Here is a 63,394-nt window from a genome sequence, read left to right on the forward strand (position 1 = left end):
GCGAGTATTCATTGCGGTTCGTGTGGTATTGTATATGATGCAGATGCAAAAGAGAAATATTAGCAGTATTCAAATTGTAATATCATATATAAAGTTTTGATATTATTTATAATAATATTGTATTCAAATTGATATTATTTATAATAATATTGTATTCAAATTGATATTATTTACAACAATACTACACGTATTGTATTAGATGGCTAAAAGATTAGGTGTGTTTCAATCCATCTAAATTTTTGTTCTCATCATTGTACCATGTGGTGTGAAGATATATGTGAGCAAGTTCATGGACTCCCCATGGGAAGCCCCCTCTCCCCACTAATCACTGAAGTATATATGACCCAACTAGAGGAAGAAGCACAACGTACATCACCAATAACCCCTCGAAGTTGGCATAGAAAGGTTGACGACACATTCGTGATCCTCTGAGAAGAGGACAGTCCACAACAACTACTGGACCACCTCAATAACCAAGCAGAGAGAATTACGTTCACTATGGAAAGTGAATCTAACAACCAATTAGCCTTCCTCGATGTTCTGGTGAAAAGAGTAGATAAGAATATTACCACCACAGTCTACAGGAAGCCCACCCATACCGACCAGTACATAAATTATTCATTCAACCATCCCAGTCAAGTCAAGAATGGCATCATTTTAACCTTGACACGTCGCGCCCTTAAAATACAACACTTGAAAGATGTTTTCATCCATCTCAACCAATACCCACCTCAACTGACAGTAAATACAATCTCCGCTACCATCACCAAACCCGAGACAGCAGTGAGAATATCCATCCCGTTCATAGGCAAGACATTATATGAAATAAGAAGATTACTAAGCAGAGCAGGGATAGACGCCAGTTTCACCACGGGGGCGGCACAATTAAACAACCATTAAAGGCCAACGGGAAGAACCCACCATCACATCCTTCACTACCAACAGAGAGAGAGAGAGAGAGAAATTGGGTTTAACGTCCACTCGACACAAACAAGGTCATTTCGGGACTAACATATGGTTTAACCCTATTTACATAATTCGCTTGCGCGTAGTGGTCTTTAGCAGTGGGAGGAAACCGGAGGACCCGGAGAAAACCCACGAGGTTGGACAGGCGACCCTACTCCTTGCCACGTACAACCGGGGATTCGAAACCACGCCAGTCGACTCAATGACAGACTTTATGATACAACGCGCGCACGCTAACCATTCAGCCATCCAACCCCCCTTCACTACCAACAGGATGCATATATAAACTGATCTGTTCCTGTGAAAACCAGTATATAGGGGAAACTAAAAGACCGTTTAGCATCAGAGTTAAGGAACACCAATCGTTATCTCACGACAACCAATCCGCAGTCGCCGAACACTTGAGAAACAACAAGAGACACAGAATTCAATGGTCATAAGTAGAAGTACTGAACTCGAACCAACATGTAAAGAAGACAAGGAAAATCATGGAAAGCATTCAGATCAGACGACACAAGCCGGCCCTTAACCGAGATGTAGGAGTCTACCTTCCCCACGCATACGATAGAATCATTTCCAGTACTACATCATGTTATCAGGATTGTTGTTGTTGTTAGATTCTCACTAATTTTATTCAATATAATAATCATGTATATCGGATGAGCCCTTATTTATTATATAAGAATCATGTAAATTGGATTAGCCCTTATTATTAATCATTATTTTATTATTTATGTATATATAATATCTAGTGCTTCGTATACTGTCTAACTATCCGTCATTATATATTGCAAATATAAATGTTATCCAAACAATAGTTATGGTTTGTTGTTGCACACCTCATTGATTGTTTAACACCATTTTGTATGATTGAATAATACTGATCACTAATTAACGCTTACTCCTAGATATGTAATCAATTATGGCTTTGGTTTACTGTAACTACGAAGGGCTTTGTCATCATCGCTTTGATCAGTGCTTGTTATAATATAATGTCTATATTTATGGCTTTTGTTTACTGTATATGTTACAGTCAATGTGTAAATTCAGTCAATCTGTAGATTGACTGGAATTTTTAGTCATTCTGTAGATTGACTGATTCACTCAGTCATTCTGTAGATTGACTAAAAAAATCAGTCAATGTACAGATTGACTGGAAATTTAGGCGGATTTCTAGACAGATTGACTAAAATGAATTATTCTCACTAATGGAATTACATAAGGCTATCAGATTATTTAAAGTCTATCAGATTATTTAAAGTCTATCATATGATCTGTTTTGATAATAGATTGGAAGCCAAAATTTTAACTCTTTCTTAATCCTTAATTTCTTAAGATATCAGGTATGGTTAATTAGTTGATTGTTTGAATAACAAATTGGAAGCCACAGTTAGAGTCCTCCTTAATCCCATAACTCCAAAGAGAGTTAATTAGCTCATGTGGTATGTTTTAACAACAGATAGGAAGCCAGTTCAAGTAACAATTCATATATGTATAAAAGAAAGTGAACAATAACAGACTGTATCATTGCTCTTTCAACTTTTGCAATGGAGAAGTCAATGGAAACGTGCTGCAGAAGTTGCCTTTCAGTTGATGGACATTTTCCTATTACTCGGACACCTCAGATTTTGCAAAGCGATAATGGATCTGAGTTCACGGCATCCGTTATCACAGAGCTGAAACTTCTATGGCCTGATCTTCTCATGGTGCACGGTAAGCCAAGACATTCCCAGAGTCAAGGTTCAGTAGAACGTTTGAACTGTGACGTGAAGGACATGCTCACTGCATGGCTAGGGGACAACGACTCAACAGACTGGCCTATGGGACTTCGCTTTGTGCAATTCCAAAAGAACAGCAGCTACCACTCTGGAATATAGCAATCACCATACAAAGCCCTGTTTGGAAGTGAAGCCAAAGTTGGATTGCGCTCGAACACCCTTCCAACAGAAATACTTTGAAAGAAGACCTTCTTGCAGCATACTCAGCCCCATCATCAGAGAGAGAAGCTACTAGCCATGTAGAACATCAAGATGTGAGTGAAGCTACTGGTACCATGCAACCTGATACAGCAGACCCTGAAGATTCAAAGCTAAGAGTGAATCAACAGAACATCGAGGTTCAGAGGAAAAGAGCAGTGGATGGTCAGCTTTCACAAGCTGAACGCATGGTCAAACGTAGTCGATTAGAGCATGTCGCTGGCAATCCGGTTGACAATGTGACCATCCCTATTCCATTAGTTGATCGTGGTAAGGGTGACCCTCGCAACATAATGGGTGTCATTGTAGACAGGAACGAGAATGACCTGTATCGTGTTGCTGTCAAGGCTGGGATTCTTAAGGGACACTATAGCAGAACTCAGTTCGACCTGTGCACCAATAAGCTGTTTAACATTGAGGACATGTCCAGGAATGTTGAAGTTGGTCTACGCCAGGCAGTACAGAGTGAATCTCGATGCGGTGGCCAGGGATATGCTAAATGCAACTGTGCAGCGAGTGGCAAGCAATGTCAGACCAACAGATGTAAATGTTTCAAGTCAGGCGTTAAATGCAACAGCAGGTGTCACTCCAGCACCACATGTCCAAACAAGAACGGGAGTCCTCCATGATATGTCAAGCATCCCATTCACAACTGTAACTGAAATCATACCTGATATGTGAATAAAACTATGAACATCTACATAACTGTTTGTTTTGTTTTAATGTTTTTGACCCATTAGTGAGAATAATTCATTTTAGTCAATCTGTCTAGAAATCCGCCTAAATTTCCAGTCAATCTACAGATTGACTGATTTTACACATTGACTGTAACATATATAAATACTTGATGTTTTACACATATGTCCATAATATCATATTCATTGTATTGGACGTTAAATCTGTAATAAAACAACAACAACATACATATATGTTATCATTTGCTTGATATACACGAGTGTATCATTGTCGGAACGTTGCATGTTAATAAAGCAGTAATTGTTATTCCATAAATAGTGTTAGTGTGTTACTGTTTAATTACTTAATGCCACTTAAAGAAGTTCGTCCTATATTTTAAGTGTATATGTTTTGTAGTTTAGGAGTGACTTACTAACCCATACTTCTCACCTTAAAGGAGCTAAATCGCTAATAATTGGGACCTAGAAATTGACCAAAATGGGTCGCACCGCATAAAATAATGTAATCTGATTGTATATAAACTGATTTACATTCAATTGTTTCCGTTTTGACTCTTAATTTCAAATCAGATATGTCCAGCGAAATACGGCCTGTGTCTCAACCCTATAGCAATTTCTAGCGTCTGGTTATTTCAGTCTATTGAGCAGGTTCTCCAGTTGAATATGTCTAGCCTCATTCTTTCTGGCCACTTGTTGCAAATGACGCTAAAACACACTATGGTACACGATTCGTGTACCAATGATAAAATGTTTATTTTGTCTTAAATATTGGATATCAGAAGCCTGTCTTTTCCTGGTAAGATCACAACATCATTGTTGATTTGAATTGACAAATAATTCTTATTTTCAACGTGTATGACTTTGGATGATATTGAGTTAGAGACTTAAGTACTTTAAAATGCGATTGCATTTCAAATGAGTTTGAATTTATTCTAATATTACACGTATATATGTCTTTGTCGCTTAGGAGGGACTTATGGAAGATTAGTTTTTTCGCAAACTAAATAAGTTGCCTTATTAAATAAAGTTTGTATTATTATTTTTATTATTATATTAATATGTGCTTTTAGAACCATTTTTGTCTATTGTTCAAAAAATAGAGCCATACGCCCTTAAGTTATCAATACGAGGGTTAAATAGAATCAGTAATGTATTTGATGCAGAGAAATTGTACGTGATAATCATCACAGCAGTTTTTCAACACCAACTTTCAGTCATTTCCTAGTTGTATTAAAATTGCAGTCGCCCAGCAAATCGTCACTACTGATCAGTAGTAATTGTAATGTTATAGTTTTGATTTTATTTATAATTTGATTTTGTATTCAAATTGAAACATTGTTTACAATAATAATACAATTGTGTCAAATGCCTAAGAGATAAATCATGTCTGTTTAAATCCAACTAATTTCATTCTCATAAACTCCGATTACAAAACTACATAAATAATTAAAAACAATTGCCATACTTGTTTTCAATTTGTAGAACTAACATGGCGATTGCCCACGGCGTACAAAACAGCATTTGATGATAAATATTCCTGATTATTAATGATTTTGTATATTGACGCCGCGGCCTTATCTAATCGATCATACACACATGCCTCTTATTTGCTATTACAAAACATATAAAACATTTCATTTTAAAACTTAGTACCAGATTGAAAATTAGACTAAGGGAAGGCTGTTGGAGGAATAACAGGTTTAGTAAATTGACAGAGCTAGATATATATAAACTGTAGATGTAAGTATATATTTCAAGCATTTTTATACGCCCACGTTTACATGTGGATGTAATACGTCGTTGCCAGTGTCCTCCCGTGTGTCAGTCCGTCCCTCCGTTCACATTTTTTTTATGGACCTGGTGGCCTATGCAAATTACGAAAACCTGGACTTCTCTGTTCCGATTCTTCGTCTCTTTTGCCCTGTGTAAAAAAAAAACCGAAAATTACAACCACGTAGATCCGCGAAGTCAGAGAGGTCTGAGTCTTTAATTATACGGCAATATGGTTAATTTCTGGCCAGTCTTCAAGTGCACTAAGATCTGTCTAGGAAGATAAAACTGAAGATTTATAACAATTTTTTGGGTGACAACTACAAGAATATTCTCTCTACATTTTCAAGCAAGTATAGTAACAATTGTAGTTATTTATTACAAAATTAACGTCCAGTACATTGTAATGATATTATCGATAGGTTGATTATTTAAGTTACGTAAAAGATCCCTTGACAGTTGGAATTCGATACAAGAGTAGGCCGGTAGTGCCGCTGTCCGGGCAAAATTTCCCTCATAGCACACTGTATGGCGTATGCCCGTCTTCATTGGCCCAGTTCGGAGCAAAACAGTAGGACGTTAAACCCCATTTCATTTCATTTCTATTTACATATGGGGGCGTAATATTAAAAAAAAAATAAAAACGGGTAAAAACAAACAAAAGAACGTTCTTGTATGTCAAAAAGTCACTTTAAAACAAGTGTTAAAAGTCGCTGTCGTCAGGAGATAGGGCGGGTCTTCTTCTCCCTTTGTCATAATAAAAACAAATTAAAACAGTGGATCTAGTTGATTGACGATTGGTGTCATCAGTGCGAATAGCAAAAAAGCCCTTGGGGAAACAGAATCCTCTTGTTTTAGGCGGTAAAAACCACATAGCTGGACCCATCGACTATTTCCAAATACAGTAGTTACAAAATTTAAATTTTTTAAACAGTTCACCACTTCAACGTTTAAAATCATACCTATTCTGCAGTCTATTAAAGTTTTCTTTGTTGTGGATGACTCTTCTTCCCAGATACACGTTACCCGAAAAGGGAAAGAAGACCCAGCAGCAACACAGAACAGATCAGTTTTAACATTTATAAAAAATAATACATGGCATCAAACTATATAGATTTATATGCACTGTCAATAAATGGTTGTATAGGGTTCCTATACTGTCTTACAACAATAGTTCCTTCCTGGGTAATTGTATTGTACATGTAGTTCCCTACCCTACCACAATGTTAATTAATTCTGATATTATTAGAGCATCCAAGTGTCTTAGTTGCCAACCATTTAATATTTCATGACTAGTCATGGTACTCTAACTTGACAGTTAATTCCCGATTTTTTTACGTATTTCAAGATCACTTCCTAAATCTTATGACCCATTCCGAGAGAACGGGGAGGGAGTACATTTTGGAGAGTATATTGCAATTTGGCATCTTCCAATAAATTTCTTACAGGGAATATTTTGTCTTCAAATTTATTGCACACACTGATAAAATGGGGCCGCATTCACACTAGTTTATAGTTATGGTCGGTTATTAAATCTTTAGTTATCAGTCTAGAAATTAACCCACACATTTTGCGCGGTGGGTGATTGACCCCCGTCTTTACAATTTGAATCTTAAAGTATTTCCTCCTTCCAAATCATTTTTCCATTCTGATTTAAGTTTAGTTTTAACAATGCTACTAAATTCCTGGACGCTATATTGTAAGTTTTCGGTCTCGCAGTGGTCGAGTCCGCTGCGTACAAGATTGTAGACCCATTTCCTACTATGCTGACATGGGATGATGAAAGTCAGTAAAGAGTTGTGGGTATTGTCTTTAATTCTGTGGATAGATGGAACACCCATCTTTTAACCATTTTGATATATTAACGTTAAATTCAGGCTGTTGACACCTAGCGCGGGTTTTGTTCGCGTGTGGATTGTGAGGTCAGTCCGTGTATATTTTCACATGAGAACCATTTTTCGTTCAAGAATTCCAGAGCCTTTGAGAGTATTGCGGATTTTCTTTGTTCTTAAAATTACTTAGGCTTGATAAGAAAATACCCTGTCAGTATAATCAGATATTGATCTAATCTTTGGTCTTTTCAGAAATCAGAATAGTTGATTCTCACGACTTAACATTTCTTTTAGATTTTTTTTCCTTGATGATTTTGTTCATCTAAATGTTGGAAAACTGACCCCGAGGTATTGTATCTTAGCCCAGTATCTCAATGTCAGTTCGAATGATATTTCACCTACTTTCTGCCATAATGAATATGTGGAATTCGCAAAGCTGTAATGGGTCACAATTTGAATAAGGATTTTGACGCTATGTATATATTAACGTGGAAATATTTTTATTTCTTTTGTAGTGATCCAGATCCAGTTTAGAATCATGGCTTTTAATACAACATTGAATCCTCTGGAAACCTTTGAAAGTTCATTCACCACAATGAATAATGCTAGTCTGGTGAATTCTACAGTAGATGACCAGTATTCAAACAACAGTAGTGTTGTCGGAAGTGTGGGCCTCATGACAAAAGTTACCGCAGATGCCATTCGATCGGTGATAAATTGTTATTTACTTCCACCAGTGGCCTTGTTAGGATTGATTGGTAACGTATTGAGCCTGATTATTCTTGGTGGCAAGAAAATGCGACAGTTCAGTACGAATATCGTTCTTGCTTATCTGGCCTTTATAGATACATTGTTACTGTTGATAGTATTTATGAGAAAGATACCGTGTCTTGTAGCTAAAGCTGATCCAATCACAGCTCAAAACATGGATTATGTAATGCTTAGTGCACCTGTAATATTGGAGCTCATAACCAGTCGTTTATCCAGTTTGTTGTCGTTGGTTATATGCTGTGAAAGATGTATTGCCGTTTTCACACCTCTGAAAGTGAAACTGTGGGTAACTCCCAAACGGATGATATTTTCTGTAGTAGCTGTTACAGTAATCGTAATCGGACTTGTTGCTGTGGACTTTGGTTTGGCGACAGTTAGTTTTTATTATGACAACACAAAGAACAGAACAATGGCGCGAATAACATATCAGCCATTGTATTTGGAGAACGAACAATTCTTTAATATTTACAACAACGTATTCCTAGCCGTCGTTTTGCGAATTTTGCCCATGTTTCTTATACCAATCCTGACTATAGCCATTATCACCCAGATGCGTCGAAGGATGAAATGGTTAAACGATGTCACCCATGCTACACAAAACTCAAACACAGAGAGCGACATTCAAGCAATGACCAAGATGTTGATGACTATTGTCACTATATACATCATATGCCTTCTTCCTGGAAGTATTTCCATTACTCTATCAATGATAGAGAGAAGATTCACAATACGTGGAGAATTTCGCAATACATATCGGGCAGTTAGTTCCATATCTTCGTTTCTTTCGGTTTTGAACTCATCGGCTAATTTTGTAGTTTACATAGTGATGAACAAAAAGTTTTCAGACATCCTTGTTGAGATGTTGTGTTGCTTTCGAAAGAAAAATAGAAGATATTATCATGGAAATGTTGAATCAAACGGAACAATAAGTAGCGCATTAAGTTCATAATACGTATCTCAATGACTTAAACGATAAGAATCGTGTATAATGAAATGAAATGGGGTTTAACGTCCTACTGTTCTGCTTCTATGCTGGGCTAATGAAGACGGGCATACGCCATACAGTGTGCTATGAGGGGAATTTTGCCCGGGCAGCGGCACTACGGCCTACTCTTATATAGAATTCCAACTGCCAAGGGATCTTTTACGTGCATTCCAATGTATACACGGGACCTCGGAGATGAATTGCGTATAATGCGTACATTAATATAAATGTGTTCTCATTCCGTTCTACTCCACTATACCCTGGGTTTCCACAATTTCAAATTATCTGTAGTATGTCCATTTACTGAATGATTTATGTAAATAATGTATACATTTCTAATTCATTTATATCTAATTGTATTATCAAAATCTGTAGTATTCTTTGCTGATTTCAAAATATGTATAACATCTATATGTTTGACTTTTGTTATTATTACTATTCGGTCTTTGCCTGAAATGTTTCATTCTGTTAAGTTTATTATTATTGAACTTATACTTGGCAATTAGATTCACAATTAAAATAAGACTGTCTGCGATATCACCTTAGGTGAAAACGGACGTTAAACACTAAGAAGAAGAACAACAACAACATTCACATATGCCTTCCCTATGTATCACGTGGACGTAAAACTCCGGGAACAAACGAACGATTCTCAATAAAACTCTTGAACCTACATATATAATATATATTAATATACTATTATATAATTTGTTGTTAATAAATACGCATGTAGAATAATATAGACTTCTCTCATTTAGGCTAACTCATAACCGTGTCCGATTAGAGTTACTTCCCTTTGCTAACTTCCTTTTCAATTAACGATTTATGGGATTGGTCGATAAAAATAGCACAATCATCAAGGGCGGATACTTCCATCCCCACCATAGATAAACCCAGGGGTTAGGGAAGTAGAACGGAATGAAACTACTGGGGATGCCGAGGATGAGGGTTGATATGTGAAAAGGAAGCGATTTTATATAAGCTGATAAAGCTTGTTATCGTATCCTATATTTATTATTAAGTTCGTGGGTTATTTCATATATCGACCTAAAGTAATATTTGTTTTGCATACCGACATCAATGTCCTAACTGATTTCACCTATAAGACAATGGTTTAGCCCATATCGTCTCTGATAAAATTAAGAAAACAAGTCGTAAGTTGCACGTGCATTACATTTTTAGTAACCACGTGTCACAAACTGGCATTCATTTTGTACAATCAATGTTGTCAAACGATTCGGATGCCGAACTGTTCCGAGCAAGTCAGTTTGTAGAAAATGTTGATGAAAAAGAAAACGTAGACTCTGACAAGGAGTTATTTAAAGGCTCAATACCACTCTTGTTGTAACTGAATAATATGTCCCAATCTTTATTCTGGTCAACAAATTGTACTATTTTACAATATTCGAATTAATTGATGATACTAATTTCATCTTAACACACCTAATTTAAAAAATTGGAAAAATTCAACTAAATGATTTGAAAAGCCTGACGTAAAGCTTTTCAAATGTGACTTGAATTTAAAAATATTTTTGAACCCTTTGGACAAGTAAAATAGGATTTAATGGATAATTTACACAACAGGTAGGACACTAACACATCTAGTACTTAGAATAAGGCTATTGTTTATTTTCTGGAGCTGTCAAGCCAGCAAGAGTGTTATTGTCCCTTTAAATCTAGTCAAAGTTCAGAATTTATGGAGAAAATATTAAAGGATTTAATGTACTCAGATATTCCGGATTGCGAGGGAGGTCTAAAAGAAGTATTACATCGGAACAGAATATAACACAGCTACATAACTTCAACAGGAACATATACTAAACAGAAACTAGAAAACGACAAGAACGCATCAAAGCCATTAAAAACGCAATGTCAAATTCAAAGTTTATTTACTGCAACAACTGTTAACAAATATCTGTGGATAATTTCATGATAGAATTCAATACAAATGCACAAAACTGATACCTCAGAGAACCATGAAACAAAGCAGGGGTCCGCTGAAGTCAATATCGGGTATGTCCACCCCGAGCTCTTACACATGCCTGAAGTCGCCTTGGCATGGACTGGCACAGATGTCTCACTACACGCTGTAGGATTGTTTGCCAATGATTTTGGAGTGCCTGTGCCAACTCTGCAACAGCTGCGATCTTGAGCAGCGGTTGTTACAGGTGGCGCTCCAGGTCGGGGTCGATCGGCAACTCTTCCAGTGGCGTGGAAGCGTTGTCTGAGGCGAGCAATGGTCGATGGGTGGACATTCAAGTGTCTTGCGACGGCGACCTGTAAAGCCCCCCGATCCGGCGTGGCATTTTTCCGAAGTGATGAATGTTGAAATTTTGATCTGTATTTAAAGGGCCAGAATGCACGCGCAAAACGTGAGGGACTGCTTAAAATCGTATAAAAAGACAAGTGTTGCGTTTGCGCGAACAAAGTTTATTACCGAGAACTGATATTGGGTTCAAACCCAGAACTCTACAAAAAGAGACCCATCACAACCTTCACCCATGTGCCATAAGGAAAGCCCAAGAAAACGTTTACCAGAAATATTTCAAGAATAGGCATTGCGCTTTTAATGGCTTTGAGTGCATGATGATAATTATAGATGTAAGCGCCTTAGAGGCAGATGTGTTTTATGTGCTCTGTGTATTTGAGTCTTTTTTTTTTATTGTGTTGCTTGTGTTGGGTCATTGTGATTTTTAGCATAGAACATACAGGAACACGTTACTACCAAACTTTTACTCTTTTGGGATATATTTTATAAGATATTTGCAAAACTGTATTTTATATTTTCTGATTGTATACAAAAGGGACAAATGATCACCTCAAGTTCTCAGTATAGGAGCAGAACAGTAGGACGTTAAATCCCATTTCATTTCAATTCTACTCACAAACAACCTTTAATCCACCCCAACTGATCAACAGTAATCATCATTCCCCTCGTGTTCGAAGTAGAGGGGTCAGAGGTGGAAGGCAATGGGATAGAAAGATCAAAGTGATTACAACTAACAGAACTAACCCATTCAAGGCACACAGGGAAGTAAATTTTCTAATCTTTACAAAATACCAACCAATAAACATATTGAAGAGAGAGAGAGAAATGGGGTTTAACGTCCACTCGACACAAACTAGGTCATTTCGGGACTAACATATGGTTTAATTTTATTTCAATAATTCGCTTGCGCGTAGGGGTCTTTAGCAGTGGGAGGAGAAACCCGAGGACCCGGAGAAAACCCACGAGGTTGGACAGGCGACCCTACTCCTTGTCACGTACAACCGGGGATTCGAAACCACGCCAGTCGACTCAATGACAGACGTTATGATACAGCGCGTGCACGCTAACCTTTCAGCCATCCAACCCCCCAACATATTGAAGAACTGCCATATAAACCCAAGATCTCAGATTCCATTGTGTTTACTTAATGCACAATCTGTGAAAACAAAACTGATGAATTGGTATATGATAATGGTATATTATCATATATGATAATGATCCTGACATTTTTATTTTAACTGAAACGTGGTTAAAGTCAACAGATAACTTTGTAATAAACCAACTCATCCCTGAAAATTACGTTTTTTCACTTGCAAACAGAGAATGCAGGAATGGGGGTGGTATCGCCGTTGATTTTTTTAATTTGTTCACAACCAAAGTTGATACTATACGATCAGGTCTTGGAACAATGCCACTCGCTGACTCTCAGGATAGTAATAGTTACTCTGGCGTTACCATTTCGCTGTGGGTGCTCCGAAGTTATGGAATTCAATATCAAACGAAACCAAAAGCGCAAATTCTATTAAAGGTTTTTAACAAGTATCTCAAAACTGAACCTTTTTATCAAATATTCAACTGATTGAATACGTTTCTAGCTGTATTTGTGTCAGACTTTTACCCTGTGTACTAAATAATGTTCTCCATTTTTGTTTGTCTTTTATTTTATGGATTAATGTGTTGTGATTGATGTAATTTTATATTAGTTGTACTTATGTAAAGCGCCCGAGAGCAGCTTTGAGTGTATGATGATAATTAGAATTACAGACATTGCCTTAATACCTGATAATTACTTCGATTTTTAAATTAGAGACATGTCCATACAATTATGTTGATTGGCTTCTTGAACTACTGGAAAACATGTCATTATCTGCGATATTTATTGGATTGGAATCAGATCTGCTGTTCAACGCTCATTGATGATTAAATCAAACCAGTGGCTGCCAGGTAGGATACGCCCACATTTTGCAAGGGATGGGTAGAGAACAAGCTAAAACCAAAAATTATTTTTTGTTCAATCAGGGGTCATAATCTAGAAAGTTATGGTCTGAAATGTGCAAATATCAAAAGGGGCTGAGATTTTTGGAATATAAAGATATGCTTTAAGTTTTATCAAAATTGGATAAAAATTGTGACCTCTAGAGGGTCCATAACCTTTGTATTGCATACTTATACACAATTTGCGTACAAAGAGAGGCCATGTTGTCGGGCAGTTTCATTTCGATTTTCCCGAAATTCCAATTCAACCTTCATTATGGTGGAATGGTGATATATCTAAACGGTTTTTAAAATCGGAAAAAAAATTATGACCATTATAGAATATACAAGTTACCTTCGGATATGTGAGATTATCAAAAGGAACCAAGATCTTTATGATAAAAACATATATTTAAATCGGATTAAAATTGTGACCTCTACAGGGTCCACAACCTTGATATACCATATTTTTTTTTTTTAGACTATTCGCCATTTTGTCCTGCAATTTTGGTCCGATTTTCACGAAATTCGTAGACAACCTTTATTACGGTGTAACGGTGATATAATCAAACGGTTTTTAAAATCGGATAATTAAATTGTGACCTCCGGAGGGACCACAAGCTGAAAAAAGGCGATTTTTCGTATAATCAGGGACCGTAATTCAAGAAGTTACGATCCGATATGCGCAAATATCGAAAGGATTCTACGATCATTAGGTTATAAACATGCATTTCAAGTTTCATCAAAATAGGATTAAAATTGTGACCTCTATAGGGTCCACAACCTTGATATACCATATTTTTTTTTTTTTTTTTTTTTTTGTACATCATTTTATTAACCATACTAATTAGAGACAATGATATTTTTGTACTTCAATGGCTAGCTTTTTAAACTGAATCAAATTTACAATCTTATCGTTTACATACGTCACATATTGAATAGCTTTCAGATTGGTAAAAAATAAAAGTGTCGATTTCATTCATTTCGATGTTTTGATTGCTTTGTCAAGCGTATATCCATCTACATGAAAACGGTTAGGCTCACAAGCAGAGCCGATATTGGAATATAATTTATTTCGTATTATAACTCTAAACCACAAAATAATGAACTTAATTTTGAAAAATATGTTAAAAATAACCCAAACCACGTCCAATCAAAAAATTATTTTTAAACAAATGACGAAGAATTCCAAATCGTGTAAAAATTAGCAGTGTAAATAAAGGATCATTTTCAGGTTGAATTTGAAAACCCCCGGATGTTTCTTACTATTACATAGACTTGACCGTTGTAACAAGAAAAACAAAATAACAAGTTTAGAAATGAAATAAGGGTTTAACGTCCTACTTTTCTGCATCGACTGAGCTAATGAAAACCGAATACACCATACAGTGTGCTATGAGGATAAATTTCCCCTGACAGCGGCACTACACTCTTATATTGAATTCTAAATGTCATTGGATCTTTTACATGTACGTAAATGTGTAAACGGGATGAAATATTGTTATTTTTGAAGATTTTGACTTTCAAAACCCGTTACAAATGGGTTGATTAAGCCAAAAATGCCAACAAAAATTGTTCTATCATCTCCGTTCTGAAAACGAGGCAAGAATTGCAACTTGTTTAATGTTGCCTTGTTTAATTTGTCAATAGAAGCCATCTATCATTTTTTTAGAGTAATCTCAAGTTTTTTTTTTTTTCACTTTATTTACGTCAGATTTCCACAAGCATATATTAAGTACATTTATATCTTGAATGATAAAATACATTATTCTATATAAATGGTGAGTCGCAGGGTTCCTACTATACACAGATCTAAGTACATAAATCCATCAATGGGGAATCGTTATGGAGGCAATCTGTTAATTCTTAAAAAGATATTTCCATTTATTTGTGTATAATTCTGGAGATATCTCAATCTCCATTTTAGCATGCTCTACTAAAAAGCTTTCATACTTATTAATATTGAGCATTTCGTTTCGTAGTTTAGCCCGATATATATAGAATTTAGTTAAAATAATTACATGATTAATGAAAATCCATTCAGTATTACTTATATAATTTGATTTGTTAGTTAGACCAAGGTGTATTATATGTGTTTTTATATTTATCTTTATATTACCACGATCTAGGATAGTATGAAGATGATTCCATATTATTTGTGAAAATGGGCAAAGGACAAAGAGATGTTCTACATTTTCAATATTAGATAGACAGAAAGTGCAGAGTGTGTTATCAACTTTTCTAATTTTGAATAATTTATCATTTGTGAATATAATCCTATGGAGATATTTGTATTCAAAACTCCTCAGTTTTGTACTAAGACATACAGTGTTTATTATTTTGAATATATTTTCTACGTCTAAATCACTTAACTCGGTATCTAGAATGTGTTCCCATTCTTTAATGGCTTTTGGCCTGCTGAACTTTGCTTGTATTCGGCTATCATAAATATTTTTTAAGTTTACGTTGTGAAAATGGGTATTGTATATTTTGTAAAAATTAGTATTTATATCTTCCAAGGGAGTTCTATTACAATTAAAATTTGTATGTACCGCACTTTCAAACTCGCTCGCTTCCTGTACATACTGCAAGATACACTTTTCTATTCCTTTTAAGATAAATTGATGTTTTTCTAAATATTGATTATCGATCTTATTTATTTTATCAAAATATTCACTAACGTACCGAATATTATTGTTAAAAAGAAAGTTTAAAAATATAGTTTTATTATTAATCTTTATATTTGTATTATTCCAAATAATTTGATTTTCAGTGTGGGCAATGTTCTTTATATGCGTTGTGTAGATTGTATACCAGTTGGCATACAGGTTTTTATAAAAAGGAATTTTTAGATTTAACTTATCTGGAAAGTTGCATGCAGGTAATAAATTTCCACCATATTCAGCCATAATGAATTCATATGGTATGAGCCATGTTTGGATTGGTGACTGATATATTTTTTTAATCCAAAAAATGCTATTACATATTAGGAATTCTTTTAAGTCAATAATTTTTAATCCGCAATTTTTATTTTTTTGTATAAGAATGTCTCGCTTTATTCTGTCAGGACCGTTCCATATAAATTTGTAAAAAATTGTGTTTAGTTGTTGAATAGTAGAATCCGGTACTGGATTAACAGTGGCCGGGTAAAGAATTCTTGGAATGCAGAATGTTTTAATTATTTGTATTTTTCCAATTAAAGATAATTTATGTTTATCCCATACTTTTAATATTTGTTCTATTTCATTTATTTTATTTCTAAAGTTTAATTCACTAGTAATTTGAGTATCTTTTGAAAAAAGGATCCCGAGGATTTTTATAAATTTTTCGCATAATACTATACCGGTTGATTTTAATTTTTGCATTAAATTCATATCACAGCTATTTAAATCTATTGCTTCTGTTTTATTAACGTTAATTATAAGCCCCGAAACTAAACCGAAAAGTCGCAAAACCTCAAGCAAATGTCGTGCAGAGCTAAAATCTTTTAATAATGCCGTTATATCATCAGCAAAGGCTACAACTTTTATGGATTTTTGACCAAATTTTATTCTATTTATATTTATATCGTCTCTAATAGCGCATAACAACAGTTCTATGATCAAATTAAAAAGATTGGATGACATTGGATCGCCTTGTCGTACACTCCGTTTTACATGAAAATAAGGGGTTGTAAATCCATTGTTTATTACACAACAGGTGATATTTTTGTAAAGGGTTTTTATCCATCTAATAAAGTTACGTCCGAAACCGTACGACGATAAAGCTTGTATTAAAAAGTTATGGTTTATGCTATCGAAGGCTTTTTGGAAATCTATAGCCAAAAGAAAGCCTATTATTCTTTTTTGTTTCGCAAGATCGAAACAGTCGGAGATAATACGGGTATTTTCATGAATGTGGCGACCTGGTATAAACGCGGACTGATTTGGGTGTATTAATTGGTTCAAAAATGGTATTAATCTATTAGACAAAACTTTGCTTATCAGCTTCACATCGACATTAATAAGCGTAATGGGTCTCCAGTTAGTTAAGCATGTTCTATCTTTATTACCTTTAGGAATGAGTTTAATAACTGATTGACGTTGTGTTACGGATAAAGATTCTTCTTCAAAGCTACAGTTATACGAGTCTAATAATAATACATAAATATCTGGCCAAAAATGTCGATAAAATTCAATTGTGATACCATCATTTCCTGGAGATTTATTTATTTTAAACGAGTTTAAGGCCTTCTGAAGTTCGAAATAGTCAACTTTGAATTCAAATAAATCCTTCTGGTATTCATTTAGCCTTTCTACGGGTCTAAAATTTGTTATAAAATTGTTTTCCTTTTTAAAAGACGTATCTTTCGACGCATATAAATTTTTATAAAATAGAAATATTTCATCCGAAATTTCAATGGGGTCAAATTTAGCAGAATCGTCTGATTTTTTAAGCTTATTTATTGTCGTAGCACATTTTCTATCTTTTTCTAAGTTTAAAAATAATTTTGTGTTTTTTTCACCATTTTCATACCAGTTTTGTTTAGATCTAATAATTGCTCCTTGCGTCTCATCAATGTAAATTTTATCTAATGATTGTTTAACTTCAGTATATTGATCATAAAGTTTTTCGATAATTTTGTTGTCACAAGGTTCCTGTTTACTGATAAGGGATTCAATCTTGACCAGTTCTTCAATTAGACTATTTTTTACAGCTTTTTTAAGTTTTTGTTTCTTTTTGGAATATCCTATAGAAGATTCCTTTATCTTAAATTTAATGAAGTCCCATAAACCATTTTTATTTTGTTTGTCAAAATATTTACTTTTCCATATCGGTATTGATGATTTTATCATTTTAGTATATGTCTTGTCTTTTGTTAGCGAAGAGTTAAATATCCACAGATTTGGTCCGCGTGGATAATTGTTTATTTTGATATGTAAATGAATTGATGAGTGATCAGTAAAGGAAGTTGGCTTTATTGTACATGATTTTATACAATCTTGAAGTTTTTCCGATATCAGCCAAAAATCGATTCGACTTTGTATGAAAGGCTTCCTTTGTTTCCAAGTAAAACGCTTATTATTTTGATTTAGATTTCTGAATATATCTAAGAGGTTAAAATAATTAATTATATTGAATATGGCAGTTTGGCCTTTTCTTTTCAGTTTATAATTGCCGCCATATTTATCAAGTTGAACATTTAGGACATTATTAAAATCTCCGCCAATTACCATTGAGAACGTGTCAATTTCACTACATAGCTGTTGTAAAGATTTAAGTAATCTTGTATAATAAATGTACTGGTCATTGTCAGATATAGGGCTATATGTATTGACTAAAACTAAGATATCATTATAGACACTTATTACTAAAATGTTAAAATAACCTTTTTCATCGGATTCGTTTTTAATAACATTTATGTTATTGTTACTTTTTAAAAAAATAGCTGTCCCTGCTGAGTTGGTTCTACTATGTGAAAACAATATGCGATCAGCCCATTCGTTCTGCCAATCGGTTTCATCGCATACACTGCTGTGAGTTTCTTGAAGGAAATTAATAGCACATGATTGTTCGTTTAACCAATTAAATATCTTTTTTCTTTTTAAAGCATTTCGAATTCCTCTTACATTGATGGACAGAAGTTTAATTGACGTCATTTAATACTATTTAAAAGTAAATAAACAAATTTAAAGCTATGGAGGAGATAATAGACCTGTGTGTATGGAAGCCCATTTTGAGAAAATAATTGTATGTAATAATAATAATAATACAGTAATAACAATAAACAAAGCATAGTATTTACAATCATAATTACAAAACATGTTGAGACTGAAACAGGCTTTTGCGAAGCTTCGCTATGTACAGAACGAGTCACAATTAGAAGAGAAACATATATACAGACACATGGTAGACAACAAGTTAAATAACTTGTGAGCAGAGTAATGCTCATGTATTGCTCCTTTGGCAGAGAAGAAGAAAAAAAAAAAAAAAAAAAATGTTTAAGTCAAACAGCTGTGGATGTGTATACTGTGCTGGTTGAGCGTACAATTACTTTAAATAATAACAAGTGGTATTATACTGAGTAGCTTTACTGTATTCACTGCAGTGATAGACCTATTGAATGCAAATATCATATTATGATTTTCATACTTTCAGAGCTGTACCTGACAATTTACAGGTAGCTCAGTATATGTATATGGTTCAGTAGCTACGTAATATTGACATGATGTATTGTAATATCAAAATTATATATATTATATATCTAAGATAAGCCATCGCTATGTATAATACACCGTAGCTATTGGAATATTTATAGACTGACGTGCTAAGTAGTTTTATAGTTATATATTAACAGCATTTATCAAATTCAATTACCAGACATATTTTATGCAAATTATATGTTAATTGAAGTGTCGCCGCTTCGTTTGTATGAGAAACATGACACTGGAATATACTCTACACACCTTAATACCAAATTTCATAAGAATAACAATGTGATAGTTATATTATTAAATGCATCGTGTTGTAACAAAATATCAGGAAGGTAAGATAAAAGTAGTTTCCATTTATCATTATGCGATAATTTCTTATCGAATAGATGTAGGAGTTAAATACATTACTAGGTACTAGTATTCACTGGACAAGACAATGAGTATATGATTTTCATATTGAGAAAGATTTTATCGTGCTGGAAATCTAATGAAGATTTTACTTTTCAGATTTATGAAATGTCTAAATAAATTTATAAGTTTACAGCATCTGATACCATTTGATATCTATTTGAGTTTTGGTTTACATTGCCGACTGTGTCACTTAATATCGCCCCTTTAGGTGTAGATGTTAAACCCATATCCATCAGGGACGGTTGTCTCATATGATGCGTGCTAATATCCGGTAGATAATAAGTGTTATTAGGGTGTTCACGAGTTGCAGACGACGCCTCTGGGCGACCTTGACCTTCTCGCTGATCTGCGTGTAGATGTCGTCTGGGGTTTACATTGTTTCTAAATGATAGCAAATCATCTTCACGTGTAATGAGATGTTTGCGGCCGTCAAAATTACTAACAAATATCTTCCCGTCGTAGGTCCAACAGTTTTTGATAACTTTATCTTTAAATAGATCACGTGTTGATTTGTATAATGCTGAGCGGGTTTTAGTTAGCGCCTCATTTATGTAAACCTTAGTTTTGTTCTGAATATTGTACTCCTTGAGATTTTTTTTATTTGCATATACTGAAGCCCTATCACGATAGCTAATAAAGCGTACTATGATATCTCTGTGAAACTTGCCATGTTTATCTCCAACTCTGTGGGTACGCCCAATATGTGACTTGTCAAGCTTGGTAGCACCATCTGGTAAAACATGATCGTTTATTAAAGACAACACAATATCATCAGTGCTTTCGTCAACTAACTCGCTGATGCCACTTATCTTCAGACACGTACGTCGGGAATATTGCTCTAGATCATCAATTCTTGATTCCAGATTTTCAACTTTTTCATTAAATTCGGTTAATATTTGAGGTTTAATTGAGTTCAGCCAAGAAGGATTTTATTGAGTTATCATCCTGGAGCATAGTGTCTAAAAATTCGTTTATACTGGTTGATATGTCCTGGTGACTCCTTTTTGTCTTTTTAGCTTTGTGATTCGCCATTTTAGATATATTTATGTAACAGGAAAAACACTTTACTAACCAGTGAAGACTGACTGTAATATCAGAAATGATTTACTATGAGTACTGTTTATGTGACACAGAAACAAATCTTCATCAATTTCCACATATAGTCGGAATATTACAATGTTAATCTCGTAAAATCCATCATAAATGTCGAGAAGAAATAATTCACACACATCTAGGAATATTGATAAGACTGACTGTGACCAATCACTCACCCACACTTGACACTTAGAAAGTACTACTCAGGTGAACAGATTTAGAGAGCAGCTTAAATTGACACAAAAAAAAACTCACGTTTTAACAATATCGCATAATTGTAATTTGATAATTTACATCAGAAATGGCACAGTATAACATATCCAGAAATATCACAACTTTTTAAGGCTCTATGCATGAAATTATCACTAAGAAATACATTTTTCTTCTCTGCCAGTGGAGTGTGTCAACTTTAAGCCGCCATATTTTTACACTATTCGCGTACAAGCGGCTTTCATTTTGTCCGGCAATTTTGGTCCGATGTTTACGAAATTCGAACTCAACCTTCATTACGGTGTAACGGTGATATAATCAAACAATTTTTTAAATTGGATAATAATTGTGACCTCCAAAGGGGCAACAAGCTAAAAAAGGCGAATTTTCGTACAATCAGGGGCCACAATTCCGGAAGTTACAAACCGAAATGCAAATATCGAAAGGAACCAACATCTTTGGGTTAGCAACATGCATTTCAAGTATAACCAGGGGCCATAACCCATGGAGTTTCGATCCGATACACGCCAATATCGAAAGCAACCAAGATCCTTTGGAGATAATCCTATAATTCAAGTGTCGTCAAAATCGGATAAGAATTGTGAACTGTAGAGTGTCCACAAACAATTGTGGACGGACGGACAGGGGCGACGACAATAAACGTCCACATGAAAATGTGGGCGTAAAAAAGTGGATAATCAAGACTATGTTTTATCGTACCAACTTTAGTAATGATGATCGAGACTAGGCATAAAATTGTAAAATTCTCTGTTTTTAACTATTATAGTGAGAACTGCCAGCTCCTTTATCTAATCTCCCATAATGTATCTTTAAAGGGACAATAACACTCTTGCTGGCTTGACAGCTCCAGAAAATAAAATAGCCTTACACTAAGTACTAGATGTGTTAGTGTCCTAGCTGTTGTGTAAATTATCCATTAAATCCTATTTTACTTGTCCAGAGGGTTCAAAAATATTTTTAAATCCAAGTAACATTTGAAAAGCTTTACGTCAGGCTTTTCAAATCATTTAGTTGAATTTTTCCAATTTTTTAAATTAGGTGTGTTAAGATGAAATTTATATCATCAATTAATTGGAATATTGTAAAATAGTACAATTTGTTGACCAGAATAAAGATTGGGACATATTATTCAGTTACAGCAAGAGTGGTATTGAGACTTTAAATAGAGAAGGTGTCACTAAATGCTTTGTTTCACATTCGTAATCACTTGGTTTGAAATGTTTGCCACATACATGATAGTTCTTTAGTTTCTTTGCGGGGGATCACGCCGCTAAGTGGGTAAGACGCTGGCTCGCTAGCCTGGAGGTCGGGTGTTCGATCCCTGCATTGGCCGAGAAAGTTCATCCAGATTTTCCGGCGTGGTTTCCCCTCGTCAGTGACAGCTGTCTAGTCGTTCGGATGGGACGAAAAACCGAGGCCCCGTGTGCACATTGGAGTGCACGTAAAAGATCCCTTGGCAGTTGGAATTCGATATAAGAGTGGGCCGGAGCGCCGCTGCCCGGGCAAAATTTCCCTCATAGCACACTGTATGGCATGTGTCCGTCTTCATTAGCCCAGTTTAGGAGCAGAACAGTAGGACGTTAAACCCCATTTCATTTCATTTAGTTTCTTTGCACTTGTGTTAACGGGAAAGTTCTGGTTTCTTATATTGACAAACCACCGTCATCTTATCTCTGGATCTTTTGGGAAATTGTGAAAAGGAATGCCAAGTTCACAGTTAACGTTGGTTGTACAAAATCTACAATCACAGTCTTATACTGCCCAAAACAAACCGCATATATCCTTGAGCTTCCTTGAATAGGTGGAGGTCGCTGCTAAACCGCGCTATAGAGGTTTACTTAAAATTTATATTTGAAATCTATGTAAGTTAATCTATCACATAATATTGACTGACACCAATATTGTCCTTTAAATCCATGTGATTTCTTGGTGTAAATCAAAATGTCTGGTCATAACGGCCAAAACATTGGTCAAAACGGCTAAAATATTTTAACGGTAATGGTTCAATGAACCAAACATTTAAAAAACAAAAGAAAAAAAAACAATTTTAAAATATTTTAATTTTCGAATGGTCTTAAATTATTTTATAACAATGTAGCACTACCTCTGTCATGCCCCCGTCAGACCGGATGGCGTCCTTACTGCGCTGCTGCGACCGTACAGCGACTAGAAAATGCACAAGGTCGCCGGCAAACGTAAACACAACGCGAGAAATTGTCTCAAAAAATTTACAAACTTGAAAAAAGTCTCGTTCTCTACCCCGTCAGACCGGGGTGGTACCTTTACTGCGCTGCTACGTCGACGGAAAATGGCCCCAGAGCGCGCCAAGATCGCCATAAGCGTGGTAAAAGCGTGGTGGAAACGCCAGATATCGCGAGGTGGTCCCGATGGTCGCAAATGATCGCCGAGTCACGGCTTTTTTTTTGAGCATGTTCAAAACAAACGCCAAGCTTCTGCGATCTGCCCTTGAAAGATGTGAAAACGCAATTTTTATTTAAAGTTTGTAATAATTTTGGACATTTTCGTACGTTGTGTTCACGTTTGCCTGCGACCTTGTGCATTTTCTAGTCGCCGTACGGTCGCTGTATTGTAGTAAGGACGCCACCCGGTCTAACTGGGGTATTACAACTTTCCAGGTTAGATCGCAAAGCCTTGGCGCTTGTTTTGAACATGCTTAAAACAAATGCGGTGACTAAGCGATCATTCACGGCCATGGAGACCACAGCACGATATCTGGCGTTTCCACCACGCGTTTATGGCGATCTTGGCGCTTTGCGACCATTTTCCGTCGCCGTAGCGTCGCAGTAAGGACGCCACCCCAGTCTGACGGGGGTATAACCAGTGTGGCTAGACTCGGGAAACCACTACAACACGTGGTAATCTAAAAAAAAATCCAATTCGTGTCTAACACCATTTTAGTCCCGCCCTCTCTTATAGGTGCCTATCCCAAATTGATTTACGTCATAGACTGATGACGGCAAAATACCAAATATGGAATGGGCATGCACCCTACCCCCCGCATAGATTTCTATTAACATCAATTTTCTCTACCCCACCAGTTTACCGACGGAGACCCACAACATCATATGGCTCTCCTACGACTTAACGGGGTGGTCTAATCCAAGTGGTGTCTAAAGGATATCCGAATGATGTCTATTTTCCAGCCTCTCAGTCGAGGAGGCTACGATGTTCCCCTGGGAACTCCGAATGATATCTATTTCCCAGCCTCTCAATAATGTCTAAAGAAACTTAAATCCCGCACGTTCTTTATAAAGAGGTTACGTGCATGAGTCATGTATTTCAACACAGTGTACTTATATGGGTACCTAGGAGGGCGGCTAACCACGTTTCTAAGGCATGGGATTACCATATTTGGATTATCAGACTATGATGTCATTGTCCGATTTTAAACTACCAGACATATTCTTGTTAGCCTAGTTCTTGTTGTCACTGGTACTAGCTAACAACTTCAATACATTAACCAGAGGATTTTACAGAACTTAAATAAACTCTACTGTATATATAGACCCTGTAGTATTATACATGCACTTTATATCATCCTGAAAAGAAAAACAATTAATATTAATATATGGAAAATGCATCGTTTACATATATTTAAATAATGTAGGCTAAGTAAATTTACCTGTAACCCTAACTCTTGACACTGTCTACATATGGATTGCGTAAAATGGAAAAGGCAACCACGAACATGCACCTGTGGAAAGACTTTCTATGTTGCAGCCTCAATATAGTCTATTGTTCTGCGTCGTGGCATCAAGCAAAAAATAGAGGAACCAATTTTACTTGTCTGCCAGAAAGTACAAAACCTTGTATTGACATTTTGGTAAAATAATTTAACAGTTTTGAAAGTTCCACCAATGAACCATTGTCTGGATATGGACAGTTGCTGTAGTTGCCTCTCCATTGCCAACAAAATGTGCCCTTTTCCTTTCACTGTCAAGTCTGCTTGAAAAAAAAGCCTTCTGGTATAGCTGATTATATAATCTGGAAATGAATAAAATATAACATCAAACTTAAATATAACAGTAATAACATGACATCACGGTATATATTATATTACGCGGGGAGGGGCGGGGAGGGGGGGGGTGGCCGAATGGTCTGTTGCATCATAACGTCAACTGGCGGGTTTTCGATTCTCCGATTGTACGAGTCGTTGAAATAAAATTGAACCATACCTCAGTCCCGAAATGATCTATTTTGTGCCGAGTGGGCGTTAAACTCCATTTATCTCTCTCTCTCTCTCTCTCTCTATATATATATATATATATATATTATATTATATTACCGATGTTGTCACTATTTATACTACTACCTACATTAAAATTTGGAGCCACGGTGGCTAGGCGGTTAAGACGCTGGCTCGCTAGAATGGAGGTCGGGTGTTCGATCCCTGCATTGGCAGAGAAAGTTCATCCTGATTTTCCGACGTGGTTACCCCTTGTCAGTGCTGCAGAACGGAGGGCCTGACAAGGACAGCTGTCTAGTCCTTCGGATGAGACGAAAAACCGAGGTCCCGTATATACATTGGAATGCACGTAAAAGATCCTTGGCAGTTGGAATTCGATATAAGAGTAGGCGATAGTGCCGCTGCCCGGGCAAAATTTCCCTCATAGCACACTATATGGCGTATGCCCGTCTTCATTAGCCCAGTATAGGAGCAGAACAGTAGGACGTGTTAAGCCCCATTTCATTTCATTTCATTTACATTACAATTTTGATCTTTGGGTCTGTTCAATTCTCGGACTCTATTAACAGCTCTTATGTAAATTTCTGGATTATTTCTACCGTCATCAAGCATATCGAGATCTAGATCTTATTTAACTATGGCTCTAGCTGACATAAAAATATTGCCTAATGCAGAATCTTTGACCTAGAGAATATTAAACACCATATGTAACCAACATAACTGAACATCTCAGATAAGGGGATCACGTGGCTAAGTGGATTTTCCGGCGTGGTTTCCCCTTCTCAGTGATGCAGGACGGGGGGCCTGACAAGGACAGCTGTCTAGTCCTTCGGATAAGACGAAAAACCGAGGTCCCGTGTATACATTGGAATGCACGTAAAAGATCCCTTGGCAGTTGGAATTCGATATAAGAGTAGGCGATAGTGCCGCTTCCCGGGCAAAATTTCCCACATAGCACACTGTATGGCGTATGCCCGTCTTCATTAGCCCAGCATAGGAGCAGAATAGTAGGACGTTAAACCCTATTTCATTTCATTTCATCTCAGATAAAACGTTTGGCTCATTAATGGAATGAGTGTTAGAAATAACTACTTCTCTACGGACTTAAACTCTTGCAGCTTTCCAGGTTGTGTGGGGTGACTGTGTGCATTCTTTCCATGCTCAAACGTTTTGTTCTCCAGATTTGCTTTTACTGATGCATTACACGTAATCTTATCCGTTCTCGTGATGCATGTAACTGAGCTTTTATCACCGTAGATGCTAAACGATTTCAGACAGCGACGTATAATAATATGTAACTAGGTTTTTATATTTGAAGGGGGACGGGGTGGATGGCCGAATGGTTAGCACGTGTGCGCTGTATCATACTCTCTGTCATTCGGTCATCTGGCGGGGTTTCGATCCCCCGGTTGTACGTGACAAGGAGTAGGGTCGCCTGTCCAACCTCATGGGTTTTCTCCGGGTCCTCCGGTTTCCTCCCACTGTTAAAGACCCCTACGCGCAAGCGAATTATTGAAATAAAAGTTGAATCATGTGTTAGTCCCGAAATTACCTAGTTTGTGTCGAGTGGACGTTAAACCCTATCTTTCTCTCTCTTATATTTGGACTGGGTCTGAGGGGACTCTTAACATCAATAGAGACAAGTAAATGGATTTAAGGAGTGTGAACAGGTATCGAAGTCATTAAAAGTGTAATGACCAATGTCGTCCAGTGCAGTAAAAAAACCATACCAACAATCCAGTCGATCTACGCAGGAGTTCCACTCTTAACAAGACGGTCGATATGGGTTTTTATTTCGGCCAGTTGGTGGGTTTCTGTGTCGTCCAATGCAATAAACAAATACACCAACAACCCACCCAATTTATTATCTAAACAGGAGTTCGATATGGGTTTCTATTTCGGCCACTTGGTGGGTTTCTGTGTCGTCCAATGCAATAAACAAATCCAACAACCCACTCAATTTATTATCTAAACAGGAATTCGATATGGGTTTTTATTTTGGTCACTTGGTGCGTTATCCCTTGCTGTGGTTAGCTATAGAGAAGATTAATAATGGTACCGCTTTTCTTATCACGACATCATCTTTTATAAAATATATTATTTTATGTATTATCGACTTCTTTTACTTTATCCGGGGACGTCGATAAATGAAATGGGGTTTAACGTCCTACTGGGCTACTGACGACGGAAATACAGTGTGCTAAGAGAGAAATTTTGCCCAGACAGCGGTGAAACTTCCTACTCGAAATTTAAATAATATCCTTCATATAATTATATACAGTGGTATATGCAGTCTTATTATATTCAAGGTACGGTTTGACTCAACCGGGTTCCCCCTTGTCAGTGGTGCAGGACGGAGGGTTTGGTTTAAACAATATTTTATTTCTATTCTATCATGATTATTTACAATACTGATATCGTGGATCTGAAAACAAGCCAAAGCTTATATAAATTCATCTCCATGTAAATTTCAATAACATTGATAAAATGTACAAATTCAAAGGTATTATATCTTACATTTATACAAATAAATAAATAAATATATAAATAAATGAATCATCTTCATGTTCATCATCATCGTCATTATCACCATCTAACATCAATCATCGTCGCCAGCCAATTACCCTATCTATTCAAAGGGCTTGGTTAGTTTTAAATACTTGTGAACATTACTAAAAATCACTTCGTTGTACGAGTTACTTCCGTCGGGATCGCCATATAGGAACGCTTTTGTATTTATGGATTTAAATGGGATTGTATTTAATGTTGAGTTACGCTGAGACGAATAATTTGGGCAGTACAGAAAATAATGGCCGCTGTCTTCTTGAGTGTGGCCACATCTGCATGTCGGATAATGTGAAATATGCATTAAAAATCTATGGAAGTTTAGAGCACTTTTACAATTACGAAGTCTGGAATGTATAATCTGAAATTCACGTTCTCCATAGTAATAATATTTGTGTATTTTATGATCGTTCACGCTTATCTTAATTTTGAAATTTTGTATAGTGGAGGCGTTTTGCGTATCGTAAGAAAGGCTGTTCCAAAGGTCAACTGTTGAAGGCAAAAATGAGTTTTTATAATAATTAGTGTTAGAAGCTATATTTTTCAATTCATTCTTATTACGAACAGGGTAAGGATTTACTTCAGAAATTGTAGGTGGTACTAGAAGGGGGAACCAATTTATTGACCATTTTATACATAAGAATAAGCTTGCGCGCGCTGTATCATAAAGTCTGTCATTGAGTCGACTGGCGTGGTTTCGAATCCCCGGTTGTACGTGACAAGGAGTAGGGTCGCCTGTCCAACCTCGTGGGTTTTCTCCGGGTCCTCCGGTTTCCTCCCACTGCTAAAGACCCCTACGCGCAAGCGAATTATTGAAATAAAATTAAACCATATGTTAGTCCCGAAATGACCTAGTTTGTGTCGAGTGGACGTTAAACCCCATCTCTCTCTCTCTATGATCTCTCCGGCGTTCTCGTAGCGGTTTTATACCCACATCGTTAAGCATCTTAGTGACGCTGCTTCACGTGAGTAATCCGATGTTATGAATCGTCCTGCGGATCTTTGTACCTTCTCAAGGGATAGAATGGCCGTTTGACTGTGCGGGTCTCATATTGATGAGAAATATTCCAACACTGAGCGTACTAGACATTGGTAAGCTGTAATCTTAAGAGATCTAGGACACTTGCGTAGATTAAGCCTAAGGAATCCCAATGTGGAATGAGCTTTATTAACAGTCTTATTTATGTGTTTACTCCATTTCAATGAATTACTGATGATGACTCCTAGGTATGGGTTATTGTCTACTTCTTCTAAAATGGTATCACATAGTTGGTAGATGTAGGTGCTTGGTTTTTTGGATCTTGATACTCTCAGAATATAACATTTTTTAGCATTGAATGATATTCCCAATTCTTTGGCCCATATTTCCAGCAGGGATTGTAGGTCGGATTGTAGTTGATAATGGTCTTCAAGAGAATTTATGGCTCTGTAGAGTAGGCAGTCATCTGCAAATAGCCTAACTGTTGATTTGACTTTTAGGGGAAGATCATTGATATGAATGAGGAAGAGAGTTGGTCCTAAACAGGTCCCTTGGGGCACTCCTGATTCGACTCGCACAGATGACTATGTTTTGCCCTCTACCACTATACACTGAGTTCTATTAGTTAAGAAGGAATTAATCCATGTTAAGAGTTCTGGGGCCTGTTTCACGAAATTTTAACTAAAGATAAAATCCAAATTTTAGAAGATACTTCAATTTTGACTGACTAAGCACTAAAATCAATCTAATATTATCCAATCAAATTACTAAAATTTGGATTTTATCTTAGTTAAAATTTCGTGAAACAGCCCCCAGTGTTGACACCATAGCTTTCAAGTTTATATAGGAGTTTCTTATGAAACGTCAGCGTAATCGAATAAGGGCAAAATAAATGCATTGTAAATACTCTCTAAAGACTTACGAGAAATACGATATTTTAAGCCACGGAGACAGTCAATAGAGCGTTTAACTTTAAATATTACATATTCAATATAGTTATCCCACTGACAATTAGTTTGCAAAATAAGGCCAAGGTGTTTGTGGTATATCGATTCCTTAATTCTTACATTGTTAAAGTTTAATTCAAAAGAGGTTTGGGATTGTTTTGTAGAGAATGTCATGGAAACTGTTTTTAGAGGGTTAAATCTTACTTTCCATTTGGTCGACCAGCTGTTAATCAAATTCAGATCTAAATTTATTACATTTTCACATTCGCCTGGGTTTTCAATAGTTAGATACAACGACGTATATTAGAAGTGATATTGTCAGTAATGTCATTGATAAAAATAAGGAAAAGAAGTGGGCCCAAAACTGATCCTTGGGGAACACCTGCAGTTATATTATTTAAATTAGAGCTTTCACCTTTAATAACTACTGATTGTTTTCTATTCGTCAAATAATCTAATATAATTTCATTTCATTAAAAGTTTACCTTGGATACCGATACAACTTAGTTTATGAATCAGACCCTTATGCCACACACGGTCGAACGCTTTACTAATATCACAAAATATAACTTTTACTTCTTACCGTTATCGAGAGCTGACGAAATATAATCATATATGTCAATTAATTGATAAATAGTACAGTCATTTATTCTGAATCCCGATTGGCGAGGGCTTAATAAATGATTGGTTAATAGAAAATTGTGTATATCTTTGTAAATTAGTCTTTCAGAGATTTTTCCAAGTAGACTTAATAATGATATAGGTCTATAATTCGCGGGATCGTGAATATCACCTTGTTTAAAGACTGGAACTACGATAGCCTGTTTCCATATGTTCGGAAATACAGTTGTATTGTGTAGGAAATTAAACAATGCGGAAAGGGGTTGGCTTAATGACGTAGCACAATTTTTCAAAATAATGTTGTTAACTCTGTCAGGTCCACTGGCTTTATTTGTCGAAAGTGGGATCAGCTGATCGCGTACCTTAGCCGCTGTGTAAACTGGCTGTTCAATTTCAGTCGGATTAACATAAAGTTCCGGTGGCTCATCGTTAGCATCCTCAAGATGAGACTGACTCCAAAAATAATCGTTTAAAATATTAGTTTTTTCAAAATCACCATAAAAAAGTCTATCATTAACTTTAAGGGTAGGGATTTCCGTGGAGGATTTGCCGGTATGAAAAGCAAGCCCTTTTATCAAATCTGTCAGAGTTAATTTTATTATCAATGTTATCGTAGTATTGCCTTTTACATGTTCTTACTTCAGATATAACAAAATTTCTGTATTCACGAAATTATTTCCATGTATCGAGACTATTATGGGGTTTAGCACTGATATGAATTTTATTACGTTTGCGTATTATACGTCTCAGGTAACCGTTCATCCAAGGGTTTGACAAGAACAGCTGTCTAGTCGTTCGGTTGAAACAAAAAGCTGTGTTCCCGTGTATACATGTACATTGGCATTGGTCCCGTGCACGTAAAAGATCCCTTTGCAGTTGGTATTCGGTATAATTTCCCGCAAGTGTGGACGGACAGGCGTCCGGACGTCCAGACGAACAGGGGCGACGACAATATACGTCCACATAAAAATAGCGTTCTCAAATAGCGATAAAATATGGTATATCAAGGTTGTGGACCCTATAGAGGTCGCAATTTTTATCCGATTTTGTTGAAACTTGAAATGTAAGTTTATAACACAAAGATCTTGGTTCCTTTCGATATTTGCGCATATCGGACCGTAACTTCATGAATTATGGCCCCTGATTGTACGCAAAAACGCGTTTTTTGGCTTGTGGACCCTATAGAGGTCATAATTTTTATCCGATTTAAACAACCGTGTTAATATATCACCGTTACACCCTAAGGACGGCTGAGATCGAATTTCGTGAAAATCGGCCAAAAACTGACAGACAAAATGGACGCCGTTCGTTCTCAAATAGCGTAAAAAATATGGTATATCAAGGTTGTGGACCCTATAGAGTTCACAATTTTTATCCGATTTTGTTGAAACTTGAAATGTAAGTTTATAACACAAAGATCTTGGTTCCTTTCGATATTCGCGCATATCGGACCGTAACTTCCTGAATTATGGCCCCTGATTGTACGCTAAAACGTGTTTTTTGGCTTGTGGACCCTATAGAGGTCATAATTTTTATCCGATTTAAAAAAACGTGTTAATATATCACCGTTACACCATAAGGACGGCTGAGTTCGAATTTCGTGAAAATCGGCCCAAAACTGACAGACAAAATGGCCGCCGTTCGTTCTCAAATAGCGTAAAAATATGGTATATCAAGGTTGTGGACCCTATAGAGGTCACAATTTTTATCCGATTTTGTTGAAACTTGAAATGTAAGTTTATAACCCAAAGGTCTCGTTTCCTTTTGATATTCGCGCATATCGGACCGTAACTTCCTGAATTATGGCCCCTGTATGTACGAAAAATCACGTTTTTAGCTTGTGGACCCTATAGAGATCATAATTATTATCTGATTTAAAAAATCATATTATTATATCACCGTTACACCCTAAGGACAACTGAGTTCGAATTTCGTGAAAATCGGCCAAAAACTGACAGCTAAAATGGCCGCCCTTCGTTCTCAAATAGCATAAAAATATGGTATATCAGAGGTTACAATTTTTATCCGATTTTGTTGAAACTTGAAATGTAAGTTTATAACACAAAGATCTTGGTTCCTTTCGATATTCGCGCATATCAGACCGTAACTTACTGAATTATGACCCCTGATTGTACGAAAAATCGCGTTTTTAGATTGTGGACCCTATAGAGGTCATAATTTTTATCCGATTTAAAAAAACGTATTATTATATCACCGTTACACCCTAGGGACAACTGAGTTCGAATTTCGTGAAAATCGGCCTAAACTGATCGACAAAATGGCCGCCCCCTCGTTCTCAAATTGCGTAAAAATATGGTATATCAGGGTTGTGGACCCTGTAGAGGTCACAATTTTTATCCGATTTTGTTGAAACTTGATATGTAAGTTTATATCTCAAAGATCTTTGTTCCTTTCGATATTTGTGCATATCGAATTGTAATTTCCTGAATTATGGCCCTTGATTGTAGGAAAAATCACTTTCCTTTTAGCTTGTTTTCTATCCATCTCTCGAAAATGTGGGCGTATACTGCCTGGCAGCCGCTGGTTAGTAAATCATTTTCCACCAAAAGTATTAAGGTATATGTTTTAGAGGCTGTAGCCTAGAGACCGCTGCCAGCCATAAATCAACTGAATAGTTTTTTTCATTTGCAAATGCTGATTCAAAGTAGCCATATATATATATATATATATATATATATATCCAAAATTATTAGCACAACCGCAAAGCTGCACTACTTTGTTTCACGGTAAATGATGAAAAGATAAAAAAGGTATGCCGACACAAACTGATTTCAGCACTGGTTTAATAACATTTTAAAGTACTTTTCGTCCGTCTTGGGACTATTCATAAATAATGTCATTGTATAAAGATGGACAGTATAGTATATTTATACATATTTACATAGTAACACTGTGGTTTTAATTGGCTATAGTTACCATTGTCTATGGTTACATAGTATATCGTTAACTAATAGAAACATGTACACACATGTGTTAATCTGTAGTATATGGGGTTCACTTTATGAACAATGAGTTTAAGATAATCATGGGGTAGGTTTAAGAAAATTAATGAAGCTAATGGCCAATTGTTACTTATTGACTATTAAGTCGAGGAACATATTTTTTAATAAAATGGTTTTCCATTAATTTCCTTTTCGTGGTGTCATCGACTTTCATTTTATAAAAAGGGAAAATTTGGAATTTTACTTGTAGGTGTTGTGCACATTTAAAAATATGTCTATTTACAAATAAGGGCCCATTTTCAATATTACAATCCCGTCGATGGTTGCGTACTTTATCCCGTAGATGCGTGGACGTCTCTCCTATGTAAAAATTTAGACACCCATTGCAAGTCAAGACATATATGAGATTTTTTGTGTCACAATTCATATTGTCGTTGACACTAAATGTAAATTTAGGAAAATTATATTTGCTATTTGGCGTAATATGGTTGCAACATTTACATCGAAGATCCGGGCATTTAGATACATAAAAGCCGGTCCTTGTGATAGATGAATTGAATTTTGCTTTGGTTAGGAGACGCTTCAGATTAGGTGGCTGTCTTTGTGATTTAATGAATTGAACCTTATCAAATTTAATTCTGAGGTTGTCGTTTGATGCCAGGATTGCCCTACATTGTTTTAAAGAAGTTGGGATGTTGGGGGTTATGAGTAGCGACAAAGGTAATGATATTATCCGAACTGTCTTTTATATATATATATTATATATATAAATATATATTTGTAGTATGCTGGCTAAGGCAAATATAAAAACTGTTCTGTATATGAGGAGTGGCTGATTGTAGTCAATATACTTGCAAGTATGTTTTAGGTAACATGCAATTAATAACTAAAGCAAATAGAAAACGTGTTAAAACTTCTTAGATTCAAAACAAACTCCCTTCCTGGCATATCAAATCTTAACCCAGCTCCGATGTAATAACCCATAGGAAATCAAAATCATTGTCTTCCAATATTTGTAATAAATCATAAACATTATAATAAAACTTTATAAACATAGGAACAAGAAAGGATTTTTTTTAGGTGTATTTTTGCAAAAGGTGCTCATTTAATGAAAATCAACCTTATGCTTCTTAGAAAGCATTTAGATGACAGCACTCTTTTCATTCTATGTTGAGCAAATAGGTAAATGATTCCTTTGGGATCTATTTGATTGTCTTGCTTTATTCATTTTCCACGACAGAATTTTATGGGGATGGGGGCAACCCTTCAAAATATGTACATACCAAATATGCCAGTCATTACTCCGAAAATGGTATAAGGGATCAATTAACTGACCATACACTGCAAACCGGGTATCATTTAATCTTTTGTATAGCAATAATTTCTTTCACATTCATTCAATGTCAAATCTTTGTTTAAAAAATCGTAAAAACCACCAAAAATCATCTAATTTGTACTTGTGCCCAGTTTAAAGCTGTCCATATGAATTGTAAACAAAGATTTTTTTTTTAAACGAATGTGAAAGAAATTAGTGCAAATGACACCCGAGTTACAGTGATATCTGAAAATGAAATACTGACCCCAAAAACATTAGTTCAGACACCAAATTTACTATATTCGTATGTGTGGATTATCGGTCGGTCGTAAGTTTTAAGGAAGAGATGTCCTCGAAATTGACAAAGTTTCCGGTACTCTGATGTTGGTAATCTATCAGAAACCACCCAAAAAACTTTTCTTGCAGTTGTTGCGTGTTTGCCTCTCTTGAAATATGATAGATGGTTAAAAACAAAACTAAGTCTAATAATATTAAATCGCCTTCTTATTAATAAAAATACCACATGATACAATTGCAATATGTACACTTTATATTTAGCAGTATGTTTAAGTTGCTATTGTTATGATGCAGGTTAGTATGGATTATTCAAAATGAACGCTTTCTGGTGTAAAATATCATCATTTTTTTTTATAGGAGAGGATTTTATATGTTGGAGGTTGATAAATCGCGGCAATGATTATGATTTGGAATTTCTCTTCTGCATTATTCTAGTCAATTACTGTATATTATACATTCTATTTTACGTTTATATCTAAGTTGAATTATGGAATATAATGTACACTCAAACAAACATCAATTATCCGTTATCTTCGGATATGAGTTACTCGGGTAGGAGGTGGTCCACGTCATATTTTAGACTTACCGTGCTTATAAAAATGGCGGATGTCTGTTTCCAGCAGAAAAGACGTAATTATTAATTTGATATAAGGTACAGGTATGTAAGTTCATTATAGATGATTAATATCGGTTATTTAATGTTTAATTAAATACGAAGAAGCATAAAAATTAGTTTAAGAATACGATACTCTATGGTAATGATATGACGACCAAACCCAGAAATTGCAGAACAGTCTACAGTAGTACGTTAAAACCCAATTTTATTAAAATTCTATAAGTTTTATGGTTGATAATTTATGGCACTTGATGAACATTATAAATTAATATTAATTATTTACCTTATTCAGGTTCAATATTGCATGAAGACAAGAATTCAAGTCAGTTGTCTGTTGCCTTTCAATGGTGATTAAGTTGTTACTGATATTTTATCAGGGGTTGAAAAATATCCTAGTGTTTTTGAATTAAATTAAATTGTGAAATTAATTAATGTTATTTTTTTTTAAAGAGAGAAGATCAAGAGAAAAGCTGAAAATGTCAAAGCATTCTGTTTCCAATAAAAACTTTCAATGTGATATTTGTGGTAAATCAATAAGAGACTCTACTAGTTTAAATAGTCACATTATGATTCATACTGGGGAGAGGCCATATAAATGTGATGTTTGTAGGAAATCATTTACCAATAGTAGCAGTCTACAGCAACACATCAAAATACATACTGGTGAAAAACCCTTTTCTTGTGATGTTTGTAGAAAATCATTTACCCATAGAAGTAATCTGGAACAACACACCAGAACCCATACCGGAAAAAAACCCTTTTCTTGTGATGTTTGTAGTAAATCATTTACCACTTGTGGTAATCTCCAAGTACACACCAGAATCCATACAGGGGAAAAACCCTTTTTTTGTGATGTTTGTAGTAAAACATTTACCACTAGTAGAGGTCGAGAAAAACACACCAGAATTCATACTGGTGAAAAACCCTATTCTTGTGATGTTTGTAGAAAATCTTTCACCACTATTGATAATCTACATTCACACACCAGGACTCATACTGGCGAAAAACCCTTTTCTTGTGATATTTGTAAAAAATCATTTACGCAGAGTAATAATCTACAGGTACACACCAGAACCCATACAGGTGAAAAACCCTTTTCTTGTGATGTTTGTGAAAAATCATTTACCTCTAGAAGTTATCTACAGATACACACCAGAATTCATACTGGTGAGAAACCCTTTTCTTGTGATGTTTGTACGAAATCATTTACGATTAGTATTAGTCTACAGCAACACATGAATACACATACGGGTGAAAAACCATTTTCTTGTGATGTTTGTAGAAAATCATTTACCGATAGAAGTAATCTGGAGCGACACACCAGAACCCATACTGGAAAAAAACCCTTTTCTTGTGATGTTTGTGAAAAATCTTTTACCTCTAGAAGTTATCTACAGATACACACCAGAATTCATACTGGTGAAAAACCCTTTTCTTGTGATGTTTGTACGAAATCATTTACGATTAGTATTAGTCTACAGCAACACATGAATACACATACGGGCGAAAAACCATTTTCTTGTGATGTTTGTAGAAAATCATTTACCGATAGAAGTAATCTGCAGCGACACACCAGAACCCATACTGGAAAAAAACCATTTTCTTGTGATGTTTGTAGTAAATCATTTACCCGTATTAGTAGTCTAGATGTACACACCAGAATCCATACCGGAAAAAAAACATAAATGTGATGTTTGTAGTAAATCATTTACCCACAATAGTAGTCTACATAAACATAAAAGAATTCATGCTAGAGAATAAAATACTGGTGAAAAGTGATGTTTGTTGTATATCGATTAACACTGGGAGTGATCTACATAAACGTTCAAGAATTGATACTGATGAAAAATCCTTTTCTTGTGTTGTTTTTATACGCCCACATTTTCATGTGGACGTATATTGTTGTCGCCCCTGTCCGCCACAATTGTTTGTGAACAGTCTACAGGTCACAATTTTTATTCGATTTCAATGAAACTCGAAATATAGGTTTATCACCCTAAGATCTCGGTTCCTTTCGATATTGGCATCTATCGGACCGTAACTTCATGGATTATGGCCCCTGATTGTACGAAAAATCACGTTTTTGGCTTGTGAACACTGTAGAGGTCACAATTTTTATCTGATTTTGTTGAAACTTGTAATGTAAGTTTATAACACAAAGATCTCGGTTCCTTTCGATATTCGCGCATATTGGACCGTAACTTCCTGAATTATGGCCCCTGATTGTACATAAAAAACGCGTTTTTTGGCTTGTGGACCCTATAGAGGTCATAATTTTTATCCGATTTAAAAAACCGTATTATTATATCACCGTTAAACCCTAAGGACAGTTTAGTTTGAAATTCGTGAAAATCGGCCCAAAACTGACAGACAAAATGGCCGCCGTTCGTTCTCAAATAGCGATAAAATATGGTATATCAAGGTTGTGGACCCTATAGAGGTCACAATTTTTATCGAGATTTTGTTGAAACTTGAAATGTAAGTTTATAACACAAAGATCTTGGTTCCTTTCGATATTCGCGCATATCGTACCGTAACTTCATGAATTATGGCCCCTGATTGTACGCAAAGACGCGTTTTTTGGCTTGTGGACCCTATAGAGGTCATAATTTTTATCCGATTTAAACAATCGTGTTAATATATCACCGTTACACCCTAAGGACGGCTGAGATCGAATTTCGTGAAAATCGGCCCAAAACTGACAGACAAAAAGGCCGCTGTTCGTTCTCAAATAGCGTAAAAATATGGTATATCAAGGTTGTGGACCCTATAGAGGTCACAATTTTTATATGCCCACATTTTTATGTGGACGTATATTGTCGTCACCCCTGTCCGTCCGTCCGTCCACAATTGTTTGTAAACAGTCTACAGGTCACAATTTTTATCCGATTTCAATGAAACTTGAAATTTAAGTTTATAACACAAAGATCTTGGTTCCTTTCGATATTCGCGCATATCGGACCGTAACTTCATGAATTATGGCCCCTGATTGTACGCAAAAACACGTTTTTTGGCTTGTGGACCCTATAGAGGTCATAATTTTTATCCGATTTAAAAAACCATGTTAATATATCACCGTTACACCATAACGACGGCCGAGTTCGAATTTCGTGAAAATCGGCCCTAAACTGACAGACAAAATGGCCGCCGTTCGTTCTCAAATAGCGTAAAAATATGGTATATCAAGGTTGTGGACCCTATAGAGTCACAATTTTTATCCGATTTTGTTGAAACTTGAAATGTAAGTTTATAACCCAAAGGCCTCGGTTCCTTTCGATATTTGCGCATATGGGACCTTAACTTCCTGAATTATGGCCCCTGATAGTACGAAAAATCACGTTTTTAGCTTGTGGACCCTATAGAGGTCATAATTATTATCCGATTTAAAAAATCATATTATTATATCACCGTTACACCCTAAGGACGACTGAGTTCGAATTTCGTGAAAATCGGCCAAAAACTGACAGATGAAATGGCCGCCCTTCGTTCTCAAATAGCGTAAAAATATGGTATATCAGAGGTTACAGTTTTTATCCGATTTTGTTGAAACTTGAAATATAAGTTTATAACCCAAAGGTCTTGGTTCCTTTTGATATTCGAGCACATCGGACCGTAACTTACTGAATTATGGCCCCTGATTGTACGAAAAATCGCGTTTTTAGCTTGTGGACCCTATAGAGGTCATAATTTTTATCCGATTTAAAAAAACATATTATTATATCACCGTTACACCCTAGGGACGACTGAGTTCGAATTTCGTGAAAATCGGCCCAAACGGATCGACAAAATGGCCGCCCCTCGTTCTCAAATTGCGTAAAAATATGGTATATCAAGGTTGTGGACCCTATAAAGGTCACAATTTTTATCCAATTTTGTTGAAACTTGATATGTAAGTTTATATCTCAAAGATCTTGGTTCCTTTCGATATTTGCGCATATCGAATTGTAATTTCCTGAATTATGGCTCTTGATTGTAGGAAAAATCACTTTCGTTTTAGCTTGTTTTCTATCCATCTCTCGAAAATGTGGGCGTATCCTGCCTGGCAGCCGCTGGTTAGTAAATCATTTTCTACCAAAAGTATTAAGGTATATGTTTTAGAGGCTGTAGCCCAGAGACCGCTGCCAGCCATAAATCAACTGAATAGTTTTTTTCATTTGCAAATGCTGATTCAAAGTAGCCACATATATATATATTATATATATATATATATATATTTGTAGTATGCTGGCTAAGGCAAATATAAAAACTGTTCTGTATATGAGGAGTGCTTGATTGTAGTCAATATACTTGCAAGTATGTTTTAGGTAACATGCAATTAATAACTAAAGCAAATAGAAAACGTGTTAAAGGGATGGCTGACCGGTAAAACTTCTTAGATTCAAAACAAACTCCCTTCCTGGCATATCAAATCTTAATCCAGCTCCGATGTAATAACCCATAGGAAATCAAAATCATTGTCTTCCAATATTTGTAATAAATCATAGACATTATAATAAAACTTTATAAACATAGGAACAAGAAAGGATTTTTTTTAGGTGTATTTTTGCAAAAGGTGCTCATTTAATGAAAATCAACCTTATGCTTCTTAGAAAGCATTTAGATGACAGCACTCTTTTCATTCTATGTTGAGCAAATAGGTAAATGATTCCTTTGGGATCTATTTGATTGTCTTGCTTTATTCATTTTCCACGACAGAATTTTATGGGGATGGGGGCAACCCTTCAAAATATGTACATACCAAATATGCCAGTCATTACTCCGAAAATGGTATAAGGAATCAATTAACTGACCTTACACTGCAAACCGGGTATCATTTAATCTTGTGTATAGCAATAATTTCTTTCACATTCATTCAATGTCAAATCTTTGTTTAAAAATTCGTAAAAATCGTTAAAACCACCAAAAATCATCTAATTTGTACTTGTGCCCAGTTTAAAGCTGTCCATATGAATTGTAAACAAAGATTTTTATTTAAACGAATGTGAAAGAAATTAGTGCAAATGACACCCGAGTTACAGTGATATCTGAAAATGAAATACTGACCCCAAAAACATTAGTTCAGACACCAAATTTACTATATTCGTATGTGTGGATTATCGGTCGGTCGTAGGTTTTTAGGAAGAGATGCCCTCGAAATTGACAAACTTTCCGGTACTGTGATGTTGGTAATCTATCAGAAACCACCCAAAAAACTTTTCTTGCAGTTGTTGCGTGTTTGCCTCTCTTGAAATATGATAGATGGTTAAAAACAAAACTAAGTCTAATAATATTAAATCGCCTTCTTATTAATAAAAATACCACATGATACAATTGCAATAAGTACACTTTATATTTAGCAGTATGTTTAAGTTGCTATTGTTATGATGCAGGTTAGTATGGATTATTCAAAATGAACGCTTTCTGGTGTAAAATATCATCATTTTTTTTATAGGAGAGGATTTTATATGTTGGAGGTTGATAAACCGCGGCAATGATTATGATTTGGAATTTCTCTTCTGCATTATTCTAGTCAATTACTGTATATTATACATTCTATTTTACGTTTATATCTAAGTTGAATTATGGAATATAATGTACACTCAAACAAACATCAATTATCCGTTATCTTCGGATATGAGTTACTCGGGTAGGAGGTGGTCCACGTCATATTTTAGACTTACCGTGCTTATAAAAATGGCGGATGTCTGTTTCCAGCAGAAAAGACGTAATTATTAATTTGATATAAGGTACAGGTATGTAAGTTCATTATAGATGATTAATATCGGTTATTAAATGTTTAATTAAATACGAAGAAGCATAAAAATTAGTTTAAGAATACGATACTTTATGGTAATGATATGACGACCAAACCCAGAAATTGCAGAACAGTCTACAGTAGTACGTTAAAACCCAATTTTAATAAAATTCTATAAGTTTTATGGTTGATAATTTATGGCACTTGATGAACATTATAAATTAATATTAATTATTTACCTTATTCAGGTTCAATATTGCATGAAGACAAGAATTCAAGTCAGTTGTCTGTTGCCTTTCAATGGTGATTAAGTTGTTGCTGATATTTTATCAGGGGTTTAAAAATATCCTAGTGTTTTTGAATTAAATTAAATTGTGAAATTAATTAATGTTATTTTTTTTTAAAGAGAGAAGATCAAGAGAAAAGCTGAAAATGTCAAAGCATTCTGTTTCCAATAAAAACTTTCAATGTGATATTTGTGGTAAATCAATAAGAGACTCTACTAGTTTAAATAGTCACATTATGATTCATACTGGGGAGAGGCCATATAAATGTGATGTTTGTAGGAAATCATTTACCAATAGTAGCAGCCTACAGCAACACATCAAAATACATACTGGTGAAAAACCCTTTTCTTGTGATGTTTGTAAAAAATCATTTACCCATAGCAGTAATCTGGAACAACACACCAGAACCCATACTGGTGAAAAACCCTTTTCTTGTGATGTTTGTAGTAAAACATTTACGACTTGTGGTAATCTCCACGTACACACCAGAATCCATACAGGGGAAAAACCCTTTTTTTGTGATGTTTGTAGTAAAACATTTACCACTAGTAGAGGTCGAGAAAAACACACCAGAATTCATACTGGTGAAAAACCCTATTCTTGTGATGTTTGTAGAAAATCTTTTACCACTATTGATAATCTACATTCACACACCAGGACTCATACTGGCGAAAAACCCTTTTCTTGTGATATTTGTAAAAAATCATTTACGCAGAGTAATAATCTACAAGTACACACCAGAATCCATACAGGTGAAAAACCCTTTTCTTGTGATGTTTGTGAAAAATCTTTTACCTCTAGAAGTTATCTACAGATACACACCAGAATTCATACTGGTGAAAAACCCTTTTCTTGTGATGTTTGTACGAAATCATTTACGATTAGTATTAGTCTACAGCAACACATGAATACACATACAGGCGAAAAACCATTTTCTTGTGATGTTTGTAGAAAATCATTTACCGATAGAAGTAATCTGGAGCGACACACCAGAACCCATACTGGAAAAAAAACCTTTTCTTGTGATGTTTGTGAAAAATCTTTTACCTCTAGAAGTTATCTACAGATACACACCAGAATTCATACTGGTGAAAAACCCTTTTCTTGTGATGTTTGTAGTAAATCATTTACACACAATAGTAGTCTACATAAACATAAAAGAATTCATGCTAGAGAATAAAATACTGGTGAAAAGTGATGTTTGTCGTATATCGATTAACACTGGGAGTGATCTACATAAACGTTCAAGAATTTATACGCATGAAAAATCCTTTTCTTGTGATGTTTGTAGTAAATCATTTACCAGTAATAGTAAACCATATGACATTCAGGTCTGAATAAAGGTATAAATTTATATTTTTCCGTGATTACCCATCTATCGTAGCAGTGATCTCTGTTAAAATTATATTTGGAATGTGTTAAACAAGTTCTATCAAATATGTGATAATGACTGACACCAATATTGTCATTTAAGTATAACAAAAGCAAACAAACTATTAAAAACCGTCATATTGATCTTCCCATGTACCTTTATGGCGGTATATTAGATTCAAAATTCTAACCTGCTATCGTCTAATTTCTAACTTGCTGGTTCATCACGATTTTCCGGTGTGGTTCCCCTTGTCAGTGATGCAGGACGGAGGGCCTGACAAGGACAGCTGTCTAGTTGGGATGAAAAACTGAGGTCCCGTGTACACATTGGCGTGCACGTAAAAGATCCCTTGACAATTGGAATTTTTTATAAGAGTAGGGCATAGTGCTTGTGATGTTTGTAATAAAACCTTTAGCTTGTGATGTTTGTAATAAAACCTTTTATCACATGTAGTCATACAAGAACTCGTACTGGCGAAAAGACCCTTTTCTTGTAATATTTTTATAGCAAATCATTTATACACCAAAAATAAAATCTGTACCAAAGGAGTTTAATTAGTTTGTTATGAATGAAAAATAAAGGATAGTGTAATTTATCAACCTCAACTAGTCGGCTATTTGAACAGGCCTACAGATGTTATTATTGTAGACAAGACATTAACTTCTGCTCTGTCAATTTTTTTACGTCCACATGTGGACATAAATTGTTGTCGGCCCTGTCCGTGTGTCCGGACGGATGTGTACCAGTCCGTTCACATTTTGTTTGTGGGCACTACCACATACAATTTTTATCTAATTTTGAAAAATATAGCTTTATATACTAACGATGATGGCTCCTTTCGATATTGGCACGAATTTCAGGATAAATGCTCCTACTGTATGAAGAATCGAGTTTTTAACCTGTGGGGCGAGGAACACGTGGCTAAGTGGGTAAGGCGCTGGCTCGCTAGCCTGGAGGTCGGGTGTTTGATCCCTGCATTGGCCGAGAAAGTTCATCCAGATTTTCTGGCGTGGTTTCCCCTTGTCAGTAATGCAGGACGGGGGGCCTAACAATGACAGCTGTCTAGTCGTTCGGATGGGACGAAAAACCAAGGTCCCGTGTACATATTGGCGTGCACGTAAAAGATCCCTTGGCAGTTGGAATTCGATATAAGAGTAGGCCGTAGTGCCGCTGCCCGGGCAAACTTTCCCTCATAGCACACTGTATGCGTATGCCTGTCCTCATTAGCCCAGTTTAGGAGCAGAACAGTAGGACGTTAAACCCCATTTCATTTCATTTAACCTGGGGATATTCTAGAGGTCACAATGTTTGTCTGATTTTGATGAAAGTTGAAATCTATGTTAATATCCCAATGATCTTTGTTTTTACTGATATTGGGTCATATCGGACGGACCGCCACGTTCTGATTTATGGCCCCAGATTGTACGAAAAGTCAAAAAGTCACGTTTTTAGCTTGTGGAACCTCTAGATGTCAATTAGTGTTTGGTTTTAAAAAAATGTTCAAATGTGTCGTCGTTACACCATAATAACGGTTGTGTTCGACTGACAAAATGACTCCTCCTCTTTATGCAAATAGTATAATAAGCATGTAATACCAAGGTCCCAGATTGAATGAAAAATGACTGGAGTTTGATGGTCGCGTAGTGTAGTGTTTTAGAACATAAGGTCTGTCATATATTCAAGTTGAAATATATGTCAATCCGTAACTTCTAGGAGACAAACAGTATGATTACCTGGCCAGACCTGTGTTTTTTTTCTAGACGATGGACGTTCTGAAAGGTTTTATTCCAGTGTCTGAGTTAAATAAAAACAATCACTTTAATTACACCCCTTTCAAATTGATTGCTTTATTTACCCCAATAATCACTTTAATTACACCAATTTAAAAATATATTTAAAAATTCCAATTTCCAATTTTACGATGGTCTTTTATACCAATCTATTTGACAAAAAGTAGGGTAGCCTGCCTAATTTCATAACCACTATTTGCCATAAAAAAAGACAACAGGATTTAAAAAACGGCGTCTGCTAAGTGTCAATTCCTTAGCATTAGTAGGAATAAAAGAGAGAGAGAGAGAAATGGGGTTTAACATCCACTCAACACAAACTAGGTCATTTCGGGACTAACATATGGTTTAATTTTATTTCAATAATTCGCTTGCGTGTAGGGTTCTTTAGCAGTGGGAGGAAACCGGAGGACTCAGAAAAAAAAAACACGAGGTTGGACAGGCGACCCTACTCCTTGTCACATACAATCGAAACCACACCAGTTGACTCAATGACAGACTTTATGGTACAACGCGCATGTGCTACCCATTCAGCCATCCAACCCCCAGGAATAAAAATAATATGTCCTGAATACCATGCAATACATGTGATGTCTGATAAAACAAATTTAAAGGGAATTTTAGAATGGTTATTGAAGTTTTTTAGATAAATGTATAAATAAGTGGAAATGTACATATTTTTATTTATTTGCAATGTATTATTTCTATCATAGTTGATGCGAGTTTTTAAGTTAATATAAATGGACTATTTGGTAATTTATTTATAGTTTTTAATCTAACATTGGTAAAATTTGGACAGTGTAACAAATAGTATTCTGCAGTGTAGTGATTACAAGAACAGAGTGTGTGAAGAATTTATGATAGTTTAAGTTGATATTATTGTGACCCAGCTTAGTATGGATTATTTGAAATGAATGCTTTCCGGTATGAAAACATTTCGGAAATGAAATATCATCATTAGTTAAATATTCAGTATGTAAGATTAAGATAAATAGCTGGCAGTTCTCGTTATAATAGTAAAAAAATAGATAATGAAAGGGGAATATCTTGAACATTTCAGTCAAATTACTTCATTCTAAGCGACATAAGGCCTGTTAGGAGAAATACTAAAGTAAACAAAGTCTTGATTTTCCATTTTTTAATTAAATCATTAACTTCCAATTGTGTTTAAATCTGTTGAAAATCAAGAGTATTCAATGGGATAGAAAGTTGGCAAGTTAATAAATGTCTGATTAATAAAAGATGCAATAACATTTAAGGCCTAAAGAAAGACCTACAATAGGATGTAGTACTACTACATCCTATTGTAGGTCTTTCTTTAGGCCTTAAATGTTATGTACTAGTAGTTGATTTTATATAATGGGGGTTGGTAAGCTGCAGTAACCATAATAATTTGGAATTTCTCTTCTGGATCATGTTATTCATTTCTATTTCTAATTTAAATTATGGAATATAATATACAATCACCCAAACAACAATGACCCATAATCTTCATATGAGTTACACAAAAAATAATGAGGGTATCCAGAAAACCCATCTCAAAGACCACTCATCCCAACAAATAAAGTGAAAGTTGTATTTATTTTAATATAATTGTTTTCTTTGAATACCACTCGGACAAAGACTGGAAAACCACTCGGACCAATCTGATTTTGAAATAAAAAAAAACGTTGATTTAATAAAATTGATATTGTTGTTTTAATAAATGATAGTTGTGTTTGTTTTAATATTTTAATACATTTGTTTTCTTTGAAATACTATGGTGTTGTGTACTTAACCATGTTATTATTTCATCATGAAGCACATGAAAGAAAATCAATTAACAAAACATTGATTAACAAAACAATTTTAGAAAAGTCACGGCTCTACGGTTTGTACCTGCAGAACATATACTGCCAACATTCCATAACTTACAGGAGAAAGCCACTACTGACCCGGTAAAATCGGTAATGAGCTACATATTCGACACTAGAACTACGAGAAGTGTCTGGAGTATCCTGATGTTAAGCATAATTGGGAGAACAATAAGAACCAATAGGGACGTGAAGGGTTGGCACAATTGAATCAACCAGATATCACAAGAAAGCTGTTACTAAAGTGGGGGACAGACGAGCGTATTTTTTCGCCCGATCGCGGCGATTTTTAAAATCGCTCGAAAAATACGCCCGTGTGCCCCTTCAGGGCGACGACGATTCTGCTTGGCGAACCATTCGCCCGATGAATCGCTCGTATCTAGCATGTTAGATATTTTCGGCCGAATATTTTTCGCCGGCGATTAAATTCGCTTGTGTGCCCGTGTCCAGCGTATATTGTCGGGCGATTCATTTTTATAAGCCAATCCTCGAGATCGTTGATATCACATGATCTCAAAATTGCTGCCATTTTGTACAAGTCACGTGATGGACAAGTCATGTGATCGACATAATTACTCACAGAGTGGCGTACGCTCTTGAGACGATCGCTACGTGTGCCCGTTCGTTATCGGCCGTAAAAAAAATCGCTGGCGAATTTCAATCGCCGCGATTGGGGCGGAAAAATACGCTCGTCTGTCTATAGCATAACCTTATTGTATAATGACGTGTAAGCTTCAGATATGAGTTACTCGGGTAGGAGACGGTCCACGTCAATACTTTGCTTAAAAAATGGCGGATATCTGATTCCGGCAGATAAGACGTAATTAAATTGTTGATTTAATATACAGTACCGGCGTATAAGTTCATTGCAGATTATTAGTATCTATTATTTAATGTTTAATTAAATACGAAGAAACAACAAATGATTTAAGACACTGCAAGGTAATAATTTGACTACAAAACCCGGTCATTGACTGCAGAACAGTAGGACGTTAAACCCCATTTGATCTTATTCTTTAGGCAGTGGATATTTAACCGTATACGGCACTTTACTTTATTTACTATTTTGCCGTACGCTTCCGTTTAACATTAACCCATAACGCAAACCCAAAACCTAACCCTAACCCAACAGTTCTACATGTATTTGTTTTTTGTCTAACATTGCTTCTTTTTCCGTTTCTTATAAAGGAACGAAATAGCCATACTTGAATTTCTATGGTAGAAACTGGAGAATTATTTTTAAAAGAAAATAAGATAATAAATGTAAATTGTAGAAAAGCATTTAGAATATTATTCTATTTTGGTCGAGGGCGCATTTCTGCGGACTTTGGTTTTTTAATTAAGTACTAAGACTGTCAGTGGTTTATGTTTTTCCCGTAAAATCGTGCTTCTGCGTCGAACTTGAAAGACGAGTTGCCAAAATGGTGGAATATATCTGTACTTTCCGCCATTTTGAATCAGAAACGATGTACGGTAAAATAACGGAAGTAGATACTTTGCCGTATAAAAGCACTGAATAATCATTCTTGGCATCAGCATTAACAAACAAAAAACTGAGATCAATCAACTGTTTATTTATTGTATTTATTTCTTAAATAAATACAAAAGTGCTGAATAATCATTCTTGGCATCAGCATTAACAAACAAAAGACTGAGATCAATCAACTGTTTATTTATTGTATTTATTTCTTAAATTTAATAATGATTGGTTGAGAAAAATTAACTCTCCAATGAAAACTAATGTTATAGTCACTGATTGTGCAATAAAAGCAAGTTGTTGAGTGGCCGAATGGTTAGCGCTGACATTTTGTGTCATAAGATTTGTCAGTGAGTCAACTGGGGTGGTTTCAACTCCCCAGTTGTACATGACAAGGTGTAGGGTTGCCTTCCAACCTCATGTGTTTTCCCCAGGGCCTCCGTTTTCCTCCCACTGCTAGGGACCCTTACACACAAGTGAATTGATGAACCATAAAAACTGTCATTGAGTCAACTGGTGTGGTTTCGATTATACGTGACAATCTGAAATTAATTAAAATTATTTTTTTTTTACAGAGCGAAGATCAGGAGAAAAGCTGACAATGTCAAAGCATTCTGTTTCCAAAAAAAACTATCAATGTGATATTTGTGGTAAATCACTAAGTGACTCTACAAGTTTAAATAGTCATATTATGATTCATACTGGAGAGAGGCCATTTAAATGTGATGTTTGTAAAAAATCATTTAGGGACCCTTCTGGTTTGAATAGACATATTATGATTCATACTGGCATGAAACCACATAATTGTGATGTGTGTGATAAATCATTTACCACTAATAGCGCATTGGGTGTACACATCAGAATCCACAGTGGAGCAAAACCCTTTTCTTGTAATGTTTGTAAAAAATCATTCAGTCATAAGTTCAGATTGAATTCACATGCCCGGACCCATACTGGGGAAAAACCCTTTTCTTGTGATGTTTGTACAAAATCGTTTACAGAAAGATATACACTACAGCTACACCTGAAAAGTCATACTGGAAAAAACCTTTTTTTTTGTGATGTTTGTAAAAAGTCTTTTACCTCTAGTAGTGGTCTACATGTACATGCAAGAATTCACACGGGAGAAAAACCCTTTTCTTGTGATGTTTGTAAAAAGTCTTTTACCACTAGTGGTGGTCTAAAGAAACACACCAGAATTCATACTGGTGAAAAACCCTTCTCTTGTGATGTTTGTAGTAAATCATTTACAACTAGTTTTAATCTGCATCGACACACCAGAACTCATATTATGATCAACACCAAAACTCAAGTGAAACCATATAAATGTGATGTTTGTGATAAATCATTTAGTGAACCTTCTGTTTTAAATAGACACATTATGAACCATACTAGAAAGAAGCCATATAAATGTGATGTTTGTAGTAAATCATTTACCTGTAGTAGTCATCAACAGAGACACACCAAAATTCACACAGGTGAAAAACCCTTTTCTTGTGATGTTTGTAGTAAATCATTTACTAGTAAAAGTTATCTACAGCAACACGCCAGAATTCACACAGGTGAAAAACCCTTTTCTTGTGATGTTTGTAGTAAATCTTTTGCCTCTAGAAGTGATCTACATGTACATACCAGATTTCATACTGGAGGAAATCCATTTTTTTGTGGTATTTGTAGAAAATCATTTACCACTAGTAGTAGCCTAAATGTACACACTAGTATTCATACGGGAGATAAACCCTTTTCTTGTGATGTTTGTAGTAAATCATTTACCACGAGAACATATCTACATGTACACACCAGAACCCATACTGGCGAAAAACCCTTTTCTTGTGATATTTGTAGGCGATCATTTTTCACTAGAAGTAATCTAAAACACCACACAAGAATTCACACAGGTGAAAAACCCTTTATTTGTGATGTTTGTAATAAATCATGTAGTACTAGTAGTCATCTACAACGACACACCAGAGTTCATACCGGTGAAAAACCCTTCTCTTGTGATGTTTGTAGAAAATCATTTTCCTTGAGTAGTAATCTACAGAGACACACCAGAATTCACACAGGTGAAAAACCCTTTTCTTGTGATATTTGTAGTAAATCATTTGCCAATAGCAGTAGTCTACATATACACACCAGAGTCCATACCGGATAAAAACCCTTTTCTTGTGATATTTGTAGAAAATCATTTGCCAGTAGTCGTACTCTACATGAACACAACAGAACTCATAATGGATATAAACCATATAAATGTGATGTTTGTAGTAAATCATTTACCATTATTACTAGTCTACAAATACACACAAGAATTCACACTAGAGAAAAGCCTTATTCTTGTGATGTTTGTAGAAAATCATTTACCAGTAGCAGTGTTCTACAGCGACACAGAAGAACTCATACGGGGTGAAAAAAAATTTTCTTGTGCCTTCTGATGTCAAGCTAAAGAATTGATAGTTCTCGCTATAATAGTTAAGCTCCACTCTGAACCGAATTTATTAGCTTTTCAATTTTAGGCTAGCCGCGATCATCATTATTAAAGTCTGTACGATAAAAAAACAAAAAGTCACTAGTAGTAGGGGTTTCAGGTCAAAGTTTCAAATGACAGGAAAAAAATTTTTAAAAATATTTTGTGAAAATATACATAAAATGCTACCCAAATTTTTTTATTTCATCAAAATATTCTATTTAGATCCAAAGTTATGGAATTTTAAAATCTGAGATCGACGTCAATAATGTAATCAAAATGCTATATACCAGTCAATGCTTGGCATGGCACCAAAATAGTGCTTTTCAGTCATATTTGAGTGACGTCATAAGCGGTATTTTCCCTTCAGAATCGCTAGTACCAATTTTAAAACTGAAATCCGCACGTTATTGTCAGCTAAAATTTATTAAAATCGTAATAATTTGAATGATAATATGTCAAATATTTATAATCTGGATGATACCTCAAGAAAGTTTTTTAATATTTAGTTGAAATTTGGCAATTTTCAGTCATCAAAACAGATAAATCCCATTTTCTACGGGTCTACTTGTCCGATCAGGTGGTATCAACAACCATAATAACCACAAAAATGTTATCTATCGTTTGATTGGTTCTATATCAAAATCCCCAGGTAACTAAGCTGCAGATTCACCAATGAAGTGAGTCATAGCATTGGAAAATCTCAGGCCGCGTGACGTCAGAGCGGTATTTTCCCGCGAGCGTCTCATGTAAACAAACGGTAATTTCGCTTACATTTCGATAATTTTTTAGCCTGAATCTTTACAGATATTGAGATTGATATTAAACTATTGCAATACAATTGCTAGTAATGCATTTACATAAAAAAGTAATTCAGAATCGTAGATTGAAGTGGGCTATATTTCAGCCGCTGGCTGTCCGATTTCACGCTAAAGTCACGTGACCTGAAACCCCTACTAGTAGTAATCTACATGTACACATCAGAACCCATACTTTAGAAAAAGCCTTTACTTGTGATGTTTGTAGTAAATCATTTAGTGTTAGTAGTAGTCTACATAAACATAAAGAAATTTAAACTAGAGAATAAGATACTGGTGAAAACCCTTTTACATCTTGTAGTCAATAGTCATCTTGTCGTCAATAGTCATCTACAGCAACACAAAAACTGACCCGGGAGAAAAATATTTTCTTGTGATGTTTGTAGTAAATTAGTTATCACCAAAATTATTCAACAGGAAATAGGGTTTAACATCTTACTAACAAAGACTATTCTGCACCGACTGGGATAATGAAGACTATTCTGCACCGACTGGGATAATGAAGACTATTCTGCACTGACTGGGATAATGAAGACTATTCTGCACCGACTGGGATAATGAAGACTATTCTGCACCGACTGGGATAATGAAGATGGGTATATAAAGAAGATTATTTATACACCCTCTACTAGAGGGTTATTTTCAGAAAACAAATTTGAATATGAATTATTTTAGTACCAGTAACAATTAAATATGGTTCTTTAATTGAAGAAGAAAAATAAAATCTGTAGAGGAATTTAATTAGTTTTTTTATCAATGAAAAATAAAAGATGTCCTAATTTATTACCTGGCCAGACCCATGGGTTTTTCTCGACGATGGACGATCTGAAAGGTTGTAGGTAATTTTATAAAGGGGATGATTACCTGGCCAGACCCATTTTTTTTTCTTGACATAGACTTGTGAGAGGTTTTACCTTGTTGTTGTTGTTCGTTACAAATTTAACTTCCAATATATTGTGGTATGATATTATGGACAGTCACTTGGTGTTAAAATCGCTGTAGTGAGAAGAGAGGGCGGGTCATCTTTTCCCTTTGTCCAGCTAGTTGATGTTTGGTGTGATCAGTGCGGATAGAAAAAAACCTGTGGGGAAAAAGAATCCGCTTGCTTTATGTGGAAAAGCAAAGTTCTCTCAGTAAAAACCAAATAGCTTGACCTGTGGATTATTTACAGATTAAAACCTGTTTTATTCCAGTGTCTCAGTTACATGAAAAAAAACACTTTAATGACACCAATTTCAAAATAACCACTTTAATTATATCAATTTCCAAGTGTAGAAATTTTGCAATGGTCTCTTATACCAATTTGTACTTAAAGGCTCAATACCACTCATCTTCCAACCTCGTGGGTTTTCTCCGGGTCCTCCGGTTTTCTCCCACTGCTAAAGACCCCTACGCGCAAGCGAATTATGTAAATAAAATTAAACCATATGTTAGTCCCGAAATGACCTAGTTTGTGTCGAGTGGACGTTAAACCCCATTTCTCTCTCTCTCTCTCTCACCACTCTTCTTGTAACTGAATAATATGTCCCAATTTTTATTCTGGTCAACAAATTGTACTATTTTACAATATTCCAATTAATTGGTGATACAAATTTCATCTTAACACACCTAATTTAAAAAATTGGAAAAATTCAACAAAATGATTTGAAAAGCCTAACGTAAACCTTTTCAAGTGTGACTTGGATTTAAAAATATTTTCAAACCCTCTGGACAAGTAAAATAGGATGTAATGGATAAATTACACAACAGGTAGGACACTTAAACATCTAGTACTTAGAATAAGGCTATTATTTATTTTCTGGAGCTGTCAAGCCAGCAAGAGTGTTATTGTCTCTTTAACAAGAAATAGGGTAGCCTGCCTAATTCCATAACTCTCATAGTGTCAATTTCCGATAAAACAATTTTGTAAGAAAGAAAAAAAGTTGCACAGACCTTGAAACATATTTGCTTTTAAAGTAACGTTTTTATGTCAAAATGCCCCTCAAAATGTGATTTATAAGCAAGTTTGGAAGTTGTAACCAAGGGACATAACTCTTGTATTACAGAAAATCGCTTCCTTTGAAATCGCATTTTGAGAAACAAAAACGCCACGATGTTCAATTAAAAATGACAATTTCGCATAAAGAACCGGTATATTATCAATTATAGATATAAATTATAATATGTAATTGTTTAATATCACCTTTTTAATCTCAAACGCATAATAAAATGAATTGCAATCTGTAAACATGCATTACTCGGGTTGGAGTAGGTCCAAGTCGCAATTTTTGAACAACTACATTCTTTATAAAATGGCGGAAACGTTTTCGGTGAAGCAAGTCAAGATATATTTAATTAATTTGTGGGTTTATAACTTATTATTATAGACCGTCTAAATTCCTTTTAGACTACCGGGGATTGTAAGTTACAGGACATTTTTAATATAAAAAAAAAAAGTTTAATGCATTCAACACTGATGTAGGCCGCATCGCAGGATTCTAACCTTTCTATCCGTATATTAAATATTTTATTAGTTCAGCTCAGAATGTAGGTTACATTACACCCGCCCTGTACGTTCAGGAACCGTCCTAATTGACAGTTAGATCACAGGAGTCTGACCTATCAGTATATATACATACTCCATACCCAAACCAGACAAAATATAATTTAAAAAAGAGGAACAGGAATGCAATGCATGTTCCAGCCTTGATTTTGCCTGTTCTCTCATCGCATATATGGGTTTTTTATTCAACAATTCCGAATTCGTATTGTCAGGGAATTGGTAGCACAACATTTCAGTCTTCCATCATTTCAGACTCAACACAGACGATCTTTTGGACGATGGTTCAGACTTACTTGACGACTTTTCGGACTCGGTTTCGGTTTCGATCTGTTGAAAATTTGTGTGATAAAAGAACTTGACAATAAAATATTGTTGAAAATTTGTGTATATTTAGTAATATTGTGTTTTTCGTTTATCAAACAAGCGATCACTGATAATGTTTTTATAATTGTGAAAGCTTAAATGTATTTTGCCAGGACTAGAAATTCACGCGAATCTCTGAATCTAATTCGCACAAGGATTCTTGCAAGAGCTTACGCTGCGAACCGACAAGGATTTGCGTAAAATTTTTCTGAAAAAAAAAAAACATCTCTGATAATTGTCGAGTCCGATAATTGAATGTTAGTCATGGTCAGTATATTTTGTCGGGTTTAGCCGATTGATGTTTATTCAAGCCGAATGGTAAACAATGAATCGGCCACTATGGTATCGTAAATAATCAATCTACTTTTGGCTAAATTACGACGGGTTAATTATTACTTGTTAATTAAGAAGACAATCAACTTGCTTGTCGGCTACAACAACAGACATACAGTGTACCTTAGTGGTTTATAATACGAGTAATTAGCACATTTAACGGTGATTTTTAAAAATCCGGTTAAATAAACAAAACAAGCTTGCTGATTATACATAATAGTAATAGGTTCAGTAAAATAAGCCACGTGGCCATTGAAGACGACCTCGGCATGTTTTCCGAATTGCGCGTCTTCCACGCTCCGTCCAGATATTAAAATAATAACTGGATCATACAATGAGGGATTCACTGACCAGTTGTTATGTTAATTTAAATCTTCTTTAAATATAATCCCTTTATAGAACATCGAACACACAGAGAGAGAAACGAAGATGTTTTCCCGACAGAATTGCCGAATTCCGATGACACATGACATATCGGTTGGAATTATGTCAATAAACCAGTTCTAAATAGCGTTTACCGTTATGAATTTTAATTTTATACACTACTGACAGAGGCTTAATTTTAAAAATATTATTGAAGGCTATATCATAGTCGTACAGAATTTTATTTTATAGCAATTTCAGTTATGGTTGTCACATGAGCATTGTGCCGTTTGTCTGTCATCCAGGAATGAATAAAAATTTTGCAAGTTACGTGATGGACAAAGGACTACAAATTGTGTTATGAAGAAATGCCACGCCACCGTATCAGCTTATTTTAGCTACGGCATTTTCTGATACTGGCGATTAACACTAAACACAATTTTGTTTTTTTAGTCAATATTAAGATTCGAAAGATTAGCGCAGATTGCATATATGAGAATCCTCTTAGATTCTCGCAAAAAATGACGAATTTCGAGCCCTGTTTTACATTGAAATGGAATAATCCCAATCAACACACGGCCGCCATTATCGATAATTGACAGCTCATCCACCCAAGAATCGTAAGGATTCTTTGCACATACATGTACAACAATAACATCGGGATTATCGGTTATCCCGCTTTGATTGTTGCGATTACTTATATTTTCTGATATTTTCTATATTTAATTCCCGTGCCGGTACAGGCTTTAAGTTCATCTCAGTAATATTCCTCAGTAATATTCCTCAATAATTACTGCCTTTGTTTGTACGATAGAAAATGAAATACTTGTACAGTGGACTCTGTCAATTCCAACATCATAGGGGATCGATACAATATGCCAGATTAGACAGCATGTCGGAATCCTCAATTGCCTCAATTATACCAGAAGTGTATTATTGTACCTTCGAATACCAGAAGTTTTATTATAATGCACCCTCGAATACACAGATCTTAAAATATGATAAAGCTTTCTTTACATTCAAAATTTTATTACATTATATCAAACGATTGCATAACAAGACACAATAACATAACAATACATATACATAACAATTTACTTTGAATATATATAATCATCTAAAGTTGACTTAATAGCACTTACAATTGGTCGACCAATTGACTGACGACAAGTTGTGTTTGTCCACGCCCTTAAACCACTGTTTGAATTTATCTTTTCACTTTAAAATGTCGGATACAAGAGATTATAAAATTATCATGGTAATCAACATTTGACAGACACATGATTTATGCCGACAGATAATCGATTGGTGATTGCTTGTTGGTTAACACCCACTGATTGAAGGTCGGATTATCAAATGTTAATTTAACGCAAATCGTGTGGGACAAGACCGCTGATTGATGTTGTAATTCGAAATATTCAGAATCCAGATTGCTCAAAATTATTTTGGTTGAAGTAATAAGAAAATAAATCGGGAAATGAAAATGATGACGGATTTCACAGAATGCCGTAGAATTCAGATGTCGAAAGTGACAGAGTCCACTGCAGTTCATAATGTCTAAACATCGTTTACATTCTTTATAAAATAGTATTTTAAATTTCCGTTGATAGCTAAAATCACTTGTCAAAAGGCATGTATTATCAGGTCTTGTTTTTTATTCAGCTGATGTCATATTTTTGTAGTACGAAATGCGTATAATAATATGCAGACCTGTGGTGCCTTATATGGTAATTAGAGCGTAGTGATGCCAATATCTTCAATAGTTTCTGAGAAATGGTCTTTGGTCACTTTTTGCAATTCTAGAAAAACGTGTATACGGACGTCCATCAATTTTGGGTCTGAAAAGTGCAATAACTTTCTTATTTCTTAATCGATTTTGAATTGTTTTTTTTTTATTAGTTTCTTAAATGGGAGGAGGGTTAGAATGCTAGTAAATCTTCACTTTTAGTCCAATTCAAATTTTAAAAAAAAAGCCTTTTGCATTGCTACACTCATATATCGATTGGTACTGCTGTCTGGTAAGGTTGTTGAGGAATGCATGTCAACTGCAGCTTACAGATTATCGTTAAAATTTCATGGGACTTGTAAAAACATGAATGATACTTTTGGTTTTTCTGTAGGTTCATGATAAAGAAACTTAGTGCAACTAATGTTTTATCCTTTGGTGGAGCCTTTTAATAACCATGTCTTTCATGTTAATGTCAATAAATTCATCAGCTACTTTTTTTATATACATATTACCGATATAAAGAAATAAAAATTCTTTTCATAAACATTCAACATTGGAAATTTTGCCATTCCTTAAGAGGTAGAGGTCTACCTGTTCTACTTGATGCCAAGCGATAAATTTTATTCGCATGTTATTTTTATAAAACCGTTTTTGGCTTATTATAAATGGATCCTGAGTCCGAACGTCACATACTCCAGCCCGAGTCCGAAATGATATCATAGCGCTGACATCACATAAAAAGCTAACCAACCGCTGAACTCTTGTATCCTTCCACCTCAAATCATGAATGTTCAGCAAAATCTCGCAGAAAATTTATATTCAAACACATTTCTTTGATTCTATACCCAAAAGTCATCACAGAAAAGGGAAAGGGACTTGATCACTTAAAAAAATCTTGTGGACGCTCTAGAGGCCAAAGTTAATATCCGATTGACCTTAATTGCCAAAAATTGGGACATTATTCTATTTTATTATACGCCCACATTGAAACGTGGCCGTATATTGTCGTTGCCACCGTCACAATTGCTTTTGGACGCTCTATGGGCCAAAGTTAATATCCGATTGACCTTAAATTTATACACAGTGTTTAAGGTCTTGAGACGAAGAAGCCTATTGATTTTCAGTGATTTCAAATAATTACTGCCAGAGTTAAGGTCCTTGATCACTTAAAAAAATCTTGTGGACGCTCTAGAGGCCAAAGTTAATAGCCGATTGACCTCAAATTTATACACAGTGTTTAAGGTCATGAGACAAAAAATCCTATTGAATTTCAACGATTTCCACTCTAAAGGCTAAAGTTATCATCCGATTGACTTCAGATTGATACACAGAGTTTAAGATCTTGAGACGAACAAGTATATTGATTTTCAATGAATTTTTATGACTTTAACAACTAATTCCACGATATTAAAAGTTTTGTATACAAAACGTTAGCATGTGACAGAACTTTATAAAAACCAACAAATTCTAATGGTTTTCTGAAAATTACTTCATGAGTTGTTGCTCTTAATCAGATTTTAGTGTATTATAAATGTTTCAATACCGAAAAAAGTAAAAATATGCAACAACTCTTGTTCACTGCCCGGACGATTTAGCTGCTGTGGGCGTATGTTTCGTTGCCTGGCAACCTATCTTTTCATTTCTTAAAGTGTTATTAGCAGCAGAACAATAGCCCCTAAAACCCCATTTTATTTTATTTCTATAAGTTGTATGGTTGATAATTTATGCATCTTGATTATTTTTAATTATTTTATTTATTCAGGTTCAGTATTGGTCCTCTAATAGTGATGTAAAGGATGAAACTGATGTTTACAGATTTGAAGTGATTTTATAACCCGATTTCATCCGGTTCTTGCGACCGTCAACAATGATTTAAATTCATATCAAATAGACAATATCAGATCTCTAAATTCTAATCAGTCGGTGTTTATCTCCTAATTACCATTTTGTTTTGTGTATTTACCGAGAGGAGATTTAGAAAATGTCAAAGCATTATGACTCAAAAAAAACTTATAAATGTGATGTTTGTGGTAAATCATTTAATTCTCTTCATAATTTAAGTAAACACATTATGATTCATACAGGTGAAAAACCATTTTCTTGTGATGTTTGTAGAAAATCATTTACCTGTAGTAGTAATCTACAGCGACACACCAGAATTCATACTGGTGAAAAAAAATTTTCTTGTGATGTTTGTAATAAATCATTTTCCGCTAGTAGAAACCTGCAAGAACATATTAGAATACATACTGGTGAAAAACCCCTTTCTTGTGATGTTTGTAGTAAATCATTTTCTGCCCTTGGTAGTCTACGGCAACACACCAGAATCCATACTGGTGAAAAACCCTTTTCTTGTGATGTTTGTAGTAAATCATTTACCACTAGTAGTAATCTCCAGATACACACCAGAATCCATACTGGAGAAACACCCTTTTCTTGTGATGTTTGCAGTAAATCATTTACCACTAGTGGTAAGCTACATGAACACACCAGAATTCACACGGGAGAAAAACCCTTTTCTTGTGATGTTTGTAGTAAATCATTTACCTGCAGTAGTAATTTACATCAACACGTCAGATCCCATTCTGAAGAAAAACCCTTTTCTTGTGATGTTTGTAAGAAATCATTTACCACTAGTAGTTATTTACGTAAACACGGCAGAATACATACTGGTGAAAAACCCTTTTCTTGTGATGTTTGTAAAAAATCATTTACACAGTATAGTACTCTAAAGAAACACACCAGAACTCATTCTGGCGAGAAGCGCTTTTCTTGTGTTGTCTGTAGTAAATCATTTACCACTAGCGGTAATTTACAACGACACACCAAAACCCATACAGACGAGAAGCCATATAAATGTGATGTTTGTAGTAAATCATTTTCAGAAAAAGTTATTCTACATAAACACATCATTACTCATACGGGTGAAAAACCCTTTTCTTGTGATGTTTGTAGGAAATCATTTTCCCGTAGTAGTAGTCTATATAATCACACCAGAATCCATACTGGAAAAAAACCCTTTTCTTGTGATGTTTGTAGTAAATCTTTTACCTCTAGTAGTGATCTGCAACGACACACCAGAATCCATACTGGAGAAACCCCCTTTTCTTGTGATGTTTGTAGTAAATCATTTACCACTAGTAGTAATCTAAAACACCACACCAGAATCCATACTGGAGAAACACCCTTTTCTTGTGATGTTTGTAGTAAATCATTTACCACTAGTAGTCATCTAAAACACCACACCAGAATCCATACTGGAGAAACACCCTTTTCTTGTGATGTTTGTAGTAAATCATTTACCACTAGTAGTCATCTAAAACACCACACCAGAATCCATACAGGAGGGAAAAAAAAAAATGTTTTGTTGTGATGTTTGTAGAAAATCTTTTCCACTAGTAGTAGACTACATGAACTCACAAGATCTCGTACCAGAGAAAAACCTTTTTCTTTTGATGTTTGTTGTAGTCCACATAATCATACTAGAGAATAAGATACTGAAAAAAAATCATTTTCTTGTCCATTATTTTTGTAATTTAGACATGTATATCTTTTTATCACCCAATAATACATTCTACAGTAGATATCGCTTGTGTGATATATTTCATTATCTTCTGCGATATCTCCTTGATTGGTCAGTTGAAAACGAACTACTTTTTTTTATTTTCAAAGAACAGGTCATTTCTTATTAAAAGTAACTTTTTTTTTTAATAAAAATGAACTATTGTTATTCAATTGACCTTGATGGAAACACTGGGTCAATATAAAGGACTTTGCAATGGTTGAATTGCTGTCAAAAAATAATGTATCACTACGCCGTAATGTTCAGTAAAAGTGAAATCTACAGCAAAGAATTATATTTTTCTATTTGTGCATGTAAGAAGGGATTGGGTGATAAATAAAATTCCTACTCATCTTTTTTGATATCAAAAAATTTCAACACTCGTTGATATTTTTTGATATCAAAAAAGACTGGTAGGAGATATCTATGTAATAGACAATATATATATTGGATGGCTCTACGGATATTTCATTTGAACAAAATAAATTAATATTTACTGAGGTGCAAAACTTTTTAGAATTAAGTAATCGATTTTAAGTACTGTAATCGTCCTTTATCATTACCATCACTAGATTCTGTTTACATATTTGTACACTTTCAGGCCTTAAAAACCAAATTTAATCATTATGTATATAAAATAACCTTTTTATTTGAAAAAAAATATTATTGTATTATTATGTATATCAAATAACCTTTTTATTTGAATAAAAATATTATTGTATAATTAATAACACAATATGAATAGTTTCGACTATATACATGTATTTAAGTAAACTAATTGTAATTATATTGTATTGTTGAAGGGAGAGGGGTGATATTGGCCTAGCCTGTTCCCCAATCCTATTCTTATTGAATAAAATATAGTTTAAAAAAAAAAAGAACCCTTGGTAGTTATTATCGTAAAAAAGAGCATGTGCAAATAGAAATGATTGGGCAAAATTCTCATCCTTATGTTGCACAAATTCCTATATGTTAGTCTCAGAGTTTTGTGTTTTGAGATGTTAAAAACGACATGGGTAGCAGATGACCTTATTACTCCTGGTCTAATACAAGCCCATTGGTACAGAGTTCAGAATCCTGGGATCCAACCATCAGTCAGACTTCAGAAGTACTCTAGCAGTATTAAATTAAAGTAGCTAAGTCTCTAACTCAATATCATCCAAAATCTTCGACATTGAAAACACAAAGTATTTGTCAATTTAAATCAACATTGATGTTGTGACCTTACCGTGACAAGATGGGCTTCTGATATCCATTATTTAAGATAAAATAAACCTTTTACCATTGGTACACGAATCCTGTACCATAATGCGTTTCAGCGCTATTTGTAACAAGGGACTCGTAGAACGAGGTTAGACATATACCACAAGTCATGTCAAACGGTGACCTCATATTCTTATCTGGAGAGCATGCGCCATAAATACTATTGGCATAGACTGGAATAACCAGACGATAGAGATTGCCATTCGATTGAGACTTTCGCCGAACAAATCTGATTTGAAATTAGAGTAAAAACGGAAACGATTGAATGTAAATCAGTTTATATACATTCATATTACATTATTATATGCATTGCGACCCATTTGTGTCAATTTCTAGTCCCAAATATTAGCGATTTAGCTCCTTTAAAGTTATACCATCACATTTTAATGTTGACATGTACATTTAATTCAAAGAAAATAATATGACATAATCTATATTAATATTTGTGACTGTCATTTTTATGTCTGTTCAGGGTTGGCTACTACATACATGTACACTAGGGCTGTCAAGAGGCTAAAATTTGGTATTTTGGGTAGCTCGGACCGGGGTGTAAAGTAGGCTAGGTGGCGTTGGACTAATGGTTTTGGAGTTAAACTACTTTCAACACGTGCAGCTCCAGGCCATCCGTTAGTATATGATAAAATCAACAGTACCATTCTTCCCGTGACCATCGGATGATATCTTCAGTACAGTGGTCCACAGCTTCAAATATCTCTGTCAATAACAACTAACAGTGGTCCACAGCCTCAAATATTTGTGCTAATATCAACTAACTTGTTTTTCAGCCTGATGCCGATCTCAAAACAACTGCGTGGATGAGAAAAGTTCAGTCACGGGTTCGCTCGAGCACTGCTGCAGGCAGCAAACATTCGCCTAAAATAGACATTCACTTGACAATATTCATTTACTTGTTGATCAGTGAAGCCATGAAAAAAATCTTTTTCACTCGTTTGACTTTTAAAAATATGTAATTACGAATTCATTAAAACTTTTGCTAAAACCCAGCGATTTTTTTTCCTAATTTAGTTGATTGTAACCAATGACATATGTATATTGTAACGGTTCTCGGTTCAGAGTCACCTTATGTAGTTTCTTCCGTTTTCATATGCCCACATTTTCATGTGGACGTATAATGTCGTATATCTCCCGAATATCTCAGTTCCTTGCTATATTGGAATGTATCAGACCATAGCTTCATGGATTATGGTCCTGATTGTACGAAAAATCATGTTTTTAGCTTGTGGACACTGGAGAGGTCACTATTTTTATCTGATAAATAATAAAGTTAGGCCTAATATCCGATTGACACAATGTTTGTCATGAGCCAAAGAACACTATTGATTTTCAACGATTTGCACAGTAATATTAAATACTAATACTAATATCAAATGGTGAAATTTGTTTGAAAATTGAACAACAGTTAACTGATTTACAGAAAAACATAACTTCAAAACAGACTCTTTCAAACTTGTCTCGGCAACAGCTCAAATTACAGACTAATATTGTCCTAGGAATACCCTAAAGCTATTTCCCTACATCATAGAACCTAATCCTTGGTGACCAATTCAAATCATTGTCACCTGTCTATACAGCTCATTAATTAGCGATATTGTTGATTGTACATACATGTATATATATATATATATATATATATATTTCACCCATGATATGTCTCATTTGTACATTAGGTATTTGCTTGAAAAACCAGCGGCTGCCAGGCAGGATACGCCCACATTTTCGAGAGATGGATAGAGAACAAGCTAACAAG

The 63,394-nt window shown here is 35.1% G+C and overlaps 5 protein-coding genes across 7 annotated transcripts; all 5 read left to right on the forward strand.

The window, feature by feature from the left end:
• Positions 1-7,915: 7,915 nt before the first annotated feature.
• Positions 7,916-34,247, forward strand: LOC126824500 (uncharacterized). Its single transcript, XM_056101972.1, has 3 exons — positions 7,916-8,048; positions 8,772-8,863; positions 34,236-34,247. The coding sequence occupies exons 1-3, from the start codon at positions 7,916-7,918 to the stop codon at positions 34,245-34,247; spliced, it is 237 nt and encodes a 78-aa protein (XP_055957947.1).
• A 1,347-nt stretch (positions 34,248-35,594) lies between these two features.
• Positions 35,595-37,793, forward strand: LOC130010226 (zinc finger protein 235-like). Of its 2 annotated transcripts, none has more exons than XM_050553225.2 (2): positions 35,595-35,715; positions 36,130-37,793. In XM_050553225.2, exon 2 carries the CDS (start codon positions 36,156-36,158, stop codon positions 37,362-37,364), a length of 1,209 nt encoding a protein of 402 aa, XP_050409182.1. In that variant the 5' UTR covers positions 35,595-35,715; positions 36,130-36,155; the 3' UTR covers positions 37,365-37,793. The 2 variants fall into 2 exon arrangements, with proteins under 2 accessions (XP_050409182.1, XP_050409181.1); XM_050553224.2 differs by having other exon boundaries at positions 35,627-35,721.
• A 2,147-nt stretch (positions 37,794-39,940) lies between these two features.
• LOC126824061 (zinc finger protein 235) lies at positions 39,941-43,614 on the forward strand. Of its 2 annotated transcripts, none has more exons than XM_056102043.1 (2): positions 39,941-41,411; positions 41,820-43,614. In XM_056102043.1, exon 2 carries the CDS (start codon positions 41,846-41,848, stop codon positions 42,878-42,880), a length of 1,035 nt encoding a protein of 344 aa, XP_055958018.1. In that variant the 5' UTR covers positions 39,941-41,411; positions 41,820-41,845; the 3' UTR covers positions 42,881-43,614. The 2 variants fall into 2 exon arrangements, with proteins under 2 accessions (XP_055958018.1, XP_050409189.1); XM_050553232.2 differs by having other exon boundaries at positions 39,941-41,405.
• Positions 43,615-47,299: 3,685 nt separating this feature from the next.
• LOC126824042 (zinc finger protein 62 homolog) lies at positions 47,300-50,810 on the forward strand. The gene is made up of 2 exons (XM_050553197.2): positions 47,300-47,654; positions 48,765-50,810. The coding sequence occupies exon 2, from the start codon at positions 48,791-48,793 to the stop codon at positions 50,342-50,344; it is 1,554 nt and encodes a 517-aa protein (XP_050409154.1). The 5' UTR covers positions 47,300-47,654; positions 48,765-48,790; the 3' UTR covers positions 50,345-50,810.
• A 7,758-nt stretch (positions 50,811-58,568) lies between these two features.
• Positions 58,569-60,681, forward strand: LOC126824054 (zinc finger protein 271-like). Its single transcript, XM_050553215.1, has one exon. The coding sequence runs from the start codon at positions 58,783-58,785 to the stop codon at positions 60,172-60,174; it is 1,392 nt and encodes a 463-aa protein (XP_050409172.1). The 5' UTR covers positions 58,569-58,782; the 3' UTR covers positions 60,175-60,681.
• The last annotated feature ends 2,713 nt before the right edge of the window (positions 60,682-63,394 follow it).

The sequence above is a fragment of the Patella vulgata genome, chromosome 6 (genome assembly GCF_932274485.2).
Source record: "Patella vulgata chromosome 6, xgPatVulg1.2, whole genome shotgun sequence".
Classification (NCBI taxonomy): Eukaryota; Metazoa; Mollusca; class Gastropoda; family Patellidae; genus Patella; species Patella vulgata.

Excerpts from the sequence above, each read along its gene's own strand:
- LOC126824500 (XM_056101972.1), top strand. The coding sequence starts at position 7,916 with ATGACAAAAGTTACCGCAGATGCCATTCGATCGGTGATAAATTGTTAT. Across the intron at positions 8,049-8,771 it reads CAAGAAAATGCGACAGTTCA|TTAGTTCCATATCTTCGTTT; the intron begins GTACGAATATCG and ends CATATCGGGCAG.
- LOC130010226 (XM_050553225.2), top strand. The coding sequence starts at position 36,156 with ATGTCAAAGCATTCTGTTTCCAATAAAAACTTTCAATGTGATATTTGT.
- LOC126824061 (XM_056102043.1), top strand. The coding sequence starts at position 41,846 with ATGTCAAAGCATTCTGTTTCCAATAAAAACTTTCAATGTGATATTTGT.
- LOC126824042 (XM_050553197.2), top strand. The coding sequence starts at position 48,791 with ATGTCAAAGCATTCTGTTTCCAAAAAAAACTATCAATGTGATATTTGT.
- LOC126824054 (XM_050553215.1), top strand. The coding sequence starts at position 58,783 with ATGTCAAAGCATTATGACTCAAAAAAAACTTATAAATGTGATGTTTGT.